We start from the raw sequence: 69,760 nt of genomic DNA on the forward strand, positions 1-69,760 counted from the left end.
TATATTTATTATATTATATTAGTAAAATTATGCCACACACATGCATTAAATGTTTGCTTACCAATGCTCCTTTTACCAGCTAGCATACATTTTTTGGTAGCTTATACAGTTATAAGTGTCTACAGCCAAAACATACAGCTGTGAGCTATCATTGACTGGTCTGTTGAGTGTCTGACTTTATTTTAAATATCTACAAATGACCATTACTCCACTAAAAACCCATGACACACTGGCTCTGACTGAAAACATTAGCTGCTAAAGCTGTTGGGGAGACACTGGTGCATTTTGGGAAATGCCAGTGCCAGTAGTAACTGTAGTGTGTGCTGTGTTTAGTTTAGTTTAGTTTAGTTAATATTGAATGCTCTTTAAAAAACAAAAATAATACCATACAGTCCGTGTAGAGGCAGAAGTCTGCTTACAATATTTTACAATATTACATATAACAGAACAATATAATTTCACAACATAAAATAAGCTAAATCAATATAACCTTTAAAAGTGTATGCACATATATATATATATTGTGTATGTGTGTGGGCATATCTTAATGCATGTAAGATTAATACATTTTTATAAATTTATTTTTAAGCTTAATGTACTCATATTAACTGCTAAGTAATTATGTGACTTTCTTGTAGTTGTCATTATTTAAAGATATTAGGGTTTTTTTGCAGAACGGACATCAGTTCATCGTAGACCTGTTGTTCTCATCACTGCTCTTATAAGCGTAGCAGTGGTTGTAATATGGATGGCTTTGTTTCTGTTGAGAAGTCTGCTGGGAGCAAAAGACCAGAATGATCCTGATCTCATCACAGAAGGTATTTCTCAGATCATTCAGTCGTATTAAATGCTCCAAACAATATTGCACTGACTTTAATACAATACATAAATAAACAGAGTTTATCTATGGTTATTTTTACATTTTCAAGAAGACTTCATTCCAGTTTATTTGCTTAAGAAGAATTCTTAAGAAGAAAGTTCTCCCTAAAGCCCACTTACGTAGTTTTCACAAAGATCTTGACATTTTCCAACATTTTCTTATGTGAGATTTGTTCAGTTTAGGAGAACAATCCATCATCATAAGAGCAGAGCTGTGAACAATTCTGCATTTAAAAAACACATCATGAACCTGACATAGAAGTTCTGTTCTGACTTTTCTCAAGAACTACTTTAAGAATGTTCTTAGGTTGGTTTTGGTGAATGAGGTGCAGTATTAACACAATATAAAGAATAACACAAAGGACAAAAATGCAGACACAGTTTTCTTTCAAAAGCAACAGCATAGATCATAAACACAAACACATCACATCTGCTGGACTGACAGACATGGACAGAAACAGTTAACTGAATAGTCACCACAGTGTGAACCAACAGCAGCTTCTTACAGATGTGGTTGCTGGTCTCTGAAAGCTGTGAGATGCTGAGCAGCTGCTGCATGACTGCTTTTTTTATGAACAGCTTATTACTTCTATTTGTTGTGTCCAGTAAAAACCAATAACAGATATACTATATGGACACAATTTTGGGACACAAGGTAATCAAGATAGATAGTGGACATTGCTGTGAGAATTTGTTATCATTCAACTATAAAAGCATTATCTTAAAAGTATCCATCATTCCAGAGAACACAGTTCTTCCACTGCTCCACAGCTTAATACTGGGGGGGCTTTATACCACTCTAGCCCACGCCTGGCATTAGGCAGCATGGTGTCAATAGGGTTATGTTTATCTTCTGCAGAGAGTCCTATTTTGTTGTCAGTACTTCTCGAAAGGGACTAGACAAGTTGTGTGTGTGTGCATTTTCACATTTGTGTCAGCAATTTGGACGTATAGTGTATGCTAACTATGTTAACCAATAACTAAAGACACCTGATCTCTCTCTCTCTCCTCTCTTTCACAGTGAAATATACAACAGCTGGTTCTTGAAGAAGCATGAGAGCTTTTTTACAGTGCACAGCAAGACAAGATTCATGAGGCCCCCATCCACAGCAGGACACCATACAGACAAACAGGAAAGCCGTGGTTAGACTGTGAACACTCACCTTTAAATATAAAGGTGTCGCAAAGTGTTCTTTGAGTGATTCCATAGAGGAAACACTTGGTTTCATAAAGAACCATTTTAGAAATGTTATATTGGTAAAGAACCTTTTGGACCTTTAAAAAGTTTTACTCACTCATCTCCTGTACTAAAGTGTTTCCTTAAGGAACCATAAACGTTTCTTTTATGGCATCTCTGAAAGAACCCTGTGTAGCACCTTTATTTTTGAGGGTGCTGGTGCAGTTCATGTTTCTAAGCTGTTTTACATTGAGGTTTATTTCAGCTGAATTATTTGAGCTCTATGTTTTTGAAATGTGAATCACTGTGCTGTATAAAACCTCTTACACCTTTAGGGAGGACTGCAGAAACCTTAAGGTCACATGAAGCTAGAAGAGCATGGCTTCAGCTGTGTGACTTTCAGCACTGCTTATTTGCCATCACATTCAGTTATCATTAGAGTTAAACTCATCATGGCCTTTACATGGTTTTCATAATAAAAGCTGCTCAACTCTCACCTGATGTCCACAGAAGCCTGTGATTTGAGAAGATATGGCCTAAAAGCTGGAGTACATGGTTTTTTAAGGGTGTTTTTTTGTATTATTTACCACTGCTTTATTATCCTGACCTTATAAATAATAAAAGGACTGTGTGAAGCGAGATAAAGTGCTTTGTGTGATTTCAGAACTAATAAATGTTACTAAAAATTACTGTTCAGTTCTACAGAAAACCACAACATTATTTATACACAATGAATATGCACAGCTTTGGTCCCACCCCAAAGCAGACCGTTGTGTAACTGAGCTTCCTGGAGTCGTACATCACTCATTGTTGAAAACGAACTATTATAACAATGAAGATATCATTTCAAGGACTGAGAAGAATTCAGCTTTTGGCGTGTCTATGGGTTGAGTCTGCACTGGCTTGTAGTAACGTATCTAGAAGGTTAGCTCTGCTATAAGGTACTTGTCAATAATGTCAAATTTGCAGCTGTGCAAATGAATAACACGATAACATGAATTGTGGATTTTAGTGTTCCTTCACACACTGGAGCTCAAAACAATTTACAGCAATACAAGATTCATAAGGCCTCAGTCCATAGCAGGGCTTGTATGTATAAGTACAACCTGTTGACCAAGAGCAGCAGCTTTTGACAGATCTGCAGTGTCGTGCAAAACATGGCTGTGGTCAAGCATACATGCTGTGGTTTTAAGCATAACATTGAGTGTAGTTTCCTCTGCAGACTGAAAAAAAGACTGATAGAAAGTATAGGTCATAGCATAGGTCATAACTATGTTAATAACTGTGTATAACTGCACTCTCTCACTTTTTTTGCAACAGTGACATACACAACAACTGATCCCTAATGAAACCTGGGAGCTGTTTAAAGTCTGCATCAATCATGTGACCCAGGGGGTCTCCATCTACAGCAGGAAAGGGGTGGTTAGAAGGTAGACACACACACAGTTTATCTGTTCTATTGTTTTCTGTGTGTTATGTTGGTTTTAGCTTGATGCAAGATGTGTACATAAATGCATGTATGCAGTGTACTTTTACAGGACACTAAAAGTTAGAGAACACACTGCATAACGCATTAATATATTTGACTTCCGGAATCAAGACTTTTTGACCTATAATATATATATACTGTTAACTGTTTAATTAAAGACTCTATTATAAAACTACCTTGAAACTCAGACAAGAAAACAGCAGACAGATTTTACCATCAATATTATTTCATTTTTAAGGCTGTTTGGTTACTTTGTTGTGTGCTGTGGGTTTTGTTTTGTAAAAAGGGTGGGTGGAATGTGTTGGGACGGTGGGATTACCTAAAGTAATTGATGGGAATAGCTAAACAAAATCTATGCTGTATCTGTTTCTGTTTTGTAAGACCTTTTTTCCTGATTTCTCAGTAAACATAATGGAAAATATACAAAATAAAGAAATGCTTATTTGGGCAGAAGGTGTGTTTATAGTAGTATACATACACAAACATATAACATACATAATTGTAAAACATACATTAAACATTAAATAGGAGTATTACAGCAGTAAACGCAGTAAAATTAATTGTGAAGCCTCACTTTTGCTTAAGACTGGAATCACTGCAATGCAATATGGACTACTGTAAATATAAATATGGTCTTTTCAACATATTAAAGTGATTAGATATTGTATTACACACACACACACACACACACACACATATATATATATATATATATATATATATATATATATATATATACCATAACATTTTGTTAGCATACTTATATTTTAAATAGCCTATAATATTTTACACATGTTATGCTTTTGCTCTTACTGTATTGTACTAAGAAAGGTTCTGTGTTTGCAAAGCATACATTTCTAAAGTCAACTTTTCTGATGTAAATTCTTTTACATACTGTTTAATGCAGTATTTGATTTACTGTAGTTCAGTAAGTTTTTCACTCTTAATTAAAAGTTAGCAAATTATGTTTGGACAGAGCTGACACAAATTAGTTCCTTTTTGGAATCCAAAAATATCAACAGGGCCTACAGAACCCATATTAAAACCAACCTAATATCAAAATGGTTCATTTTTTACTAGTTTATGTTGTGTCACAGGAAGGGATTATGGTTTTCAGGGGGTTATGGTTTTCAATTTGTTAGTTATAAGTTATGGTTTTCATTCTTACAGAGCCACTGTGAAACTGTTGTGTGGCTGCACATGAGGGACACATGTGCGTACAGCAAGTGATACGAACTAGATTTAGACCTAGACTAAGAGCTAGCTTTTGGTAGCTTTTAGAGAGTCATTCAAAGGCACTGCGTGGAACAAGCCTAAACAAAGTGAAGTTGCTATTAAAACTAATGCTATTTTCTTGTGGAATTTAGAAGAATTCAGCACTAAATGCACTAAATTAATTCAGCACTAAATGTATTCATCTGTTTGTCACACAAAAAGGCAAAAGTGAATACAAATTAGAGCGTTCACACTTTAGGTAACACTGCTAACAGGCTAATTCACATTAAATAACACTGCTGACAGGCTAATTCACATTAAGTAACACTGCTTACATGCTAATTCACATTAGGTAGCACAGCTAGCAGGCTAATATAAATTAAGTAACACTGCCATCACGCTAATACAATATGTGCTTGACAGTACATGAACTACAGGTGGTTCTACAACATAAATCTTTCTATTAAAGTGTCCAGAGAGTGTATTCTTGGCCTCACTGTCAGTTTTGGATTTGGCCCAAAAGGGGGCAGTGTTGTAAACTGTATGTGCTGTTTATGCTGGTATTTCTGACATGAAATTACTTATGGATTCTCAATTTAAATCTTAGTTCTGCTGCTTCTGAAGTCTCCATGGTCTTAAAGTATCTGAAGGTGTTTAGATAAAGCAGGCCTACTGAGGTGGAAGCTTTCACAATCCAATTTTTCTCTCTCAGAGCAGAACTGTCCATATTCAGCTCTGCTGGTGAAAACAGCAGTCATAGCATTCACTCTCAACTTTTAACAAAAAACAGCTATTACGGTCTTTATGAAAACAATAACAGTTTATTTCAGCAAACATAATTACATAAAAACCATAAAGACCAGATGATTCCAATAATTCTCTAATACATGTAGCTGATAAAAAGCATCACAGCAATATACTGTACATGAAGGAGCAGAATTAAAGGAGATGAACTGATAGAGCTGAAAAAAACGTTAAATGTAATGGCATAAATATCAGGCATTTATTCAGCTGTGCAATTAATTTTCTTCTCACATATCCACTGAAGGCTATAGCTGCATGGAAGATCATTCCAGCTGGACAGTGCGTCGCTATAGTCACCACGAGGAGCTACCTGAGCACAGTCCTCATCCCGCCAGCCATGCAAAGCATTATTTGGCTCACCCTCCTTCCAGTACCTGAGAAACCACCAACAGACAAATCAAAACATGGACTACAATGAAGAAAACCTCTTATACTGTGATACTGGAAGCACCGCCATGCCATCTAACACAATATTATTCGTTTAGGGGGGTATTATCAAAACAATAAACCATTGTTTACTGCATTTAAAGTACATTACAAATCGTAAAGGACATGCGTAAGCCAGAACTTGGACATGACTCTGCTATCTGGCAATAGTATAACCCCTGTATAGCACCACAATAGTGAGGGCAGAAAAAATCTGTTCTGGTCAAAATCCTCTTGTATATGGTTCATAAAAGGTGCCGTATATATTTTTTTTCATTACAGATTTAAAATGTATAATTTTAAAAATTACCCTTTTATCCTATTCGGATTGGCAAGTAACAAACCCATACATATTCATGCTCGAAAGAAAGCACCAGGCACCCGGCTCTGATGCATCAGCCAGCAGATGGCAATGCCGGCCAGCACTGCACTGAAGGGATGTCGTGAGCAAGTGTCATCTACCCACCCTGAAGAGAGCAAGGTCAATTGCTCTCACTGGGCCCGACTGCCAATGACTAGCAGCTTGACCGGGATTCGAACTAGCGATCCTTTGGTCACAGTGACAGTGCCTTATACCGCTGGGGATTGTCCTTGTGGAAAAAAAAGCTAAGCTCTGCTTTTATGGGCTGTTTACTGCTAACGACAATGGCTTACAGATAGCATATATGATAGCATAGTTTTAACACTGTAATAAAAACACTGAATAGTACTGAAGAGTGCAGCAAGTTACAGAGATTACAGACGATGAGCTTTAAGCCTTGCCCTCTTTCACATCCCTGGGTTTTGCTTTTACCAATAAAACAGTAAGCCGGTGCTTTCCCTTCTGACATGAGTTTAGCTATAGTTTGGTTCAGCTGGAGCAGTCCAGTTTGTTTTCAAGGAAGCAAACGATAAACAGATAGTAAAACTAGCATTGACTAGTGTTTAAAATTAGCATTGACTAGCTTTTAGCCTAGCGTGGATCCTGTTTGCTCTACATGGCTTTTGCTTAATTGGGTGCCAAGTTTGAGCGTCTATTCTGCGGACACTGGCATTGTGTTAAAGGAGGTTTGAGTTTCACGGTTTGTCAAAACCATGTACTGAACTCTCATTATTCAGCAATTCCAAGATACACGTTTGCCAAACCAAGGCCCCTTTAAATAAACTTTTTACAAATGGTTCTGAATCACCAAAAGCCAATATAATAAATATATAATAAATATATAATATAATAATATAATCTTTGATGGAAACATACCCATGTTCAAGCAATGTTCCATCTACCCATGTCCATGACCCTTCAACTGACAAGTCAGTCAGACCGATCCACAAAGCTTTTCCAAGTCCAGAAACAAATTTCTGGTGGAAGAACGAGAATTTTCTTACATTCAAGGGTCTTCAAGGGACTCATCCGTGTGCAAAACCTGGAGCTGGTCTATTCTTTGTACCCTCTCTTACCTGTTCTTCTCTACTGTTGATGATCACTAGATCTGCTCCCTTTGCTGTGCAGTCATGTCTGCTCAAAGCCCAGGTGTTACCAGTGGAAGAAACAAAGTAACAGCTGGACATGAACCTTATCCATCCAGCTGGGCAAGCTACACCTGGAAGAACACCATTACAAACATACATGTCATTATCAACCTCTGTTCTATTTAAGACCAACTGACATTGAAGAATGGTCTAACCTCTAACTCACCCAGCTCTGTAAGCTGTTTCAGAAGTGCTCCTCTTTCCATGTTTACAGTTTCATAGCTGCTCTGTAACTTGTCCCTCTCCAAAGTTATGTTGGTATAGCTGTTCTGTAACTGCTCTTTCTCCAAAGTTATGTTGGTATAGCTGTTCTGTAACTGCTCTTTCTCCAAAGTTATGTTGGTATAGCTGTTCTGTAACTGCTCTTTCTCCAAAGTTATGTTGGTATAGCTGTTCTGTAACTGCTCTTTCTCCAAAGTTATGTTGGTATAGCTGTTCTGTAACTGGTCTCTCTCCAAAGTTATGTTGGTATAGCTGTTCTGTAACTGGTCTCTCTCTACATTGTGTTTGATACTCAGGCCCACTATAACAGCCAGCAGGAGAACACACAGCAGCCCCAGACACACTGCAGCGGGGTTACCAGAGCGCACCTGCCTGCCCTCAGAAGCAGCTTCTGAACCTGGAAGAGTTACAATAGCAACATGGTTAGACTTCCACTACTGCTTTTTCTGTGATATTTCTATGATGTTTAAGCTCTGAGAGAGAAATAGTCTCAGCCACAAGAAACTAGACATCTAAGACTACCACCACTACCTCTTTCTCTCCTCTGCTTTCTTTAGAAAAGTGACGATTGCTGACAAAGACAGGGTCAGACAAAATACAATACAAAAAAGAAAAGCTTTTGTAGTAAAAGCAAAAGTGAAACATTTCATTCCAAAGCCCTGGATAGTCTATCCATTCAACTGGTGGTTATAGCAATTGTGCTTTTTATATTTTTACTTACTATTGTAATAAAAGGGATTTTCTTTCTCTAATAAAAGCAAAATGAATCATAGCACAGAAATATGAATTAAGTTCCCTGTATTACCTTTTTACCCCATAACAACAAACAGATTGCTTTCAATACATTTTGTAACCAAACCTTTGAAGCATTTCATTTGTACTTAACATCAGTCAGTAATCCTATTACAGAAACTATTAGAATAGAATATTCTGTGGAGCCCTACAGGGCTCTATTTTAGGGTCCATAAAGTTGTTGTTAATTATGACAGTGATGTAGTTATGAGATTGAAACATTACTTTATACGTTGATACTCTTATTCTACACTACAAAAAGGGTACCATAGTAATGAAAAGGATTCTCTGGCTTGTGTCAACAGCAAAGCCCTTTTTGGTGCTATTTTGAATCATTTTTGGCATGGTTCAATAGCAAATATGAACAAACACGTTAACAAGTTTAACTAGATAAAATGGCTTTAAAACACATTTGAAGCATTTTATTTGTACTTAATATCTTGAACCCAGTGTTTAGTTTTAGTCAGTAATCCTAATACAGAAACTATTATTTTGGATTATTTGGTAGTTGTGTCAGATGGCATATTCTGTAGATGTTCCATTCAGATACACTTAACTTTTGATTATGTGTTTAAATTCATGTTTACCTGCCTGCCGTCCTGTTGTGTTCAGGTAGATGCTGTCAGTGACTTTACTCTCATTGTAATTTTTTTCAATATCCTCAACGTTCATATAGATGCTCTCAGAATCTCCATCTTTCTCAATGTCCTCCATGCTCCTGTTGTCTCTTAGACGTAGAATGGAAACAGCTGCATTAATGTCAGTCAAGTTACTGTGGCTGTGTCACGTGATGCTCTGCCTATTGCTCTGTGTATAAGCAAGGTAGAGCAAGTGCACTTTGGTGCTGGCACATTTCTTAAGTAACTCTCTAGAGCATTGAAGTTGGTTCTATATCTGTAGCTCATTCACCCACCACTGCACTCTAATGATGGTATTAGACACAGGTATGCCTAAGGTTATGTGCACAGCTCTATATGTTGCCTGTATACTTCAGTGTTGCACACTATGGGCTGAAGAAGGTTTTAAAGGTCTAAAGTTTCTTAACTGGTGTAAAGGTTCTTTACACTCACACATCAGCATTATACACACACATGAATGAGAGCAGTATTATTCACACAACCTGAACCATTGAAGCTTCAAGAAGAATGTTGTTTAAAACAAGGTTTCTCCCTGTTTTTTTTCTCCCTGTAATATCTCTCAGTAATTTTCAGGAACTTTCATTAACTAGTGGAAGAGCAACATCGCTAATCTCGCTTTAGTCTTTCAAAGGAAGTGGGATGTGCGGCTGATTTCAGCCTTTAGCTAAACAAGGGTATGAAAATTTTTCTTTATGATATCCTCGCATCCATTGTAAAGCAAATTACCATTTTTACAAGGTTGGTTTTTTTATTCATGAATGAGCAATGATCTTGGAATTATCAGTGTATACTAGAAGGTCAAGAGTTCTGGTGGGGCCTAAACGGTTAACAAAAGATGAAGTTTCTGAAAGTAAAGGAAGGAAGAGACAACCTTCATGCAAAAAAAATGGTTAAAAATAGATATCATTAGATTTTTAATTGGAAGAAGAACTGATTAATGAAGTTTTAGTTAAGTCCAGTTTCTTAGACTGACTAAGAACTTAAGTCTGGTTATTGTGGCCTTGTAAACATAGCTTGTGCTAATCTGTTGATCAAGTATCTTAAATTCAGATTCTTAGCATGGCAATGACATTTTGGTACAATGCTGCCATCTCCTGTCTAATCTGAAAATGTAGCCCAAACATGTGTTGAGGATATAGTAAACTGTTAAAATATATGAAGAACCAAGCCTGCCAGAACAAAAATATTTATTAATTATTTTAAAAAAGAAAGAAAAACAAACAAGGAGTATACAAATAAATACAAATACACAAATAAATAAATAAATGTATATGTGACAAAAAATCCAGGGTTGAAATAAATAAATGAAATAAGCATAGTATTTGCCTAGTGTTTTTTAAAATGTATTTCTGTATGAGTTACTATTTATATTAATGCCTTCTTTCCTTGTTCATATTCTTTCTGTATGAATATGTTTTCCTGTAGTTTGATTTATTTATTCATTTATTCTTTTTTTCATGAATTCATTCTTTTGTATATTTCTGTATTTTTTCTTTCATATGATAATGAAGGGGTGAGTTTTTCACGCACTGGTTAGCATTTAGGACCAGAGGGTGAGGAGTTGATTCAAGCAGATAAGAGCCAGAACTCTTAGGGCGACGGTCAGTCTCTGATCTGCTCAGATAGGCAGCTGCTCTCTGACAAGCCTGTACTGCTTTAGGTACTTCGGCAGAGGAGTCCCAGTTACAGATGACTATGGCTTGTCTCGTTGCTTTCTCTTTGTGTTTAAAGGAGCTTAACAATACCTTGTTACCCCAACCTCCATTTTACTGTTTTCAGAGGTGTTCTTATCAAGAATTTATACTTTATACACTCTGTGTATAAAGTAAATACCCCTATAAGGTAATACACAGCTAAACCTCTTTTATATTAAACCAAGGTTAATCACCAATATTGTTCCTCTTTTTTTAAACTTACAGATAATCCATAAAAAATAATAAAAATAACAATAAAAAAAAACATATTTGGAGGTGTACATTAATTTTGCCTGCATGTGTCTCTCAACCGTCAATGGATTTTAAGTTTAATTTCAAAACTAACTTATACAATATCATAGGTAACAGAAAATAAGCTTCCCCAGACAAAAATGATGGGGCTGCACGAAAATTATCAAGCTAAAAATACCTGTGGGGTGTGTGACAGGAGTCATTGATTGAGAAGAGGTGGTACAGTGCAGTCAGTGTCTCGTGTAAAATGTAAAAATGAAGTACAACAAAACAATAATATAAAATAAATTAAAAATATAAAATAATATCATGTAAAAACATTTGGAAATGTACTTGAAGCATCCGTTGTTGTATGTCAGTGATTCCATTTCACTAAGCTCTAAAGTCTTTTAAAGATTCTAGTCAGTGAAACTCTTGTGAGCAACTTACTGTCTAATGGAATCCTATGTAGGTTATATTACTGTGTCAGTTTGCTAAAGGAGGGTCTAATTTCACATTAAAAACAAATGGCCTTAATATTACCTTAATTATTCACTTTTCTTGCACACAAGTTTCCAGGGGGAAATCCCAGGAATATAGTCTATAATTACTAAGAACAGTGTTCACAGCACTCAACCCTGGTCCTGGTAGCACCCTGCCCTGCTTTAACATACACCTTTCAACCCTGATTCATGGCCTCCAGCACCAGGTTTGAGAAACACTGGATTAGACCATAGCCCTTCAGTAAATGGTGTGATTTGATTTGGCCCCATCATTTGATTAGGAGAGGAAATAAGAAGGCTTCGTCCTCCAAGCTTGTCAGACAAATCCATACTAATCCTACTATCTTCACTAAAATTGAACAGGTCAGGGATTTCAGACTCACTATCCCACTGGTACACATGTCAGAAATGAGTGCAGATCAGTGTCACAAATCTTTCATTTTGATGGAATGCTTTGTTAAATAAATGCCCCCATCCTAAAGTGTCTGTTCCCCACTCCAGTTCAGGAGGTGGCAGTAATGTACACTAAGCTGGCCTGCTCACCACCATAACCAGCAAAGAAGAAGCTGCAGCAGCTCTGTGCTCCACAGTGGAAGCGGAGCTGCACTGACAGTAGGCAGAATTACATGCTTATATCCATGTTGTATGTTTGGTGGTGGGTTTTTATTTACTGTTTGAGGAGATATTCCAGTGGGGAAGGGATGTTTAAAATAGGTATGCTTATGCAGAAGTGGCCATTAGACCTGGCTGAGTAGTGTTTGGTCTTTGGTTTGTGGATGATATGTTTTTTTAATGGCTTTTCAACATTTGTGGCATTGCGTTAATGCCTTCTTTAGTGTTTACAGCACGTGGCCTGTGCATTAAACCCAGTAATGTTGTAAATATAATCAGCTGTTATCCCTGTTATCCTTCTATAGCCGGACTGTTACCAATTACAGTAATATCAACAGAAATCAAGGCTTCACAATGTCTGATGCTGTATTCAGTTATGTGACATAGCAAGAGTTGTGGTGGGTGGTGGGTGGAGCTTGGTGGTTGAGGGGTGGGGGGTAAGTGTTTAAGCATGATCTTTTCCCAATCATTTGCTTAGTTTTGCTTTTGAGCAACCTTTTCTCAAGGTTTGGCTCAGGGATGGGGAACTGCAGCACACCTGATTTAGCCTGCCATTTTTTAGGAAGTTATTCCATTTATTCCACTCTGACCCTAATGTCCCTGCAGACCTTCAGGCCGATCACTAGGGCCGTTTGATTTCAGAAATTGTGGAGTTGATTCCAAATAATTTGAACCAATAGAGTCAATATAAAAAAATTGGTTTCTCTCAATTTTCTCAATTCAAGACATTTGGAGAAAACAACTAACAAAATCCAAAATTAAGTAATTAACATACTCTAATATTTAATGATATTAATGATAATGAGTTAATAAGTTAGATTCTATTTTTATTCGACCTCCGAACTTTTACCTATATTCTCTAAAGTATCAAATGTATCAAAGTATCAAATCCCTGAAAGCAATTTAGGGACATTTATGGAACGCTGTCACATGAAAACTTGGGATCTACATTTTCTTTCTCAGTTTTTGACATAATTTGCAGCTGTTGACATAATTTGTGTCAAATGTCATGATCAATGAACGAATAGAATGAATAGAAATGCTCCAATATGACTTTAAATATTTTTTTTTCCATTGAACGTTTTCCAGGTTTTCTGTTTTCTTTATAAATTTGTTTGTTGAATTTTCTAATTCAATACTGCCTTATAACTCCCCCAGGCACTAGCAATGCTCCTGGCAGGAGGGAAAGTACACTGCCTTTTTTTGAACAGTTGCCAATGCAGCATCACACTCAGAGGACAGTGCAGAAGGTACCAGGTCTCCAGCTGCACTGCACCAACTAACAGACACCTGTGCCAGCCAACATCCCTTAGTGATGAGTGATGAGGGGAGAGAGCGCCCTCTACCCACCCACTGAGAGCATGGCTAGTTGAACATGGCTCCAGGGGCTGATGGCAAAGTGACATGGCTCAGGATTTGGGCCATGGTGACAGCGCATTAGACTGCTGAGCCACTTAGAGCCTCAGAGTTTTTGACAGACAGCGACATCATCCCTTTCTATCTCCAAGTTCTTGCTTCTTTTTCTAATGTTTCAGTACAACATGATGATTGGTTGGGGAGCAGTTTGCTTGAGCTCACACTTTAGCCTGTTTCAATCAGCCAGTAAGTAGTCAGGGGGGTTGTACTGATGAGGTTTATGATTTCTGACCTGTCGTATCAAGTAGAAGTTGTGGAAATTGGAAAAGCCATGGACAAGGATTTTTCCAGGAATCCTGCTCACTCCTGCAGTCATTGTATTGTCTTCTTAATGCATAAGTTGATTACTGAGGTTGATTAACCAAGCCATCAAAGACTACCAAAACCTGTTGCAGAGCATGTCATATTTATGATGTATTTCACTTTGTGTTGTGTGTTTTTTCTTCCAGAACTAAACCACTGTTTGAAGTCACTTCAGGAGATGCCACCATGGGCATTAAGGAGAAGGACAGCTAAAATGAGGAGAGACTAAATGTGGGAACATGGAAACTATATCCTCATTGAGTCAGCAAACGTCCTCTGGTTTTGTCTGCACATTAGCCACAACCACATCTCAACCACAAACTCAGACGAGTGCAGGTACAGTTGAGAAAAGCACTCTCATCAGTTCAGAGTGTGGGGAGAGTGTTCATCAACACAGTCTTCTTGATCACCAGAAAGTTCTCACAGGTGGGAAGCGACATCGCTGCTCAGAATGTGGGAACAGTTTTAGTCGACGGAGTAACCTTAAATCCCATCAGCTCATACACTCAGACGAAAAGCCGTTTCAGTGCTCCGAGTGTGGGAAGGGGTTTAATCGGAAGAGTCATCTCGATCTACACCACTCGAGAGTTCACACTGAAGTAAAACCGTATTTGTGTTCAGAGTGCGGGAGGAGGTTTGGTGACCGAGGTGCTCTCAAAGCACATCAACACGTTCACACAGGAGAAAAGCCATACCACTGCTCTAATTGCGGGAAAAGTTTTGGTCAACTGGCTCTCCTTCGTCAACACCAGCTCATCCACACACCAGTGAAACCTTATTACTGCTCCCAGTGTGCAATGGGTTTTACCCGACTTAGTCATCTCCAGCGACACCAGCTCATTCACACAGGAGAGAAGCCTTTTCACTGCTCAGACTGTGGGAAGAGTTTTAATAACCAGGGTAATTTCCAACAACATCAGCGCATTCACACAGGAGAGAAACCCTATCACTGCTCAGAGTGTGAGAAGAACTTCAGGCATTTAGTGACTTTAAAGACACACAAGTGTATTAAGAACAGTGGAAATGAGTCCCAACACAGCTGATCACAAGTCCGAAAGGAACTGTATTCAACTGTCATGGGCCCTCTAAGAAGCTAGCTTCCCGCTTGCAATTTGCACTGTCCTGAATGCCATTAAAAATGGCAGTTAAGGGGAACTGTGGAAGTCAAGGCAGTTTCCGAAAGACTTGCTCGTAATCTGTCCAGAAAGGCAAGGCAAACCCTCATACAATCTTATGCAGTGGTTTGGACAACCTTGGCCAAATTACTGTTTGCCTTGTTTGTTTGTTTTTTTTCAGTTGAGAGGTAAAACACCTCAGTCTCTATAGTCTATGTAGCTAATCAAACAATAACACAGTATTTTTAGCCAATCATAATGCACAGATACTCTGTTTTTAGCTGAGATAGGAATGGCAGTGCACTGTTCTATCGAGCAGTGGTGCTTACATAAACATGCATTCCTTTTTTACATGGAAGAGTCATCAGAAGAAAAGTTTACCTGTGTCCTCCTATCAAAGGTCAATTTCTAAGTTATAAAAAGTACATCTAGATCTAGAATTATGGAAATAATTGCTCTGGGCTGACGATTTAAAAATGAAAATCCCTGGCCACAAGCACCAAAGATACATTTAGAAAACAAAAAGCAGCATTTGAGAAACACTTCTGTTAAGCATGGTGGTGGATCTATTAGCATCTGGGTTTGTGACTTTTCCAGCCAGGAGACTCTGCATGGGTGGATGGAAGAATGGATTCCACTAAATGTCTGGAAGTAAACGTGACCGGAAAGTGACTGGCCTCTATAGTAGAGTAATGACCTGAAAACACACCTCAGAAGCCACCACAAACTACTTTATTTACTCAAGCTGAAGCCTTTTCCATACTTTTTAATGCCAAACTGTATCAAAGATAATCAAAGTAATAAATAATCTGTTTTTATTGTTGCAATTTCAGTCAGTGAAAAGTCAATGCTTGTTTGCAGGTTAGCTAAAATTTTAGCTAGCACAATTAGGGACTGTGACATGGATAAAGGTCATTATTATTTGCTAGCTAGCCGTCCAGCTTATATCAGCTATTAAGCATGAGCTAGCTATTAATAAATGTAGAATGTACCTGAATAGACATTTTCTGTTTTGACATTCTAGCTACTGTAAGTAGCTCACATTACCTTGTTAAGGTGGTTCAGATTGACAAACATTTAATGTTTAATATTGTTCCTAGTTTACAGTTTTGCTTAGGTTCCTGTGTGTTAGCTAGTTGATGTTGGTTGCAAAGAAAGTGCCTATTTCTCTTGTTTATATGGTTATATTCATTTCAACAAATAAATAAAAAAGCGTGTGTCATGACCAGCAAAGTTCATAGTATTCACTGTATTTTCAAAAGTTTGTGGATAGCCCTTCAAACGAATGCATTCAGCTACTTTAAGTTGCACCCATTGCTGACACTAATGTTCAAATGCACACACACAGCTTGTCTAGTCCCTGTAGAAGAGAATCATTGCCAGTAGAAGAGGACTCTCTGGAGTAGATAAACATGACCCTTTTACACCATTTCTAATGCCAGGCATGGGCTAGGGGGGGATAACGCCCCCTAGCATTGAGCTGTGGAGCAGTGGAACTATGTTCTCTGAAATGATGGATGGAGCTCCAACTAATACTTTTTGGATGAGTTGGGGAGTTTGAGATGAGGTTCACCGTGGGCGGGATTTATGTCCTCAGTAGTCTATGTTGTTACTTAGACCTATCAGTGTTCTCTGTGAACAGGATTTTTGCCCTGATTGGTGTACTTTTGGGCTTAGACCTGTCAGTGTTATCAGATCGCAGCTTAGGGGAGAGAATGTAAATGCACTATCCTGTCTATAGGGTCACAATAATGACTATGACACTGCACTGTTTACAACATTGACCTTTCTATGGCCTATATGGGTCAAATGGCTGTAAAAGACAGGTTAAAGTAAGTGTACAGCTGTCATCTGTCTCGCTGTACTGCTATGCTGATGTCTATGATAATGAGACCAAAGTCCCTGTAAACTTGCTTTATGTTATTATGGAAAAATGCTCACTGAGTTGAATAATAGAATTTACGTATACATTTTAGTGTCATTTACTGCATATAACTACCCAACATGGATCACAGATTAGACAAAATCACCTTTAAAAAATGATAACGATATACCATATAATGTTATTTCTTTTAGTACAACTCATTGTCTAAGCAGACAGAAGGTTTCTGAAGAAGTTGCGGTGGAAATTGTGTTGGGGGGGAGGATGGTTGTGATATCTGCTTTTACACACAGGGGCGGACCTCTTTCTCATGGTCTTTCTCTGTCCCAAACACACATAGAGACTGTGCATGGTCAAAGTGTGATTAGCTCACAGGCCATGCATCTGTGAGCTGATGTGTGCAGAAAAATTGCTGCCATTGTCTAGATTTTCACACCCGAGGTGTTACGTCTGACGATTTTACGCGTCATAGTGTAGCTTCTGTAGAGTAGTAACAGAGCAGGTTTGAGAGGATAGCAGAGGAACACTGTGATGAAGTGAGCAGCTCTGATATAAACGAGATGGACAGAGGAGAGCGAGTGGAGACCATGGTGGATATTTATGTCAGTGCAGATGCTGTTGGGGTTCTGGAGACCAGCTTAGAGAAAGAGACACAGAAACAGCAGACAGGTAAAGTCTAAGTGCCGATACACACACATTAAGTCTGTCTATTCTCAGTCTATCAGTTGTTTTACTTTTACTTTGTCAGTCTACTCTATATCAGATATTAGAAGAGGAAGCAGATGCTCCAGACTGGCTGCAGTGTGTTTGGCATTGCTGTGCCTACTCCTGCTGACCACCAACATACTGCTCTACATGTACCGTGAGTGTTTTTGGCTTTTTTACAAATGTAGAAATACAAAACAGGCCACACAAGCTATATATATATACATACAAGACATTTAGGCCTGTTCACACCAGGCATTACCATGTGTTTTGTATGTGGATAGTATCTGGGGCGCATACATCATTTCCATTTTACTTCCTGTAAACAATGGCGGGCTTCTCATCAGATTGTACATGTGTTCATTGGTTCCTGTTTTGCTTTGTTTTGTTTAATGTTAAATATTATCTGCTTTTATGTCCACCTCCGCCTCCAAGCTCCACAAACTGGTTTGAAACAAAATGTTTAAAATGATGAAGTGATTTTCAAGACTTTTGTAGTAAATTCTAGCCCACTGGTGCACTGCTGGTAACAGCAGATTTTCCCAGTTCAAGTTCAGTAAACATTCTAGTTTGTGTGCATGCACAGACTGAGAAAACTGAGAGAAATAAGGGTAAGCAAATACTGTGCTGAGAATTTTATCTTAATTAATCAGATTTCTAGACCTGATTATCATCTTAATTAATCCTTTTTATCATCTTAATTAATCAGATTTCTAGACCTTAATCCAATTCTGATCAGATTATTGGGTGCATGTAAACACACTCAATGAGCCAGTTTATACCTGGCATTTTGTGGTAATCGGAGCAGGTTCAGACCCCCCCCCCCCCCACACACACACACACACACACATTGTGATCAGATTATGATCGGATCAGTCAAACCAAATTTGTGGTGGAGGTAGTCAGAGACGGAGTGTGTTTTCTGTGATCGGATTCTGTCTTTCTGAGTACATTAAAAAATTTTACATTTGCGATCTATTATAATTATTATTATTACAATCCATTTATTTGACTTCTAAATGGTGGCTTGCCCACTTATCATTTTATGTTTAAATATCATTAATTGTGTTTTTGGTTTTTTTGGTAATTCTGTTTGCTTGTTTGTCTTTTTGTTTTAAAATCATTTGTTATTTATGTTGCCTGGTTTTACTGTTAGTTTACTCGGATTCATCTTTTTTTAATCCCTTTAATTTGTGACTACTCGGCTGCATTGAAAATTAGGGTTACCCTCAATATATTTCCAAAAAAAAAAAAAAAAAAAAAAGAAAAACACACACTCAATGGTTCTCTACTCTGAGACACCCAGTTTACTTCAGGGAGGAATTCTTTGTTGGTTTATTCGTTGGATCAGTGTGTTAGGGTCAGGAGAACCTTTAGAACCAGAGCAGTTGTACTCCATGACCAGGGTTGAGGTCCTGAAATAAATACTACTCCTTTTCCATGCAGATATTCATGTGACTATGAATAAAGAGAGAAACACCTCTTCACCGAGTGTGAACTTCACTGCAGAGAGAGAAACCCTCTTATCCAGCATCAGAAACCTGACTGAAGAAGGAGATCAGCTAAAGATCAGCTACCAGAACCTGACTGAAGAAAAAGATCAGCTAAAGATCAGCAATCAAAACTTGATTGGTAAGAAAATCTGAGGAAAATCTCATCAAACCTGATATGATCATTTAGTGAAGCAGATCGGTGAGTAAAACACCTGCCTGCACAACGAAGGACCACCGACAGTTCTTCACACTTCTAAAAGATGCTTGTTCTCTTTGTTCTGTGGTAGAGAGAAGCTGTTTTAAGGAGTGGAAGAATAACAGAGGCAGCTTTTACTTTTTCTCCACTGAGCAGAAGACCTGGAATGAGAGCAGACAGGACTGTAGAGAAAGAGGAGCAGATCTGGTGATCATAAACAGCAGAGAGGAACAGGTGAGGAGGGAGAGAGTGAGAAAGAGTGATAGAGAGAGTGAGAAGATTCCTAGTTTTCTGTTTTTTCTCCACAGGTATTCCTGATTGGCCAAAAGAAAGAGAGTAATTTCTGGATTGGTCTGACTGATGAAGATACAGAATCTGTCTGGAAGTGGGTGGACGGTCAACAGCTGGGAAATGACTCGTAAGTCACAGTCTGTATTTCATCTATGAACCACTTTCTATTTCTAGTCCTTGTCTTGTTGTTTTCTCTTTCTGTTTAAAGCAGTTTTACCTCATAATTTTACCCCAGCCTCTGTTTTACTGTGTTTGGAGGTTCTTCTACAGAATCACACCATGCTCATGAAGTGAAGACCACCATAGAAGCTGTGTAATGGCTCGGTTTGATTTGTTCAGTAAAGCATGTGATATTTATAGATGAATACTGTCTGATTGTCAGATTCTGGAGAACTGGTGAACCCAATAATGCTCGTGAAGAGGACTGTGCAGCTATCGAGACCACAGGTCATGATGGTGAGCGAACATGGAATGATGTTCCCTGCTCTGAGAGAAAGTTTCGAGTCTGTGAATTCAACCTAATAAAAATTCAGTCTGGTATCTAAATCCCAGTTTATTTTACTGCTAATCTAATCAACCCATAATCAGACATATTTAAAGTTGTAGAACTTGAGAAAACAGGGTGTGGGTGATGTTCCTCTGATAACATTCATAATTCCAGCTCTGATGAAGAAACAACAGAAAACACATTATTCATATTGTAATGAACTAGTAGTAAGAAAGTATTCTTTACATCAGGATTCCTGTACAATACTGACACCATCTGGCCAATGTGAGTACCATAGTCCAGACTGGTCAAGTTATGAGGCAGTAAATGAATCCACTGCATGTTTATAAGCCTTTTTGCATCTTTAGAGAACCTCCACTGTAAATCATTTAGGCTCAGGCTTGTGTTCACACTTAACCTGTTTCCAATAAATTACCATTAATTCCTCAAATAAAAGTGTGTTTTCAAGAGGTTTGATTTTTGAAGTGAAGAATTGAGGAGATAATTGTGTGGAATCTGCTCTCTGGAAGAGGCTCCATCAACTCCAGTCATTTGTAATGAGAGTCAGTATTGATCACCTGGAATCAAACAGGCTTTGTGTTTATAGTCAGTTAGTGCAGTTTGGACGCTCTGCACTGAACAGTTTATTACACTTCTTTCTTTCTTTCTTTCTTTCTTTCTTTCTTTCTTTCTTACTGTCTGCCTTTCTGTCTTTCTTTCTTTTATTCTTTCTTTCTTTCTTTTTTCAGTGATTGTTGTGATCCGCTGCTGAAGCTGATTAATATGCATTGCAGTACAAAATGAAATTAGATTAAACTGTTGTTAACAAATCAATACCAGCCCTGATTCACTCTATTGTGTGTTCATTTGTGTGTGTGTGTGTGTGTGTTTACTGCATGGATGGGTTTAAAGCAGAAGCCAAATTCCAACACAAATGGTGAATAATGTTGTCTTGTCTTGTCTTTGACTGACAGAGGAATAAGTTTTCACTTTGAAATTACTTTTTTTGGTAAATTCTAAAGAAAATAAGCCAAATTAAATTGAGCATGATTTCATTTCTAAAAGCAATAAAGAAGAAAATATCCAAGGGTATGAATACATTGTACTGGCCCCTGTTTCCTCTCTGACTTCCTATTTCTTAGTGTCTCTAGCTCTCTTTCTCACGCTCACACACACAGTTTTCACAGCTTTCTGGTTCTGGGTTCTACATTATGTCTGCTGTGTCTACCTCTTCATTAGTGTGGAGTTCACCAGTAGAAGAAACACTGTAGTCTGAGTAGTGAAGAGTCAGCAGTGTGGTTATAACGAAGCACGGAGAGAATGGCAGAGGGGACCTATGAAGATGTGAGCAGCTTATTGCTGAGTGAGGTAGACAGTGAAGAGACCACAGTGGTCATTTATGTCAGTGGAGACCCTGTGAGAACCATGGAGATCAACACTGAGAAAAAGACAAGGGCATGGCAGACAGGTAGAGTAAACTCTGAGCATATTTACAATAAACACATTTTTAAACCCCTAAAAACATGTTTTCTAAGTCAGTCCTTTCTCTAACAGTTATTAGAAGAGGAAGCAGATGCTCATGCTTCATGCCAAACTGTATCAAAGATAATCAAAGTAATAAATAATCTGTTTTTATTGTTGCAATTTCAGTCAGTGAAAAGTCAATGCTTGTTTGCAGGTTAGCTAAAATTTTAGCTAGCACAATTAGGGACTGTGACATGGATAAAGGTCATTATTATTTGCTAGCTAGCCGTCCAGCTTATATCAGCTATTAAGCATGAGCTAGCTATTAATAAATGTAGAATGTACCTGAATAGACATTTTCTGTTTTGACATTCTAGCTACTGTAAGTAGCTCACATTACCTTGTTAAGGTGGTTCAGATTGACAAACATTTAATGTTTAATATTGTTCCTAGTTTACAGTTTTGCTTAGGTTCCTGTGTGTTAGCTAGTTGATGTTGGTTGCAAAGAAAGTGCCTATTTCTCTTGTTTATATGGTTATATTCATTTCAACAAATAAATAAAAAAGCGTGTGTCATGACCAGCAAAGTTCATAGTATTCACTGTATTTTCAAAAGTTTGTGGATACCCCTTCAAACGAATGCATTCAGCTACTTTAAGTTGCACCCATTGCTGACACTGATGTTCAAATGCACACACACAGCTTGTCTAGTCCCTGTAGAAGAAAATCATTGCCAGTAGAAGAGGATTCTCTGGAGTAGATAAACATGACCCTTTTACACCATTTCTAATGCCAGGCATGGGCTGGGCGGGTATAACGCCCCCTAGCATTGAGCTGTGGAGCAGTGGAACTATGTTCTCTGAAATGATGGATGGAGCTCCAACTAATACTTTTTGGATGAGTTGGGGAGTTTGAGATGAGGTTCACCGTGGGCAGGATTTATGTCCTCAGTAGTCTATGTTGTTACTTAGACCTATCAGTGTTCTCTGTGAACAGGATTTTTGCCCTGATTGGTGTACTTTTGGGCTTAGACCTGTCAGTGTTATCAGATCGCAGCTTAGGGGAGAGAATGTAAATGCACTATCCTGTCTATAGGGTCACAATAATGACTATGACACTGCACTGTTTACAACATTGACCTTTCTATGGCCTAGAGGGGTCAAATGGCTGTAAAAGACAGGTTAAAGTAAGTGTACAGCTGTCATTTGTTTATTAAAATACATGATATTTAAATATCTGTCTTGCTGTACTGCTATGTTGATGTCTATGATAATGAGACCAAAGTCCCTGTAAACTTGCTTTATGTTATTATGGAAAAATGCTCAATGAGTTGAATAATAGAATTTAGGTATACATTTTAGTGTCATTTACTGCAACTACCCAACATGGATCACAGATTAGACAAAATCACCTTTAAAAATTGATAACGATATACCATATAATGTAATTTCTTTTAGTACAACTTATTGTCTAAGCAGACAGAAGGTTTCTGAAGAAGTTGCGGTGGAAATTGTGTTGGGGGGGGGATGGTTGTGGCTTGGTGATATCTGCTTTTACACACAGGGGCGGACCTCTTTCTCACAGTCTTTCTCTGTCCCAAACACACATAGAGACTGTGCATGGTCAAAGTGTGATTAGCTCACAGGCCATGCATCTGTGAGCTGATGTGTGCAGAAAAATTGCTGCCATTGTCTAGATTTTCACACCCGAGGTGTTACGTCTGACGATTTTACGCGTCATAGTGTAGCTTCTGTAGAGTAGTAACAGAGCAGGTTTGAGAGGATAGCAGAGGAACACTGTGATGAAGTGAGCAGCTCTGATATGAACGAGATGGACAGAGGAGAGCGAGTGGAGACCATGGTGGATATTTATGTCAGTGCAGATGCTGTTGGGGTTCTGGAGACCAGCTTAGAGAAAGAGACACAGAAACAGCAGACAGGTAAAGTCTAAGTGCCGATACACACACATTAAGTCTCTCTATTCTCAGTCTATCAGTTGTTTTACTTTTACTTTGTCAGTCTACTCTATATCAGATATTAGAAGAGGAAGCAGATGCTCCAGACTGGCTGCAGTGTGTTTGGCATTGCTGTGCCTTCTCCTGCTGACCACCAACATACTGCTCTACATGTACCGTGAGTGTTTTTGGCTTTTTTTACAAATGTAGAAATACAAAACAGGCCACACAAGCTATATATATATATATACATACAAGACATTTAGGCCTGTTCACACCAGGCATTACCATGTGTTTTGTATGTGGATAGTATCTGGGGCGCATACATCATTTCCATTTTACTTCCTGTAAACAATGGCGGGCTTCTCATCAGATTGTACATGTGTTCATTGGTTCCTGTTTTGCTTTGTTTTGTTTAATGTTAAATATTATCTGCTTTTATGTCCACCTCCGCCTCCAAGCTCCACAAACTGGTTTGAAACAAAATGTTTAAAATGATGAAGTGATTTTCAAGACTTTTGTAGTAAATTCTAGCCCACTGGTGCACTGCTGGTAACAGCAGATTTTCCCAGTTCAAGTTCAGTAAACATTCTAGTTTGTGTGCATGCACAGACTGAGAAAACTGAGAGAAATAAGGGTAAGCAAATACTGTGCTGAGAATTTTATCTTAATTAATCAGATTTCTAAACCTGATTATCATCTTAATTAACCCCTTTTATCATCTTAATTAATCAGATTTCTAGACCTTAATCCAATTATGATCAGATTATTGGGTGCATGTAAACACACTCAATGAGCCTGTTTATACCTGGCATTTTGTGGTAATCGGAGCAGGTTCAGATTCCCCCCACACACACACACACACATTCTGATCAGATTATGATCGGATCAGTCAAACCAAATTTGTGGTGGAGGTAGTCAGAGACGGAGTGTGTTTTCTGTGATCGGATTCTGTCTTTCTGAGTACATTAAATATTTTTAAATTTGCGATCTATTATAATTATTATTATTACAATCCATTTATTTGACTTCTAAATGGTGGCTTGCCCACTTATCATTTTATGTTTAAATATCATTGATTGTGTTTTTGTTTTTTTTGGTAATTCTTTTTGCTTGTTTGTCTTTTTGTTTTAAAATCATTTGTTATTTATGTTGCCTGGTTTTACGGTTAGTTTACCTGGATTCATCTTTTTTTAATCCCTTTAATTTGTGACTACTCGGCTGCATTGAAAATTAGGGTTAACCTCAATATATTTCCAAGTAAAAAAAAAAAAAAAAAGAAAAAGAAAAACACACACTCAATGGTTCTCTACTCTGAGACACCCAGTTTACTTCAGGGAGGAATTCTTTGTTGGTTTATTCGTTGGATCAGTGTGGTAGGGTCAGGAGAACCTTTAGAACCAGAGCAGTTGTACTCCATGACCATGGTTGAGGTCCTGAAATAAATACTACTCTTTTTCCATGCAGATATTCATGTGAACTTCACTGCAGAGAGAGAGACCCTCTTATCCAGCATCAGAAACCTAACTAAAGAACGAGATCAGCTAAAGATCAGCTACCAGAACCTGACTGAAGAAAAAGATCAGCTAAAGATCAGCAATCAAAACTTGATTGGTAAGAAAATCTGAGGAAAATCTCATCAAACCTGATATGATCATTTAGTGAAGCAGATTGGTGAGTAAAACACCTGCCTGCACAACGAAGGACCACCAACAGTTCTTCACATTTCTAAAAGATGCTTGTTCTCTTTGTTCTGTGGTAGAGAGAAGCTGTTTTAAGGAGTGGAAGAAGAACAGAGGCAGCTTTTACTTTTTCTCCACTGAGCAGAAGACCTGGAATGAGAGCAGACAGGACTGTAGAGAAAGAGGAGCAGATCTGGTGATCATAAACAGCAGAGAGGAACAGGTGAGGAGGGAGAGAGTGAGAAAGAGTGATAGAGAGAGTGAGAAGATTCCTAGTTTTCTGTTTTTTCTCCACAGGTATTCCTGATTGGCCAAAAGAAAGAGAGTAATTTCTGGATTGGTCTGACTGATGAAGATACAGAATCTGTCTGGAAGTGGGTGGACGGTCAACAGCTGGGAAATGACTCGTAAGTCACAGTCTGTATTTCATCTATGAACCACTTTCTATTTCTAGTCCTTGTCTTGTTGTTTTCTCTTTCTGTTTAAAGCAGTTTTACCTCATAATTTTACCCCAGCCTCTGTTTTACTGTGTTTGGAGGTTCTTCTACAGAATCACACCATGCTCATGAAGTGAAGACCACCATAGAAGCTGTGTAATGGCTTGGTTTGATTTGTTCAGTAAAGCATGTGATATTTATAGATGAATACTGTCTGATTGTCAGATTCTGGAGAACTGGTGAACCCAATAATGCTCGTGAAGAGGACTGTGCAGCTATCGAGACCACAGGTCATGATGGTGAGCGAACATGGAATGATGATCCCTGCTCTGGGAGAAAGTTTTGGGTCTGTGAATTCAACCTAAAAAAAATTCAGTCTTGTATCTAAATCCCAGTTTATTTTACTGCTAATCTAATCAACCCATAATCAGACATATTTAAAGTTGTAGAACTTGAGAAAACAGGGTGTGGGTGATGTTCCTCTGATAACATTCATAATTCCAGCTTTGATGAAGAAACAACAGAAAACACATTATTCATATTGTAATGAACTAGTAGTAAGAAAGTATTCTTTACATCAGGATTCCTGTACAATACTGACACCATCTGGCCAATGTGAGTACCATAGTCCAGACTGGTCAGGTTATGGGGCAGTAAATGAATTCACTGCATGTTTATAAGCCTTTTTTCATCTTTAGAGAACCTCTACTGTAAATCATTAAGACTCAGGCTTGTGTTCACACTTAACCTGTTTCCAATAAATTACCATTAAATCCTCAAATAAAAGTGTGTTTTTAAGAGGTTTGGTTTTTGAAGTGAAGAATTGAGGAGATGATTGTGTGGAATCTGCTCTCTGGAAGAGGCTCCATCAACTCCAGTCATTTGTAATGAGAGTCAGTATTGATCACCTGGAATCAAACAGGCTTTGTGTTTATAGTCAGTTAGTGCAGTTTGGACGCTCTGCACTGAACAGTTTATTACACCTCTTTCTTTCTTTCTTTCTTTCTTTCTTTCTTTCTGTCTTTCTTTCTTTCTTTCTTTTTTCAGTGATTGTTGTGATCCGCTGCTGAAGCTGATTAATATGCATTGTAGTACAAAATGAAATCAGATTAAACTGTTGTTAACAAATCAATACCAGCCCTGATTCACTCTATTGTGTGTTCATTTGTGTGTGTGTGTTCACTAGTGTGTGTGTTCACTGCAAGGATGGTTTAAAGCAGAAGCCAAATTCCAGCACAAATGGTGAATAATGTTGTCTTGTCTTGTCTTTGACTGACTGAGAAATAAGTTTTCACTTTGAAATTACTTTTTTTTGGTAAATTCTAAAGAAAATAAGCCAAATTAAATTGAGCATGATTTCATTTCTAAAAGCAATAAAGAAGAAAATATCCAAGGGTATGAATACATTGTACTGGCCCCTGTTTCCTCTCTGACTTCCTATTTCTTAGTGTCTCTATCTCTCTCTCACACGCACACACACACAGTTTTCACAGCTTTGTGGTTATGGGTTCTACATTATCTCTGCCGTGTCTACCTCTTCATTAGCGTAGGAGTTCACCAGTAGAAGAAACACTGTAGTCTGAGTAGTGAAGAGTCAGCAGTGCGGTTATAACGAAGCACGGAGAGAATGGCAGAGGGGACCTATGAAGATGTGAGCAGCTTATTGCTGAGTGAGGTAGACAGTGAAGAGACCATAGTGGTCATTTATGTCAGTGGAGACCCTGTGAGAACCATGGAGATCAACACTGAGAGAAAGACAAGGGCATGGAAGACAGGTAGAGTAAACTCTGAGCATATTTACAATAATCACATTTTTAAACCCCTAAAAACATGTTTTCTAAGTCAGTCCTTTCTCTAACAGTTATTAGAAGAGGAAGCAGATGCTCCCGTCTGGCTGCAGTATGTTTGGTGCTCCTATGTGTTCTCTTGCTGATCTCCAACATACTGCTCTACATGCACTGTGAGTGTTTCAGGCTTTTACAAAAGTAGTAATACAAAATAGGCTACACACACATTACTGTAAGACAGTGCTTCCCTGCTCTAAGATGCACAGTTTACTTCAGGAAGGGACTCTTGATCGGTTTACCAGTTGGATGAGAGGGCTGAGAGCAGGAGAAGCTCTAGGATGTGCAGGAAGGTGGGATTTCTGGACCAGGATTGAGGTCCTTAAATAAATACTACTCTTTCTCCATGCAGATATTCATGTGACTACGGATAAAGAGAGAAACACCTCTTCACCGAGTGTGAACTTCACTGCAGAGAGAGAAACCCTCTTATCCAGCATCAGAAACCTGACTGAAGAACAAGATCAGCTAAAGATCAGCTACCAGAACCTGACTGAAGAAAAAGATCAGCTAAAGATCAGCAATCAAAACTTGATTGGTAAGAAAATCTGAGGAAAATCTCATCAAACCAAATATGATCATTTAGTGAAGCAGATCGGTGAGTAAAACACCTGCCTGCACAACGAAGGACCACAGACAGTTCTTCACACTTCTAAAAGATTCTTGTTCTCTTTGTTCTTTGGTAGAGAGAAGCTGTTTTAAGGAGTGGAAGAAGAACAGAGGCAGCTTTTACTTTTTCTCCACTGAGCAGAAGACCTGGAGTGAGAGCAGACAGGACTGTAGAGAGAGAGGAGCAGATCTGGTGATCATAAACAGCAGAGAGGAACAGGTGAGGAGGGAGAGAGTGAGAAAGAGTGATAGAGAGAGTGAAAAGATTTCTAGTTTTCTGTTTTTTCTCCACAGGTATTTCTGATTGACGAAAAGAAAGAAAAGGATTTCTGGATTGGTCTGACTGTTGAAGATATAGAATCTGTCTGGAAGTGGGTGAGCGGCCAACGGCTGACTGACCCGTAAGTTACAGTCTGTATTTCATTTATGAACCACTTTCTATTTCTAGTCCTCGTCTCGTTGTTTTCTCTTCCTGTTTAAAGCATGTCTACCCCACCATTTTACCACAACCTACATTTTACCGTGTTCAGAGGTTCTTCTACAGAATCACACCATGTCCATGAAGTGAAGACCACCATAGAAGCTGTGTAATGGCTCGGTTTGATTTGTTTAGTAAAGCATGTGATATTTATAGATGAAAACTGTGTCTCATTGACAGATTCTGGAAAACAGGTGAACCGAATAATATTGGTAAAGAGGAGGACTGCGCTGATTTCACTCCTACAGTTCATGATGGTGAGCGAACATGGAATGATTCTCCCTGCTCTGAGAGAAAGAATTGGGTCTGTGAATTCAACCTTGAAATGAACCTTGAATCTTAATACCACTGTATTTCCCCACTAATCTAATTAGTATGGAAAGTTGTGGAGGTGATGCTCCCCTGATAACATTCATAATTGCAGCTCTGATGAAGAAACAGAAAAACACATTAATAATATTGTAATGAACTAGTAGTAAAAAGTGTTCTTTACATGAGGATTCCTGTACAATACTGCCACCATCTGGACAATCTGATCACTATAAATCCACTGCATGTTTGTAAGCCTTTTTCTTCTTTAGATAACCTCCACTGTAAATCATTTAGACTCAGGTTTGTGTTAATACTTCACCTGTTTCTAATAAATGACCATTAAATTGTGTTTTAAGAGGTTTGTTTTTTGAAGTGAAGAATTGAAAAATTGTGCTGAATCTGCTCTCTGGAAGACGCTCCATCAGTTACAGTCATTTGTAATGTTTTACAAACTGGGTTGAACCTGTGTTGGATATGAAATTACGCAGGGTTATTAACCCCTCTAATTCAGAAAGGCCTATTACACACTAAGATGTGTTATTCAGTAACTACAGAGACTTCTGTATAAACTCGTGGGGCTATTCTTTGGTAATAGAAGTTTGTAATTACACTTTTTGCCTGCCATCAGGTCATAGGCTATTTACGGGGTTAAATAGAATTAGAAATAGCAATAGAAAATGTGTGCTGTAGATAACTGTTCATCCATAGTCATTAGCCCATGATCAACAAATGACACATATTTCAGTATAAAGCACTCTTTAAGCCTTAAAAAGAAAAGAAAATAATTTTTAATATAAAATATAAAAATTAAATAGTACATTTATATGTACATGTTCATTGTGTAATGGTGCATAGCAACATGACACAGAGTACTGTAAAATGTGTGTGTGTGTGTGTGTGTGTGTGTGTAAACAGTAACAGGAGAGGTGGATTTCCATCCAGACAGTTGTGCTTTAGTAGTGTCTACATCCATCTACTTTAAGTTGCACCCATTGTCGACACACATGTTTAAGTGCACACACACAGCTTGTCTAGTCCCTGTAGAAGAGAAGTATTACAGACAGAATGGGACTCTCTGGTGCAGATAAACATGAACCCATTTGCACCATGCCTAGTGCCACGCATGGCGCTTTATTCCTAGAGGGGTATAACAAGGGTATACCCAGCACTGAGCTGTGGAGCAGTGTAACTGTGTTCTCTGGAATGATAGATGGTGCTCCATCCAATATCCTGACATCATTAACACTCTTGTTGCTGAATGCTATCAAATCCTCACATCAATGCTCCTTCAAAATCTAGTAGAAAGCCTTCTTCTCTGACAGATAGACAATTACTCCAACAAAAGCAGGATACGCTTTTTTAAATGTCCTTGATTTTAGAACAAACAATGAAAGAGCGGGTGTCCAAACACAATGCTCAAAAAAATAAAGGGAACACTTAAACAACACCATATAACAACAAACTTTTGTGAAATCAAACTGTCCACTTAGGAAGCAACACTGATTGACAATCAATTTCACATGCTGTTGTGCAAATGGAATAGACAACAGGTGGAAATTATTGGCAATTAGCAAGACACACTCAAGACACACTCAATAAAGAAATGGTTCTGCATGTGGGGACCACAGACCACTTCTCAGTACCTATGCTTTCTGGCTGATGTTTTGATCACTTTTGAATGTTGGTGGTGCTTTCACACTCGTGGTAGCATGCAACAGACTCTACAACCCACACAAGTGACTCAGGTAGTGCAGCTCATCCAGGATGGCACATCAATGCGAGCTGTGGCAAGAAGATTTGCTGTGTCTGTCAGTACACCAGGAGATGTGGAGGAGGCCGTAGGAGGGCAACAACCCTGCAGCAGGACCGCTACCTCCGCCTTTGTGCAAGGAGGAACAGGAGGAGCACTGCCAGAGCCCTGCAAAATGACCTCCAGCAGGCCACAAATGTGCATGTGTCTGCACAAACGGTTAGAAACCGACTCCATGAGGATGGTATTAGGGCCCGACATCCACAAATGGGGGTTGTGCTCACAGCCCAACACCGTGCAGGATGCTTTGCATTTGCCAGAGAACACCAGGACTGGCAATTTCGCCACTGGCGCCCTGTGCTCTTCACAGATGTAAGCAGGTTCACACTGAGCACATGTGACAGATGTGACAGAGTCTGGAGACGCCGTGGAGAGCGATCTGCTGCCTGCAACATCCTTCAGCATGACCGGTTCGGCAGTGGGTCAGTAATGGTGTGGGGTGGCATTTCTTTGGAGGGCCACACAGCGCTCCATGTGCTCGCCAGAGGTAGCCTGACTGCCATTAGGTACCGAGATGAGATCCTCAGACCCCTTGTGAGACCATATGCTGGTGTGGTTGGCCCTGGGTTCCTCCTAATGCAGGATAATGCTAGACTTCATGTGGCTGGAGTGTGTCAGCAGTTCCTGCAAGATGAAGGCATTGAAGCTATGGACTGGCCCGCCCGTTCCCCAGTCCTGAATCCGATTGAGCACATCTGGGACATCATGTCTCGCTCCATCCACCAACGTCACGTTGCACCACAGACTGTCCAGGAGTTGGCGGATGCTTTAGTCCAGGTCTGGGAGGAAATCCTCATCAGGAGCATGCCCAGGCGTTGTAGGGAGATCATACAGGCACGTGGAGGCTCATTTTGACTTGTTTTAAGGACATTACATCAAAGTTGGATCAGCCTGTAGTGTGTTTTTCCACTTTCATTTTGTGTGTGATTCCAAATTCAGGCCTCCATTGGTTAATACATTTGATTTCCATTGATGATTTTTGTGTGATTTTGTTGTCAGCACATTCAACTTTGTACAGAACAAAGTATTCAATGAGAATGTGTCATTCATTCAGATCTAGGATGTGTTATTTGAGTGTTCCCTTTATTTTTTTGAGCAGTGTACTTTTGTCCATATTGTATAGTATTATTGTGAAGCACTTTACACTTTCACTCATGTAAATTGATGGGCCTCACTGTCTCTCACTGTCTCTTTCTGTCTCACACATATACTGACACAAATGCAATGCCATTTTGCAGTTCATACATCTGTAAGCTGAGCATCTGAAAGAGCGCACCCTTATCAGGCCAGGGTTTTACACCCAATGCGCTTCTTCTGACATGGTTTCTTGTTCACCCATTTCTTCATCACTGCCACCATGGTGTCATTTCTGTAGTCAAAGCAGAAAGAAAAAAAATGGCAGTGGTGATCTATGATAATGTGGGCCGTTTTGAGCTGAGTGAGATGGACAGGTGAGAGCGAGTGGAGAAGATGGTGGATATTTATGTCAGTGCTGATGCTGTTAGAGTTCAAGAGACCAGAACGCAAAAAGAGACATCACAGTAGACAGGTAAACTCCTAGCGTCTAAGCCCTGAATGCATTAAACCCCTAAGTGTATATACCTACCCACCACTACATACGTGTTAAGTCAGACTATTCTCTATCAGATGTTAGAAGAGGAGGTAGAAGTTCCAGACTGGATGCAGTGTGTTTGGGGCTGCTATGTGTTCTCCTGCTGATCACCAACATACTGCTCTACATGCATTGTGAGTGATGCAGGCTTTTCAAATGTAGAAATACAAAATACATGTGCTTTATTGTCACAGTCAGGAAGTGATGAAGTTTAGGTACTTTGTGACTTTTACATTATATACTGTTCCTCAGTAATGTGTACACCAAGGAACTTGAAGCTGCTGACCCTCTCCACAGTGGTTCCACTGATGGAGATAGGGGTGCGCACTTTCCTGTTTTCTAAAGTCCACTACCAGCTCCTTGGTCTTGCTGAAGTTAAGAGAAAGGTTGTTTTCCTGGCACTAGTGTGACAGGAAGCTAACCTCCTCTCATCATCGTTGGAGGTCAGGCCCACGATTGTTGTGTCATCAGCAAGAACATGCTAGCCTTCACCCACCAACACTGCTAGCATTGTGTGATATGGGTTGTCCTTGTTAAGAAATTAGCCAACATGTTTCTATGATGCTATTTGCTAAACTCTTAAATGCTAATGATTAGTTAAACTGGTGGTGTGTTTTAGGAGGTCCTCAGTCTGAGGTGCTGTGAACATCAGGGTCTGGATCCTCTTCACTTTTTATCACACTTTTACTGGCCTCTGTCTCCTCTCACTTTCTGTTCCCGTCTCACACCCACACAGTTTGTTAGACCATAGCCTAGTTAGGGGTCAGATATTGTTCCCTGCCCAGTCCTTTCTACCCAGTTAGAGCAAAGCATAGACATAATGGCAGAAGGGATCTATGAAGACGTGGACAGTTTTGAGCTGAGTGAGGTGGACATGGATGAGAGCGTGGAGAAGATAGTGGATATTTATGAAGGTGCAGATGCTGTTAGGACTCTGGAGACCAGCATGGAGAGAGAAATAAGGATACAGCAGACTGGTAAAGGTAAATTAAACTCTGAGAACATGAACTTTATAGTGAAGACTTTATAAAAGCTTGTGTCTCCAATGTCAGTCCACTCTTTATTAGAAGATAGAAGAGGAAGCAGATGCTATAGACTGGTTGCAGTTTGTGTGGGACTGCAGTGTGTTCTCCTGTTGGCCGCCAATGTAATTCTCTATGTGCACCGTGAGTATTTCAGCTTAATTCAAATATAATATAATATAAAATATAAAATAGACATGCTTCACTGTAAGACAGTGGTGATCAGTTCTGTTCCTGAACATTCACTGCATGGTTGTAGTGTATTCCCTGGTCTAAGACACCTAGTTTACATCAGAAGTAGAATCAGTGTGTTGGTCTTCATTGTAGAGTAGTAGAACTTTAGGAACAGCTTTTGTAAGATCCTTGCAAAAATGCTATTCTTTTTCAATGCAGATGTTCGTGTGAACAAAGGTAAAGACAGAACCCTCTCTTCTTTGAGTGTGAAGTTCACTGCAGAGAGAGAGGCCCTTATATCCAGCAATGGAACCCTGACTGAAGAAAGGGATCAGCTAAAGATCAGCAACCAGAAGATGACTGAAGAAAGAGAACAGCTAAACAGAAGCTACCAGAGCCTGGCTGAAGAAAGAGATCAGCTAAACAGAAGCTACCAGAGCCTGGCTGAAGAAAGAGATCAGCTAAACAGAAGCTACCAGAGCCTGGCTGAAGAAAGAGATCAGCAAAAGACCAGCTACCAAAACCTGGCAGAAGACAGAAATCAACTACAGACCAGATTCCAGAACCTGGCTAAAGAAAGAAATCAGCTTCAGATCAGCTACCAGTACCTGGCTGAAGAAAGAGATCAGTTAAAGAGCAGCTTCCAGAAGTTGGCTGAGGAAAATATTTTGGGTGAGTGAAACTCCTGGCTGCACAATGAAGCAAAACCAACAGTTATTCACACTTCTAAAAGATGATTGTTCTCTTTGTTCTGTGGTAGAGAGAAGCTGTTTTAAGGAGTGGAAGAAGAACAGAGGCAGCTTTTACTTTTTCTCCACTGAGCAGAAGACCTGGAGTGAGAGCAGACAGGACTGTAGAGAGAGAGGAGCAGATCTGGTGATCATAAACAGCAGAGAGGAACAGGTGAGGAGGGAGAGAGTAAGAAAGAGTGATAGAGAGAGTGAGAAGATTCCTAGTTTTCTGGGGTTTCTTTTTCTCCACAGGCATTTCTGATTGGCCTTGGGAAAGAGAGCGATTTCTGGATTGGTCTGACTGATGAAGATATAGAATCTGTCTGGAATTGGGTGGATGGTCAACGGCTAACTGACCCGTGAGTTACAGTCTGTATTTCATCTATGAACTGTTTTCTATTTCTAGTCCTTGTCTCAATGTTCAGAGGTTCTTCTACAGAATCACACCATGTTCATGGAAGTGAAGACCACCATATACAAGCTGTGTAATGGCTTGGTTTGATTTGTTTAGTAAAACACATTTTAGTTATAGATGAATACTGTTTCTGATTGTCAGATTCTGGAGAAAGAATGAACCAAATGATGCTGGAGGACACGAAGACTGCGCTATTTTTACCCCTACTGTTGAAGATGGTCAGCGAACGTGGAACGATTTTCCCTGCTCTCAGAGGAAGAACTGGGTCTGTGAATTTGACCTGACAAAATTTCAGCCATGAAACCTAATACCAGTGTATTTTACTGAGTATCTAATCAATCCATGATCTGATACTTTAATAGATGTAAAAGTTGAGAAAACATGTTTTGGGACATAACATTCACAATCCCACCTCCAAATGGGAACCAACAGAATAAAGAACAGTAATAATAAATGTAATGAACCTAGATGCCATAGCCTATTATGTAAGGATGTATCCTGTGTGATACTGCTATCTTCTGGCCAATCTGAGTACCACAGTCCAAACTGATCAGGTTTAAGAATCCACTGGATGAGGTGTAAGCTCTTTTTCATCTTTTGGAAGTTTCCACTAGTTAAATTTCAAGAAAATTTAATTGCCATTAAATTCCCAGATTAAGGTATATATTTTTAATGGGAGTCAAGATTTGAGAAAATAAGTGGTACTCTTAGAAGAGGTTCAGTTATCTGTATATATCAGTACATCAGTTATCACTTGAAAAGGAGTTATGTAATGACTAAAGGTTTGGGAACCACCAAAAGGACCACACCCAAACTTCTCCTCTCCATTATTATGCACTATAAAATTGCTTAGCTATGAAAATTCACACCACACCACCACCCATGCTCCTCCTGATGGTCCAAATTATGCTCAACCTCCGCCTGGCAAGGGAACTCCAGCCCAAATTTCTCAAATTCCCTTACCTCAGCCATGCGAGTAGGTCTGCACTTCGCAAAATTAGAGTTGATCTATAGTAACTGATGTCTGTTAATACACTTTGGATATTTTGCACTAATCAGTTTGTTAGTCTTGTTATTCTTATTATTTTTATCTGTTGAAGCTGATTGTTTTGAACTTCATAGAAAACTTTTTAATCTTTTATATTAAACTAATGTTAAGCACCAGTACAGTTCCTCCGCTTTGTTCTAATAGACCCTAAACAAGAAATACACTATGTCTAAATGTTTGTGGACACCACTTCTAATTAAGGCATTCAGCTACTTTGAATTGCACCCATTGCTGACACTGATGTGCAAATGCACACACACAGCTTGTCTAGTTCCTGTAAAGAAATGCTGTCAGTACAATATCACAAAGTGATGCTATAGAAGAAACAGTTTTGGTTCCATAAAGAACCATGTTTGTCATAGAGATGTGTGAGTCAGTCAAGATAGTCTAGCTTTGTCCATGTTGGAGAGACTTCCATGTAACATGTAACTGCCCTCCTGTTGGCTGTGCTGAAGCCCAATGAAAACTTTTAAGGGAGGCTCAAAACTGGCAAGCATTCTGTTAAACGGAGGTTCGATAATAAAGGTCTATTGCCTGGTCACTGTGACGGCCACATCCGCATAGCATAACCCAGCCTTGCATAGTCTAGCCTGACTTAGTTACATTTTTATTATTATAAAAAGAAAGATTTTACAATAATTCTTTCCGGATAGTGTTGCTGTCCTCTCAGTGTTCTGTTGGCACGGAGCATGGTTAGTGAGCTAAAGAGACTGTAGTCTGGTAGGGTTAGCTTTTAGTCTCCATATTTTCCTGAAGTAGCTGTTGTGTTTATCCTTAAAAAGCTTTCTGTAGTAGGCAGGGTTTATGTAAATTTAGACGGTGTAAATATAATGTTTTGAATAGTAGCTAACACTACTATTCGAAGCTGTTCGTGAGGACACATTAACCATGATGAAGGTCTAATGGCTGGCCCTGTGATGGCCTACAGACACATGGCCTTAATACTGTAACAAGAAATTTTCATAATTATTCAGGGTATTTGTTACAGTGGGTAAAGCTTGGATGTGAAGGGTACTTATATATGGACTAACAATGAACACTTGGGACTAACAAGGGAGCATGGCTGCAGAAGAGGCACAGGTGGGAACACTAATGAACAGGAGGGCCTAGGACAGAACATGGTATGACACAACCAAGGTAGGCGTGACATTATTGTTTTAGCCATCTGAAGAGATTCTACCCTCCATATTGTACATATAAGAAGTCTAGACTGTTTCATAACCACTTTGAGGTTTTGGATTTGGCCCGTTTTCCAGCTCCATTTTCTGAGTTGGTTTTGCTTTTCAAAGAAGAGACAGCAGTGTTAGAGGATCATGGTTTCTCACTTTCATGTACTGTACTATTATTCAACTACGCCAAGGTGAATACAGCTTTCTAGAGCACCTTTAACACACATATTCTGACCTCTGCCTCTTTTCTTAGTTTCTGTTCCTGCCATCTCACCAACACACAAACACACCCACCCACACACACTCATACAAAAGAGTTTTACCTCAAATGTGGTATTCTTTCCAGCCCAGTCATTTTATTAAACTCTGTGGTTTGTGAAAGGTGTTTAGTATTATACTTAATGTAAAGCAGGGAGAGAATGGCGGTAGTGATCTATGAAGAGGTGAGCAGCTTTGAACTGAGTAAATGGAACAGTTGCGAGTGAGTGGAGATGATGGTGAATATTTATAAAAGTGTAGATGCTGTTAGAGTTCAGGAGACCAGCACAGAGATTGAGAACTCTGATACAAAGGTGGAGGCAACGCGGCAGACAGGTAGAGGACACTCTAAAAAGCAACAACAACCATATTTAAAACACTACCTTTTCCTAGTTAGTCCACTCTTTATCAGTAGGTAGAAGAAGAAGCAGATGTTCCAGACTGGCTGCAGTGTGTTTGGGACTGCTATGTGTTCTCCTGCACCAGCATACTGCTCTACATACATTGTGAGTGTTTCAGCTTCAAATGCATATATTTCCTCTTTCAAATAGTGAAGACTTTTACTCTACTACACTAATGTGTGGTTTTATCAATGCAGATATTGTTGTGAATGATGAGAAGGACAGAACCATCTTGTCTCTGAGTGTGAGCTTCACTACAGAGAGAGACAACCTCTTATTTAAGCAGTTCGGTGAGTGAAACACCTGCCTGCACCACAAAGCAACACCAACAGTTCTTCACACTTATAAAAGATGTCCGTTCTGATTGCTCTGTGGAAGAGAGAAGCTGTTTTAGTGAGTGGAAGAAGCCAATAACTTGGTGGAAAGGACTGTGGCATTTTCACCACTGCAGTTGAAGTATCACTGCCAGTCTTTGAATGAAACCTTAATTAAAAAAATAATTCCATCTTTGAATAAGAAACAACAGCCAGTGACAACCTATATGCTCTTTACTTCATGTGTTTATTTTTAGTTGATTTCCTTAGTCAAAATGCATGCTTAGGGTGTTTGTAATTAGTGAAATGTAAAATTTATGAAAGTTATATGTTTAACGCCATTAAAATCCATGGCCATAACTGATGTCTCTCTTACTAAAACGTTTATTTAAAAAATCATAATAAATAAACATTTTTCATACAAAAAACATTTTGCTGTTAGTGGCAATACAAGTAAGATCACACGTTTCCCACAGTGGACAGGATTTGTGGGAGGTTTTTAGAGGAAAAAGGTTACTTAAAGGTTCCTCAAAGCACCTTAAGAGGTTCCTCCACAGTTTCAAACTAAAGAACTTCCAGAGGTTTCTCAAAGATCTAGTTACTTTTAACAGTATAGATCACCAGTTCCCCACAACAGCCTCTACTGCGACACAAAGCAATGTGTGGGTGTAAAGAACCTTTAGATTTGTAAAGAAACCTTACATTAAATCAAGGTTCATTAAGACACGCCCACTAATCTCTTTTACAAAAACAGTTTTTTGTGGAACTAAAAGTGGTTGTTCTATGGCATGGCTCCAAGAACCTTTTGCAGCACCTTAATTATTAGAGTGTTGTTCTCAACAGATGTTGTGATAAAAAAAATGGGAAACTCTGTTTACTTCACGATCAGGTCCATATGAACCCTGTGTTGATGAAAGGTACGTGGTCATAATATTCTGATATGACCATGTATATTACAGCAGTATAAGAAGTTGGGTAGGGCCCCAAGCAAGGGGGGGGGGGGGGGCAAGGGGGCTCTGTGAGTACGCAGTCAGGGAGCAGTTACAGTGTAAATCTCCATACTCTGGACCATTGCATGGCAGTCTTAAAGACTCTGTAGATATAAGTATGTGTGGTACAGTATATAAGTATATGTAGGGTACAGTAGTGTTTCTCCATATTACTTTCATTTTTTGGCCACCTCAAGTAGTCTGGTCTACACTGATCATATGGGCCACAGCATTTTGAATAGGTCTAGTATTTCATCTTATCTCCATATAATAGAAGAACCTCCATTTTGGCCTACAGATGTTTTTTTTCCGCTGGTCCTTTAATGCTCTAAGGTGTCCATGTTGTTTGAGGCCTGTATGTGTGAACAGGAAGCAGTCACTGAGCCTGCATGGCAGCCCGTCTATGTGGTCTTGGTGTTAATGACACCAACTACCTACATGCTTTATCTTCCTCCAGCATGCAAGGTTTTTCCTCGCTGCATCACATTTCTGCTGCTGCAGAAGAGACAGCTTAGTGAGAAGTTAGCAAGAGCTTAAAGATGAGTCAGTCAGGGAGAATGGCAACAGTGGTGATCTATAACGGCAGTTTTGAGCTGGGTGAGATGGACAGAGGAGAGCGAGTGGAGATGATGGTGGATATTTATGAAAGTGCAGATGCTGTTAAAGTTCAGAAGACCAGGACAAAGACTGAGGACATAGAGACGAAGGAGACAACACAGCAGACAGGTAGAGGACAGCACTGGCATTAGCAGCCATGCATACTTTTTAACCATTCTTTCATGAATATAAAATTGAGACAATGTTTTGAGACAAATGCATTTAAAGGATGATTAACCATTATCTTTAGGTCACTGCAAGTTCATACATTTCTGGAACTTAATCGTGATAGTTGGTGATGTCAGATTTAGCTTGTTTTGTGTGTTATCAAGCAAATAAACAGGAAATGCAGAATGAACTTCAAACAGGTAGACATACTAGTTCAGTGTCACATCTGGCTGTACACTCTTCTCATATGCTGAGCTCTGAGGGTCAGAATAAAAATGATACAGTAATATTTCTAGCTTGTTTGATAATCTAGAATTTGGATAAAGGCTGGTGTAGAATAGTAGCCCTTGAAACATAAGTGGGATTTGAACCCATTTCTACAGGGGAGATTGCGATCTGAACACAGTGCCTTAGACCGCTCAGCCAAAATCAGAAAATCACTGGTGCTGGCTACCACTGGTGTCTGCTGGTCAATGCATCCGAGCAGGGTACACAGCACTTTCCTCAGAGTGCATAGGTTGCTCTGTGACGTTGCATCAGCGACAGTTTGAAGAAAGAAGCAATGGCTGGCTGCCCACATGTCAGGGGAGGCGTGTATAAAATAATTTAGTGTACTGGAGCCTATTATTTCACATTATTTCCTATTATTTAGGCCTGTTGGCTGGTATTTGCATGTTATAGGGCAGTCTGAAAGAACCAGATTAAAAAAAAGACTTTGAGTACCTCTAAATCAGTTCTCTCTTTATCAGATATTAGAGAAAGCAGATGCTCCAGACTGGCTGCAGTGTGTTTGGGACTGCTGTGTGTTCTGCTGCTGACCTCCAACATACTGCTCTACATACACTGTGAGTGTGTCAGTAAGTATTTCCTCTTTTCAAACAAGATATTTACTCTAATTGGACTTCTGTAAATGTATGATATTCTCAATGCAGATGTTAATGTAAAAGAGGTGAAGGACAGAACCATCCTCTCACTGAGTGTGAACTACACTGCAGAGACAGAGACGCTCTTATCCAGCATCAGAAACCTGACTGAAGAAAGAGATCAGCTACAGAGCAGCTACCTGAACCAGAACTTGATTGGTGAGAAAGAACGGTGAATATTTTATCTTACAAACCAAATATGATCAATTAGTGAAGCAGATCTGTGAGTGAAAAAAACAGCACAAACAGTTCTGTGTATTCTCATTTTTCTGTGACAGAGTACAGAAGCAGCTTTTACTTTTTCTCTACTGGGAAGAAGAGCTGGAGTGAGGCCAGACAGGACTGCAGAGACAAAGGAGCAGATCTGGTGATCATAAACAGCAGAGAGGAACAGGTGAGGAGAGAGATACAGAGTGAGGTACTGGAAACCTATTGTAGTTATTGTTGTTCTCCACTATTAAGATGTCCCTAGAATTCATCAGAATTTAACTTTGGTAGAGAATCGATGTTGTGTAGCTTAACTGATATTCAGGGAGGTAAATCTGCAGAGGAAGTGGTGTGCTATGGGGCATGTGTTAAACACAGGAAAAGGGCGAGCATAAGAATCTGAGGCACTTTGACAAGAACCAAACTGTGATGGCTAGACAACTGGATCAGAAAATCTCCAAAACAAAACATCGGGCAGCATGTTGCTGTGTTCCCAGTATGCAGTATGTAGGTCAGTACCTATCAAAAATGTCTTAAGGAAGATCAACCGGTAAACGATTGAAGGCTCAGTAATTCAGTCCATGAAGGCTCCAACTTACAACTTACTTACGGACTTAAATTATCTACTGCTAAAATCTTGGTGTCAGATACCACAGGAAACCTTCAAGCCTTTTTAGTCCATGCCTAAAATGGTCAGATCTTTTGTAGCAGCACAAAAGAGACCTACTCAGTATTAGGCATGTGGTTCTAATGTTGTAGCTGATTAGTGTATTTAGGCTCAATATGTTCTCAGATGTTCAACATTTCATTACAACATGCCAGCCAGACCCCAAAAAATGCAATGTGGGTGTGGCTAAGTCATTATGCCAAATTTGGTGGACACTGAGGGGGTGATATAAAAAATATATGACTTTTATCCTCAAACTCAACTTCCAGATAAATATTTTAAAAATTAGGCCTGTATGTACATTTATTCCGCTCCTTCTCACAGCTATACAGCTTAACATGTAACGAGAGTCAATATTTTACAAGAGCCACCAGTGTTCAACACAGCTAAAGTCTGGGCAATTCTAGGTCCCGTATACCTCAAAGTAATCATAGATGTTCTGTTTGTGCCCTAAATGTACCAGAGCGCCCTCTTAAGCCCAAACTTATGTACTTTATGTACTTTTGTTTTTGATTTTTTTTTACAGGCGTTTTTTATTGATCAAAAGAAAGAGAGCAGATTCTGGATTGGTCTGACTGATGAAGTAAAGGAAAACAGGTGGACATGGGTGGATGACAGACTGCTGACCGATGAGTATGTATAGAAACAAAGTTCTGATCTTGTTGTTTTCCTTTTATGTTTAAAATAGTACTAGTCTATCATTGTACCACAGCCTACGTTTTCTTTTGTGTTCTTGTAAAGATTTTGCATTATTTCATGAAGCATATTGTAGAACCTGTGCAGTGGTTTGATTTAGAACGTTGTTTTGTAAAACATGACTTTTATAGATGAATGCTCTGTCTGATTGACAGATTCTGGAGAGAGAAAGAACCCAATAATGCTGGTGGAAAGGAGGACTGTGCTATTTTCACCACTACAGTTGAAGATGATCAGCGAACGTGGAACGATCTTCCTTGCTCTCTGATAGAAAACTGGATCTGTGAACTCAACCTGACAAAATTCAGCCTTAAACCTAAGTACCAATTTCTAATTTTTACGCCAAATCTAATTAAACCATAATTAGTATGTGTAAAGTTGTGGAAGTTGAGAATACAGGAGTTGGGTTTGTTTCCCTGATAATATTCATAATGAAATGTTTTTATTATTAGTTGTTTTTAACTAAAAACTTAAAGTTAAACAACTTAAAGTTGTTTTTTTAGCATTAATATAATCCACTATTAGGTGTTTGTAATTAGTGCTGTAAAAGTTCTAAAAAGTATTACATGTATATTGCTATTAATGTCCAAAACTGTAATCCCTCTACTTTAATCAAAGTTATATCCAGAAGAATTGTTTATGAAGAAAACACTGCTGTTGCTGGCAATACTAATTATTGATCAAGGATGCCTTTAGTAGACTACAATGGACAATGTTTACAGGACACAAAAGCTGCAGCAAAGGCCCAGTTCCCTTGTAGAGTGTCCACTGTAACAGTTTGTAGCATCTTGATCCACAAAACTGTATGAACAAGGCTGCTGCAATCTTTATATGTCATCACTGTCACACAAAAATCTCCAAAGTGCAAACTTTACAGGGGGAAAAACCTTCTTAACTTTCAGTGGAAGTCAGTTAAATTATACATATATTTATTAGATATTAAGAATATTATTTAGGTAATTTTGGAACATTTATATTGGTCCATTCATTGTGACATTTTGACACTTTTTGTATATATATGCATGTATGAATGTATAGACATATTAGGTGGAACATGCTACCATCTTCTCCCTGATGGTAAATACATTTAAATTATTAGATGCTTAATGAGAATAAAAAGATTAATATTTTATGCATTTAATGCTATTTTAATTGTTTTATAACCCTGTCTGTACAGTTGAATCTCTTATCTCGTATCTTATATCTCATATTAAACTGTTGTTGTTAATCACCAATAAACAAAGCTTACAGATTAAAGTAGAAAAAAACTGACACACAAATCATGCAATTGATCATCATGGTTGATATGGACATGCTATGCTGTTCCAAGTGACTGTTTAAGGTTGCTATCATATGCCAGATGTTTGCTGTGGAACTGCTGATCCAAATGTTAGGTGTACTGTTGCTAAGCGGTTTCTTTGCTGACCCAAGTGGTTGCTATGCTGCTATAGTGTCCAAATAAAAATGAAAATTGATCATTGCAGTGCAGCTTGTCTCTTTCTTCAGTCAGGATTCTATATCTAGATACGTTTCTCTGCAGCAAAGCTGGTTTTCGCCAGTTATCTTATCTTAAATGTGTAGATGTTCTCAACTTTCTGAAGCGCCTTTAGTTATTAGTGCCTAGAGCTTTGTTTAAGACTATACTCCCATACCTCTACTACTACGAAGCACATGGTTCTTCAGAGAGCATTCCCAATGTAAATCTCCATACACTGAACCCATGCACTCTGGTCTGAAAAGCTATTGTAGATAGAGTATAAGTGTATGTAAGATACAGTAGTGTTTCTCCGTAGGGCATCCATCTTTTGGCCACCTTGTGTACTCTGGTCTACACTGACTAGAAGAAGGAATGAATGGGCCCACAGAATGACAACGCTATATGTATTATAAGAACCTCCAGATAGTTTTCAGCTGGTCTTCCAATGCTCTTGATATCCATATTAGGCCTCTCCAACCTCTTTGCATATGTTATTAATGCTGCTGCTTTTTTCTGCCTGTATATGTGTGAAAAGGAAGCATTTGCTGAAGCCGCCAGACATGTGTGTGTGAAGTTTCAATTTAAAGCATCTGCCTATCACACACTGCTGCTGCAGAAGAGTCAACTCAGTGTGAAGTTAGCAAGAGCTTGAAGTAGAGTCAGTCAGAAAGAGAATGACGGAGGGGATCTATAATGACGTGGGCAGCATTGAGATGGCTGAGCTGGACAGAGGAGAGTGTGTGGAGAAGCTGGTGGATATTTATGTCGGTGCAGATGCTGTTAGAGTTCAGGAGGCTGTGGACACTCACACAGTCCACTCTTTACCAGTAGGTAGAAGAGGAAGTAGATGTTCCAGACTGGCTGCAGTGTGTTTGGGACTGCTGTGTGTTCTCCTGCTGATCACCAACATACTGCTCTATGTACATCGTAAGTGTTTTAGCTTCAAATGCAAGAGTTTCTAGCTTCATTTCAGAACCACAGTATCCTATGGTTTCTAGCATTCCTTCTTTGAGCCTCCACTCCTGATCCAGCTCATGAAGGGCTTCCTAATCAGTTGACGATCAGGTGTGCTGAGGCAAGAAATACATGTGTAGGAGTAGTCGAGTAGCAGGAGCTGTGTAGGAGCAGGATTAAGGAATACTTAATTACTGTAAATGTTCAGTTCATTGGATCATGGTTTCTGAATGCAGATGTTCATGTGAAGGAGGAGAAGAACAGAGTCATCAGAAACCTGACTGAAGAAAGAGATCAGCTAACGAACTGCAAGCAGAACCTGGCTGAAGAAAGAGATCAGCTAACGAACTGCAAGCAAAACCTGACCAAAGAAAGAGATCAGCTAAAGATGAGCTGCTGGAAACTGATGGAGGAGAAAACCACTGATAAAGACCTCACTCTTCGAATCACATCTTGTGAACTGGATAAATCTACAGGTGAGTGAAACAGCGTCCACTACCTGTATAGTAGATTCACTGCTACCACATCTGTATTCTTGTCTCTGTAGGCTGTGTCAAGCGTTGTGAGAAATCCGGAAGAAGCTGTTATTTCTTGTTTCATGGGAGGAAAACCTGGACTGACAGCAGACAGCACTGCAGACAGAGAGGAGCAGATCTGGTGGTCATAGATAGCGGAGAAGAACAGGTGAGGAGAGAGGGTTGGGAGGCTCTGTGTGGACTTAGTTTCCTTAAATGTTAATGCTGGCAACAATGTCCATAAAAGGTCTGTAAAGTCATCATGAGTGACTACTGCGAGCTAAGCCACACCCCTTTCTTTGACATACCAGGATGGGACGTTCTCAGCTCAAATGGCCAAGAGCTCATTCATTTCTGTATGGTCTTCAAAAGTATTGGGACACCTGCTTATTCATAGTTTCTTCAGATATTAAGGGTATTACTGTCATGCTGGCTAGGCGAGACAAGGGAACACTCGCAGGGACAGAGCAATGCAAGAATATGGTCTTTAATAATGAAACCAAACAAACAATTACAACAAAAACGAGGCAGCAAAGTACAGGGTCCAATAAACAGAAACAGAAAACAAACAGGTGACAACTGAAATGGGGCTTAACCTGGAAGACCACCTGAGGCTGGAAAGTAGTCCGGGAGCAAAGCGAGAGGGGACAAATCAAACGGGGGGAGGAAGGCTAGAACGCAAAGGAACCAATGAAACTAGCAAACAAACGCCTCACCCCAAAACCGCGCTCGTCAGGCGCTGATGAACTTACTCGACTAGGGTGCAACCTCACAGCTTGGCATCGCAAGAGTAATTCTTTTGCTCCCTTTGTACTCCAGCACTCAGGTGAAACAATTCAGAGATAACCAGAAAACATGACGTCTTACTGCGACCGCAGTCAACATAAAAGTCCTTAGTGAGAAAACCAACGGGAGGAACAGAAAGTACATGAACATTGAAATCAACCCAACATCGACTGAGAAGTCGAGGGGGGGCGCGGCGCCGCAGGGCTGACAATTACTACTAAATAATACTTACTACAAAATTTTGGAGCATTGCTGTGAGGATTTGATTGCATTCAGCCACAAGGACATTATGTCAGAATTCTGACAGACTGAGGTCCGAATATTGAATGATCACCACAACACCTCATTCTTAACTCCTCAGCTCATAAAAGTCTCATTCCAGAGAACACAGATACACTGCTCCACAGCTCAGTGCTGGGGGATTTTAGACCCCTCTTGCCCACACCTGACATTTTTGTTTGATTGTCATAATTGAGGAAAAATCTGTAAAATAACAGGATTTCTTTGCAGAGAACATTTCTTTAAATGTTTTTCCACTGAATTTCAATGAGAATATTTGACCTTTAATTTTAGGGTTTTTGTCACTTTACTGTTTTTTTTTTTGTTTTTGTTTTTGTTACATTAATTTATCATATAATTAATTCACCCACAAATTACTAAAAATATAATAATACTTATAATATGTTATATTATCTGCATGTTTGATAATTTTACATACATTTGAGTACACACATTAAAAGTATAAATAATATCATATTTCTTTTGTAAAAAATAAGTTTGTAACAGCTTGGTTGTTAATTTGTACAGAAGTTATGTAATTTGCAAGGTTATGTATACAATTCTAAAAAAGAAAACTACTACTAATGGTGCAGGTACCTAGACACGTCCAATGTTTCTTGTCAGAGGAAACCTGTGACACTCTGTGATTGTGCACAAGCAGGTCATTTACAGGAACAGCAGGAATCCACCAAGATCCTTCAGCAGGCTCCTAGCATGTTAAATCCTGCCTGTTGAAGAGGATCCTTGGGGAATTGGGTGTCTGAGGCACGGTGTCCGGTAGCTTGCTGACAATTTACTGGCAAGATGGCAACGAACGTCTGACTGTTGACGTCTGCCGAGGTTGTTTTCAGTCAGTGGTCACCTGTGTTTTCCATTGCTAAGACAGCATTACGCCAGAAATTTACCTGAACACACAGGTACACTCACTTTGAGACAACCTCGCCCATTAGCGTAGAACTGTTTATTACACTGGAAACTACCATGTCTGCTTTTACTGCACTGCTCCCTGCACTTACACTACACAGACATGTGCAATTAAGAGTCATTTGCATTACCTGTAAATAATCTGTAAATAATATTGTTATTTTTTTTAAATTCTGTTTATATTGTGTCTTATATTATCTTATCTTAGTATTTCTGCTAATGTTTATTTTCAACCTTTTCTTATTGAATTACCTATGAGCAATGAGATAAGCAACTGTGTGTGTGTGTGTGTATGTGTGTGTGTGTGTGTGTGTGTGTGTGCATGTGTGTGTGTGTGTTTATGTAAATTACCTTAGATATTTGATATGTGTCTGTAGGTGTTTCTCAATGATATTTATGGGAGCACAGAGTTCTGGATTGGTTTGAGTGACGCTGAACACGAGGGGAACTGGAGGTGGGTGGACGGATCGCCGCTGACTGAGTGAGTCTGTTTTGTGGTCCTTAATAGATTATGATCTGTTGTATTTCTGACAGTTTGTATATGGTGGGAATACTGTAATGGATTTATGGTTGTTCCATTTTGGCTGTGGGATGTGTGTGGTTTTTATGAAGATGATACTTTTCTGAATGTTTATTAAAACAAAAACCCCAGTATATCACCTTACACCTTATTACACCTTACCTTACAGTATCGCAATATATCACAGTGCATTGAATCACACTTCCTGTATTGCGATTGCCAACATCTTGTCAATACACAGCCCTAATGATGATCAATGCTTTACCTATTTGGTTGCTAAAGTTGACCGAACTGCACAAATGCAGTACAAACTAATTAATAAAATAAGTAAAAACATTAGTCAGATTAAAATACTAAATATTATCCAGACGTTATGCTATAATAATAATAATAATAATAATAATAATGATAACTTCCAAACAGTCAAAAGTGACAACAGTAAATTAGTGCAGATACTAAATCACAGGCTGTTTCAGAGCTCAACACAAAAAGTCTCTTTGTTTAGTACTTTAATTCCTAGCAATTATGATGCAGCAGCAGATTAATCTCAAATAATGTACTGGTATTTACTCAAGCTGACCGTCTGAACCTCTTCTGTGTTTATATATGCATGCACTCTGTGGTTGCAGATATTGGAGACATGGTGAGCCCAATAATTCTGGAGAAGAAGACTGTGCCGTATTTCTTAGCTCTGAGGATTTGGTCAAATCTCTTGGGACATGGAATGATATACGCTGTTCCGACAGAAGATCCTGGGTGTGTGAACTGAAGGTACACCATTAAAACACACTGCTGTGCTTTTTCTGGCTAAACTTTTCTTTTCTTAGAGGAATTCAGCATATTAGAGTTACAAAGTTCATGAATGTTATTTTAGTGCATTAAACCATAGGAATATGACTTTTAAACTTTTAAACATAGATTTTTTTTCTTCTTCAGTTTTTCTCTTTTATTTACTGTGGTATTATTTGTATTATATGACCATTTATGTTTTCATTCTGAATTATTATTATTATTATTATTATTATTATTATTATTATTACTTTATACTATCTAGTGTAATATCTGTATAATATATTACATTTCCATTTCATTGTGTAATTATCTGTGAATAATCTGTTATTAATAAGTCAATAATATTTTATATATAAGAGTTTTTGACTTATTATTTATGTTGTGTACATATACTGCTAATTTATCAACTTTTTGTTAGTGGGACTAAAAATAAAGGATTATCTTATGTTATGTTATATTATCTTATCTTATCTTCAATGCACATACATTTTGGAATGTTGTATTTTATAGCAAATGATGACACAGTTTCTAAAATCGGATTGGCTAATGGTGCATTCAAAGCTGTTTAATGTAATTCTATAAAAATAAATAAACCATAGCTTACGTTTAATAATTTCATTCAACAAATTCAATAAATTTCAATAAATTCATTTTTGAACATAATGAACGCAGGTTAAACTGTAATGGTTTGCTGAGTCAGTATTCATCCATCAACTTCCAGGTAAATGTAAATAATCCTTACAGAATGTAGAAAAAATTCTGCAGAAAATGAAGAAATCTAACCATTCTGGTTATATGTCCGGACATAAGGAATTTCAAGAAAGTTAATAAAGATTCTGAAATAAGTCGTGCAGGAGTATGTAAAATTGTGATATTCTACTACCAGAATCAGTATCATTTGGATCACTTGGATGGTCCATTGTTGATGCCTCATAGAAGCTGACCTGACCTTCAAATGAATAGATGTTAAATGCAAATAAACTCTAAACTGAATGTAAATGACGGTCTACTGAATGTAACCCTTAATCTTAAACGCAACCTTACCCTTTACCTTACGTAACTGTACAGCCTAAACCTTAAATCTAACCCTAAAAGGTTGTGGCTTAGGTTAGGGTTGGGGTTTAGGGTTGATTCAAGGTTAGAGTTAGGGTTATGTTTAGGTGCATTTACTTGAAGAATGCAAGACTGACACTGAAGCAGTGAGATGCAACGAGATGAAAAAAAGACTGTCCTCAAAGTGATATGTAGATACACTAAATGTCCAAATGTATGTAGACACCCCTTCTAATGAATGCATTCAGCCACTGTAAGTTGCACCCATTGCTGACAGATGTACAAATACATGCTCATAGCTGGTCTAGTCCCTGTAGAGAAGTACTGCCAATAGGATAGGACTCTGTGTAACACAAACATGAACCTAATGGCACCATGCTCAGTGCTAGGTGTGGGCTAGAGGGGTATAAATCCCCCCAGTATTGAATTGTGGAAAAGTGGAACTGTGTTCTCTGGAAAGGTGGATGATGCTCCATTCAATACATTTGGGAGGCTTTGGGGAGTTGGAGTTTAGGTGGGGTGGTGATCATCCAACATTCTGACCTCACTAATGCTATTGCCACTAAATGCAATCAAATTCTCACAGCAATGCCCTAAAGCAGTTGATGAATTCCACAAAGGCAGAATGAACTCTTTTTTTTAATCCCTTGATTTTGCAAGAAACAATAAATGAGCAGGTGTCCCAATACATTTGTCCATATATTGTATTATTGTTTGGTATTTATTATGCATCTATAAAGCTGTCTATAAATCAGACACACGATTGTTTTGCCAAAAAGAGCATTTATTTATATAAAATCGATCATTTATATTTTATTGTATTTACTTATATAAATGTATATAAAATTATTTCTGTTTTCTGCATAGCTATATTTACATATGTTTTAGTACACTGAGAGAAAGTTACATTTTATCATAGAAAACCATAAAAATACAAGCAAGGCATCATGTTGTGCTTTAATTCAATATCATACAGCTTTGAGGCTATGGCCTGCAGTGATCATTCATGTAATTATGCTCATTGTTTATACTGCTCACTGTTTCACTGCTACAGAGGCATCCACATCTACACTGTCTGCCTCGTCGACTGTCTGTCTATCTATCAAAGGTTTTTCAAATGTTACAGTGTAAATTCACAGGTCCACGCAGCTTTATTAGAGCAGGAAATGTCATTCCATGTCTTCAGTCTTTGAGCATCGGTGGTGAAAACAGCACAGTCCTCTTTTCTATTAACATCATTTGGTTCACCATCCCTCCAGAATCTGAGAATAACACACAAACATGCAGCAGACAGATATTTAGAGCATATTTGCCCTTGACAGCTGTTCCGATTGGCTGAGTCAGCAGCCAGACTAATTTTGGGCTTGTTTGAGAGTTCATAAGAATTTTGGATATACCCTAAAAAATAAAAAAGAGCTACAAAAGACTCTTCGAGTGGTGCCATAGAAGACCCATTTTGGATTTCATAAAGAACCATGGGCCTGTGTGAAGTGTGGAAAACCTTAAAACTTTTCAGAAGGTTCTTCACGCCACACATCTTTATCACAAACATGGTTCTTTATGGAACCAAACATGGTTATTCTATGGCCTCACTCAAAACCCTTTGTAGCTCAAAACCCTTTTAAGAGTCTATACTAGGGATGTCCCGATCCAATCCAGTAACTCAGAATCGGGGAGCTGATCAGGTTTCCTGTAGCAGAGTGACATCTAGCATCATCTAGGCGTCATTAATAGACATGATCCTCAGCTGCTGCAGATGAACATTTTCATCATTTTCTCAATTTTTCAAAAACAACCCTAGACAGAAGGTACATTGTGTCTCGCTGTAAACGTGATGCAGCAACAGCAAATGGTTCACAGAGCAGCAGGTAAAAAGAGTGTTATTTAATCTGTCAGAGGAGGTTCTAAACTCTTCACTCTTCCATAAAATGTTTGTCCAGAAAAAATCTGACGTTCCTCCCATCCCATCTTTACTTTTGAAATACGTCTGGTTAGAAAAACCAATCTCTGGTGGAAATGCTCTGTTCTACCATTGAGAGAACCATGCTCCTTTCTTTTGTTCTAAACCAGCCCTGAATGGTATATTCAGAACCAAAGAGGAGGCTAAGGCTAATGCACACAAGCTAAGTGATCTGACTGCAAAGCTGTAAAGGAACTGGGAGCTGAATGGTCAGGTAAGTCAGTCAGACTGGACTGTAAGATTTTAAACACTATAGAGTTTAAAACAGTCGTTTAAAAATCAGATTAGAATTGAGTCTGATTTTAGACACTAATACTGAAAGGTGGATTAGCACAGTTGTAGTGCGGATTTATTTATAGAAACATAAAATGGGATTGGATTGGATCAGTATTTGCAGACAGTTAGCTATCGGATTGGATCAGGGGTAAATAACCTTGATCGGGACATCGCTAGTGTATACTAGATAACACGTTGTGACTAAATGAATGGCAGACCTTTGGAATATAGCCATGTAAGTGGACTTGAAGTGTAAGTTTACAAAAAGGGGAGTAATGTGACAAAATGAACCAATCCTGTCACCTAAAATGTAACACCTGAAGAGGACAGCTTTTAAATGCTGTGGACCATGTCAGGGTTTACATGATTGAACCACAGCCCTACTGTTTTTCAGTACTCTGGACAGCTCTCACACTCGGTCAGCCATACTTAACTCTTGATGAGATTGGACCACGATCGGGAATGAATCTCAAGTGTAAGGTAATTCACCTTGTATACTGTTGAAAAATAGATGACAAACCTATGTTCCACTGTCTAGAACGTTTACTTTGTAGGCAAAGGTCATAATGTTGAGATCACTTGGTTGTGATTTAAATGAATTAAAAAGCCAGGGCCTGTAGTGGTGTGATCATTGGGCCTACTTTTGCTTATGTTGGAAAGAACAAGCTCCAAAATTTGGATTATGGCCAAAGTTTTACTCACTCCATGGTCAGTGGTGATCCGTCCACCCACTTCCATTGTCCTTCTTGTTCTGCATCACTCAGACCAATCCAGCTATATTTATTTTTCTTCTGAATGAACTCCTAGAGGAGAACAGAGTGTAATTAGAATAAGGAGATTTGTGAAGAGGTTCTTCTCTCTGCTCTCCTCACCTGTTCCTTTCTGCTGTTTATGATCACCAGATCTGCTCCTCTGGCTCTGCAGTCCTGCCTGGCTTCACTCCACGTCTTCTCCTCAGTAGAGAAGTAGTAGTAGCTGCTTCCAAACTTCAATATTTGTAACTGTATTCTCTCTAATGGATGAAAAAGTAAGGGCTTGGTTCAGAATCCTAAATAAAACATTTATTTATGTTGTGTTTCCCAAATATCTATTAATTAAGTTGTATATGGTATTTTCATTACAGTCTTCTAAAAAATGAATTTAAACAAATAAAGGGAGCTCCCAGGCTTTGGAACAGTATTATAGATTATAGATTTATGACTGGATGGGCATGTAAAGGTAACCACTTGTTTCTTTTTTTTTGTTTGTTTTTTTTTTTGGGGGGGGGGGGTTAGGGTGATGCTAAGGGCCTGTGACTGACAGGGGCTCTAAAAAATGTATTAGTTGAGTATTGTGGCAGAATCATTAGAGTTGTGTGCTCCAGTGTAAAATCTTTCAATGTGGCCCCAAATCCTTGGCAGCAGCCCTGACCATGGACAACATGTGTTGCATAATGAACTATAAGTATCTGCATCTTTTTGGAAGCAATGGATGTGCAGTATCTTTGTGAGGGGCAATTAAAGAGTAACATGGGCCTTGGTGTAGTTACCCAACTCCGCTGCCCACCTACTACTTTTAGACCACTACTTTTAGGTATGAAACTTACTTATGCTCACCCAGTATTAGAAGGTTTCTCTGAAGTGTGTCTCTTTCCATAGTCAAAACTTCATAGTTGGTCTGTAGTCTGTTTCCCTCTAGGGTCAGGTTGCTGTTAGTGTCTAACAACTGGTCTCTCTCCACTGTTATGTTGGTATACATGGCCTGTAACTGGTCTCTCTCCAGTGTGACGTTGGTGTATCTGTTCTGGAACTGCTCTCTCTCTGCATTGTGTTTAATACTCAGGCCCATGATAACAGCCAGCAGGAGAACACACAGCAGACCCCCACACACTGCAGCTGGGTTACCAGAGCGCACCTGCCTGCCCTCAGAAGCAGCTTCTGAACCTGGAAGAGTTACAATAGCAACATGGTTAGACTTCCACTACTGCTTTTTCTTTCTCTGATATTTTAAGAAACAAAAGTGAAATGATATAAAATCCATCGAAAGTAGATAAATAACTCCAGCTACTACCTCTTTCACTCCTCAACTTCACTAAACTGGGGAAATGAAAGATAGTGGATGCTTTTCATTGTCCTTCTTCTGATGAATCTGCCCTTCTTTAAATTGGCTGTTTGAAAGCATATTAGAAACCTTATCTTCAATCAAAGGGATTGATATACTGGATCATATCCAATAAAAGTTTAGTTTTTAGTTTTTTTTAGGCCTCAGTGGGGAGCCCATGTACAAGAGCTGGGCTCCGCCTCTCACTTGAGGCGCTGCTCCAGGCACACAGGTGCAGTTGATCAATAGACTGATTAGGACTCCACTTAAGCTCCTCTGTTTGGTGTGCTAGTGTGGAATCTCTACCCATGACACTATCTAAGGGGCACACTAATGTCTAGAACTTTTGCACAATACACTTCAGCCAAGACAGAGCCTAACTTTCATACATGTGGAAGAGACGTCAAGGCATGTTAACTGCCCTCCTTTTGGCTGTGCTGAAGTCCAATGAAGATTTTTAAGTTCAAGAACACTACTATTCAGAGCTGGACCTGACAATGCAGTTGTCTGTAATAAAGATCCATTACCATAAGCTTCATGAACCCTAAAACAGAGCCCTGTGGGATACCACAAAATGCACTAAACTAAACAGTTACCAAGTAACTCCAAATGGGTTCTGCATTAGGATGGATATTTGGAAAAATAACCATTTAATTCTGGATATTAAATATCAATAAATACATTTTATACTTTAATAGTTATTAAAATTGTAATTATTTTTAATTACACTGTGATATACATTCCATTACTAGTATTCTTTGTCTTTCTTTTTAATTAGCATATAATAAGTTTGATTTGATTACCTCGTAGCTGTGTTGCATTGTTTATGTAGATGCTGTCATTGACTTTGCACTTCTCTATGTCCTCAATGTTCATATAGATGCTCTCAGAATCTCCACCGTTCTCAGTGTCCTCCATGCTCCTGTTGACTGTTACAGATACAGAATGGAAACTACTGCTTGTATTTAATTCAGTTTGTTGTGGTTGCGGTCATGTGACTTATCGGTCAGAAACATCTGCCTGCATACACTATTTTATTTTCAGTGTTCCTTTTTTTCAGTTTATTCAAGCCAATGACCATAGAAAACATGTACACAGGGGTTCCATTCCGTTCTGTACCAATGAAGCCATAATTGTCTGTTATGTCAAATTGCAACCAGAGCCTGTGCAGTAGAGCCAGACTCACCTACTCATTTGGTAGACCTGTCCCCTTCTCCCGGACAAAGCATGTCTTATGCTGCATATAAGTGGTGTCAGATTTATCAGCCAAATTAGTTTCCCACTAGGAAGCACATAATAATGTGTGTAATAATACAGTTTATGTGCCTTGCAAAAGTATTCTGAATAAAGACACTGTTTTCACCACAGTCATCTTCTTCTCCCAGCTGTTCTTTCTTTGAGTAAAGCTCAGAGTTCCTTCCCCTTTAAACTAAACAAAATGACAAAACCAAAGTGACCACATCCCCTAAGAGATCCCTCTGGCCATGCTGTGAAACCCAGTGAGTATTTAAGGTGTAGAGAAGAGCAGCTACCCAGAGCAAGGCAAGAATTCTACAGTTCTTAGCATGTACAACAGGCATTCATCATTTTTTCAGACATCAAGTGTATTACAAGCTGTCGCTACTGTCCAGGGAAAGCCTTCTACTAGATTTTGGAGCATTGATATGAGGTTTTGAGTATTCTGCATTCAGTGACAAGAGCATTAGTGAGGTCAGGCTGTTGGATCATCAAAATCCTGCCTCATCCCCAACTCCCCAACTCATTTCAAAAGCAATGGATGGAGCGGCAACCATCATTCTAGAGAACTATTCCCTCTAGCCCATTCCTGGCATTAGACATGGTGCCAGTAGGTTAATGTTTATCTACTCCAGAGATGTAGCTGTACATTTGTACCTGTGTCAGCAATGAGTTCAAGTTAAATAAGTTATAGTTAAATGCATTTATTAGAAATTTGAAACATTTGGGCATATAGTGTAGCTGTTAGTCCAGAAATCAACAAAGGGAACTTCCCCACATCCACATGCTATTTCTTGACAGGGTTGCAGTCAAGAAAAAACTAACAGTCCCTTTTGTTGTGATAGATTACATAGAGGATATGAACCCAAAGCACAAATAATCAAAGAAAATGAGAAACATTTTATTTTCCACACATTTCCAATGTATTCCAAAAATATGGGGAAGCTTCTGAGGAGCAGCTTGCCAGCTTCTTGCCAAGTGACTTCTTTTGAACCCAGAAGCACAAACACTCTGAGACCAGTGCAGGTGCAAAGCAGAAGTCAGGAGGTGAAACTGAAATGTGTATACTCTGGATCACTCATGTATCAGACTCTTTCTGACATGGCTCTCCAGCCTCAGTCCTGGTCTGGGGAGCTGGGTGCCTGCATGTCGGGTTTGCTCTGTGAAGAACCTGGTGAGACTGGCAATGCTAAAAGCTGTAGGATTTTGTGGGGTCCCACCACTGGGGAGAGGCCTTAGGTCAAAATGTCATGATACCATGTTTTTTTTTCCTGATGTTTGATAATTGATGGCTTATTGTTTTATAATCCATTGTGAAAATAAATTAATGGATCTCTTGAGGGTATATCAAAGGGAATTCACAGATCCATCCAGCCTTGCAAGAGCAGTGTATATCATTCCATGTCTTCTGTGTATTAGGATTGAAAGTGGCACAGTCCTCATTTGCATCGGTATTGCTTGGCTCATGATCTTTCCAGAACCTGGAGTAAGCAGACAGCATGGTTTGGAGAAGTTCATTTACATGCTTTAGTTATTGTTTGTTTACTATTTAATTATTATTTATTCATCAATTTGAAAAATGTTTCAAAAAACACTGAAATGCAATCATGTTTACTGAACTAGTGTCCAAATTTTATTAGCCTTATCACTTTATCAGTTTTCTGTACTGTAATCTTGTTAGGAATTTAGGATTGACTACATTCACTGAATATGTGACCATGTTTCAAGCTAATGCAGGTCGTTTTACTCACTCAATGGTCAGTGGTGATCCATCCACCCACTTCCACTGTCCCTCTGCTTCTGCATCACTCAGACCAATCCACACATATTTGTTTTTCTTGTTAATGAACTCCTAGAGGAGAACAGAGTGTAATTAGAATGAGGAGATTTGTCTCAGAGGTCAGTGAAGAGTTTTTTCTCTCTGCTCTCCTCACCTGTTCCTCTATACTGTTTATGATCACCAGATCTGCTCCTCTGTCTCTGCAGTCTTGCCTGGCCTCACTCCACGTCTTTCCCTCAGAAGTAAAATAGTAGTAGCTGCTTCCAAACTTTTCCCACTCCTTTAAATGTGACAACATGGCTGAAAATATGCCTTGCAATTAGCATGTTGCAGTTTCATTTTTCAGTTTATTACAGCATTTAGCATTTTAAAAAGAATCATTGTATAAAGGTATTTACTTTTTTAGAAAACTGAAGCGTGTTGTGCTGCTTATGCATAGTTTTTACTTAAATATGTGCAAAACGTTGCCTGCAGTTGCACTACCAATTCATAGAAAGTGTTAGCTAGTAACAATAAAATATTTTAAGCACAGTGACCAGCCTAACACTGTCACTATAAAACAGCATTATATGAGAACTGGTACTTCCCCTACAGTTCAGAGCGTAATTCACTTTTCACTGCCATAAATACAAATTGCAATTTAAGCCCCAAATTCACCCCATGTTGCCACAACCACAATCTAACATCACACAACAACACAAGTCATTGATAGCTGTTTTACTCACCCAGTGATTTTATATATGTGGTGTGCAGATTGCGGTAGTTCTCTGTTAAAGTTTTGTTTAACTGTATTTTCTCTTCAGTCAGATTCTGGTAGCTGTTCTTTAGCTGATCTCTTTCTTCGGTCAGGTTTCTAATTCTGGATAAGAGGCTCTCTCTCTCTGCAGTGAAGTCTAGATTTTCTTTCCCATGAACATCTGCATTAAGGAAACATGATACATTTCTTGAATTAAACCTGGTACTAGTCATTGTTCTAGCCAATGACTGCAGAAAACATGAACGCCATGGTTCCATTCACTTCTATTCTATAGAAATGAAGCCAAAAAATGTCTGCAGTGTTGTCAAATTTGCAAACAGAATCTGTGCAATAGAGACCAGAAATAAAGTCAGACCTGCCTACTCATTTGGTGGACCCACCCCCTTCTCCCAGACCAAGCTCTGTATCCCAGACCACCTTCACTTAGCTTACAGCACAGAAGCAGAGTGGATTTCCCCCCTGGATTCCTTATTTGTCAGTCAATAGTAATATATAAAATAATGAAGTGTGTGTAAAAATGCAGTTGATGTATGTTCAACTACAACTCAGCTACTCCATGTAATGACTAGAAAGGGCACCATGCAGGTCCGGCAGACTACTTAATCACCTCATTCCTACATGTTACCCTGTCTTCTCATGATATGGCAGAATTTATTTGGAAAATTAAAAATATTATCACAGGGAAAACTAACCATTGTAATTAAACACTGGAGATGGAGGAGAAAAATGAGATGGAAAATGGGCTGTTTTGTCATTAAAATAAATGGGGATGGGTGGAACTTTTGAGAGATGTGTCATACATGCTTTCTGCATTCATTGGTTCTAAGACATACACACATGGTTCCACTTAGACAAAAGTTTGGAGTTTTCACAAAGTATGTTGCCTCCGTTTTTTAGATCCTTTAATCAGATGTTTATATGGAATACTTATAATGCAATTATACCTATCTATACCTATACCTATATCTTTTTGTTCTTTTGTTGTTTGACAAATACATCCAGTTTAGGCAAATATTTAATATTTACAGTGTTGACCCTTCTTTAAGACTAACCATGGTTAACTGAATAAAACGTCAACAACCACCACCAAATCAGCATGATTAGCTGCCTTGTCCTGACGTTAGCAGGCCATTTTGTGACAGTGGCTGGAATGCAGTAATTTTTGAGATAAAGTTTTTATGGCAATGAATGACTTCTAAACTGATCTCTCTTCCCAATCTAGACTTAATGCAAATTGCCACCATAAACACTGAAGCAGCACATTTTGGTATAATTCTCAAAACCTTGTATACCTTGCCACAAATGTGTATATATATATATATAAACTCAAACACTCACAATGCATGTACAGCAGAATGTTGGTGATCAGCAGTAGAGCACACAGCAGTCCCAAACACAATGCAGCCAGTCTGGGGCGTCTACTTCCACTTTTACCACCTGATAAAGAATGGATAAAGAGTGAACTGAAAATGTTTTAAAAAGCTTTAATTATAAACACATTAATCATTTATGCACAAGTGTTTACCTGTACGTTGTGGCCTTGTGTCCTGAAGTGTAACAGCACCTGCACTTTCATAAATATCCACCATCATCTCCACTCGCTCTCCTCTGTCCAGCTCAGCCATCTCAAAGCTGCCCACTGCACCACTGTCATTCTCTATCTGAATAACTCTACCTCAAGCTCTTGCTAACCACACACTGAACTGTCTATTCTGACGTGACGCACACAGTCACAGCAGTTTGTTCATGTGTGAACAGGAAATAAGTCAAGTCAAGTCAAGTCAAGTCAAGTGGGTTTTATTGTCCTTTCAACCACATACAGAGTACACAGTGAAACGAAACAACGTTCCTCCAGGACCATGGTGCAACATAGACAGTGCATACAAAACACAAGTGCAACACAGTACAAGTGCAGACAGAGTGTGTGTGTGCATGTAACAGAAAAGACATCAGTTCAGAAGTTCAGTTGAGTTAAGAAGTCTGATGGCTTGGGGGAAGAAGCTGTTGCAGAGTCTGGTCGTGTTGGACCGGATGCTGCGGTACCTTCTTCCTGATGGCAGGAGGGAGAACAGTCTGTGTGAAGGGTGGGTGGAGTCATCCACAATGCTGGTTGCTTTGCGGATGAGGCGGGTAGTGTAAATGTCCATGACAGAGGGGAGAGAGACTCATAAGCACAAAAGACTCTGACCTTGTTCTGGTATATATGATAATGAGGTGCTGAACATATTCTCATTTTCATTACATGATATTTATTTCTGTTTGTTACCAGAGCAACTCTCAGAAGTGCTTCACTCAGAAAATATCCCTAGTAATTGCAAATGTCAATTGATTTTCCAGACATTTTATATGTACAAAAGTGCACTTATATGTACACTTTTATGAATGGTTCTTTGGTTCCCTGACTCAGTTCAATTCAGTTCAGTATAACTGTCACATTTACTACTGATTAAAATACTAATGGATACTTCTGGGAGAATTACGAGAGCTGGGATGCTTTGTTGGTTAGGGATTTGGTCTTTATTCCATTGACCAGCAAAGCACAACATAGCTTATGAAGGTAACATGTCTCTGTTTGTAATTATTCCCTTTTCTTACCAGATAGTGTTGCTGTCCTCATTGTGTCCTCTCTGTGTGCAGTCAGAATTGATCACACTGATAAATAATATTTATAAGCTTCAGGTTCCTTGGCTGAGGCTGTTTGAACATTCTACTCCTGCACTGTGGAGTGTTTTCTGATGGGCTGTATCACCACCTGGTATGAAAACTGCACTGCTCTTTAGCAGAAACCTCTGCAGAGTGTGGTGCACACAGCCCATCATATCATTGGGGTTCCTTGTTGATGATCCTCATTATAAACCTCCTGGGTTTATACACCAGTCACTGCCTGAGAGAATTCAGGAGGATTAATAAATTTATTAAGATTATTACTATATTTTCTCACAGTTGCCCAGTAGCAGGAGGTACAGAAGCACAAAGACCAGATCCAGCCAGTTCCAAAACACCTTCGACCCCAAAGCTATCAGGCTGCTGAACAGCCAGTGTATCAGTCCAGTCCACCACAAAGCTATCTCAACGGTCTCATCACAAAAGAAATCTCATCACACCTCCACCCCTACACACACACACAGACCACTTACACTACTAGTGTAAATACAATGTAAACATATAAGATATATATTAACATGCAAGAAAAGGGGGATGAAAAAGCTCTATTTTGTCTTTTAAACATACTGAAACCAGCCAGCAGAGGTGCTAGACCTGTGGTGGCTTCACCTTTTAGAGAAGATGGTCTGTCCATGTTTTTATTTCAGTCTTTAAAGGCTTTTGTGTATGTAGATGTGGTGCATAAACATAACAAGTAAAGCATTTTACTTCTAGCTGTGGGGTTTTGGACAGTTATACAGTTCTGTGACTTTGCTTTTTGACACTCATACATTGTGATGTCCGTATTTGCTCATGATTTCCCATTTCACTCCCATTGGTCTGTCAACCTCTTTGTGTTCAAAAAAATGCAAATGCAAATACCAGTAAGATCATATTCTACACAGTTAGGCAGCAAAGCATCATTTCTAAATGCCAGAAAACTCTCACATACTCTCACATCCTCATTCTGTCTGAAATTGTAAAATATGTGGCACTATAAACAATCAGAAGACTACTGTTTCAACTTCATATAGCAATATTTATATTAATATTAAGCTCAATAAAATAAAAACAAATGTCTTGGAGGGAATATTATGCCTATAATATTAGGGCCCTGAGTGGTCCAGTGGAATAAGGCCCTGTCACTAGTTCAAATTATGCTGCTAGCCATCTGCAGCCAGGGCCCCAAGAGACTACAGTTGGCCTTGCTCTCTCCAGGGTGGGTGAGTCTCCCCACATCACTCCAGTGCAGTGCTGGCTGGCACTGGCATCTGTGTGTCAATGCATCAGAGCTGGCTACACCATGCTTTCCTCTGAGCATGTTGGTTGCCCGCATGTGTCAGAGGAGGTGTGTGTTGGTCTTCACCCTCCCAGTGTCAGGAGCATTGCATGTGATAGGGAGAGAATATGTATGGGTTGGGTCATTTCTGATCCAAATTGGGGAGAAAATGAGTAAAAATATAACTTTCCAAAACAAATGCCTATAATGTCTTGATGCCTATATTGTCATGTTTTACTGAATTTTCAGCTTTGACTAGGGCTTTCTGTAGTGGGCTGAATTTTTGTCAGTTTTGTGGGTGTAAATACAGCAATTCAGGACTGTTACATAAATATTTGTTTGATTTTGGAATTGACCCATTTACCAGCTGAGGAGAAAGCTACCTGGTCTTGGGTGCTACAGGCTCCTCACAGGCAGGGAGCTAGATGAACAGAGGGTGTAGTCATACTCAAAGTAGGAGCTCTTCATTGTAAATCTGGGCAAAATGCATTGAGTCAATCCATCAAACAAGAGAGTGCAGTTAAGGTGGCAGAGAACACCAGTAACTTGAAGAAAACAATTAGGTACCAAAGAAAGACCAAAATGAGCCTGAAAGGCTATCACAGCTAAATGTTACCACAGCTCCCCCTCTCTGTGTCTCTTTTAAATGCACATGAGGAAATTAGCTTATTTGGTTATGAAGTAGATATACATAGAACAGTAATTTGACCCTAGACATGCAATTTAGAAAATATAATCCTCCCAAGTGTCTCACATGTGCCTTCTTTGTAGCCCTGCCCTCTTGTTAGTCTCAGCTGTTCCTTGCTGGCCCAAGTAGTCCCTTTGTTTCAGTCTGTTGGTTTCTTTTTTTAGGTTTATTTTCCCAGTGTTTTTTGTTTCCAGTTTCTTTTACATTATTTTGTTTTTGCAATATTTTTTACTTGTATTTATGTCTGCCTCTGCCTCTAATCTCACGACCATGACAGAAGACAAGACCACAAATATGGATGTAGCATGTAACCCTGGGGCCATGTGTGCTATTAGACAGACTCCCCTTCTTGGCCCACCTGTTGGGTATGTATGCGAGACACAGGAGACGTTCACAGCATCACTATCGGTTGTACATTTGGGGAGGGGGTTCTGTCACACTTTTGTCCTGTTTGTCTTTCTATTACTTTGTTTTGGTTTGCTCTGTTTGTGTTTTTTCCTTGTCTCTGCCCTGTTTTGTTATTAGTGTTCCCACCTGTGCCTTCTTTGTAGTCCTGTGCTCTTGTTAGTCTCAGTTGTTTCTTGTTGGTCTGTGTATAAGTAATATAAGTTGTTCCTGGTCTGGTCTTGTGCATGTGCATGTTTCATGTCAGTTCATGGTGTGTTAGCCTGGCCTGTTTGTTTCTTTTGTTATTTTCCCAGTGTGGGATTTGGTTTCTGTTTCTTAGGTATCCTGTTTGCTTTGCTTTGTTTTGTAATAAAATTACTTGCCTTTACATCCTATACAAGCTCACAACTGTGAAATATATACTGATTAATACCACCTTCCTAAGAGTAGGTCCCCCTTGGTCCCAGGACTAGGCCACCTTCAGCCACAAGAGGGAAGCACTGTGTTATTACTAGGGCCAATCAAGCCTAATACCCAACTTGTGGGCTACGGGGCTTTGTAAGAGTTAAGACATTGTGTCAGACACTGTACCCTATTAACTTTATAGTGTGTCTGACAGTATGTGTGTATCCTTGTCCTTATCCTCTTAGCGCTGATATCCTGAGCACAAACACTATGTTTGCTAACATACATGGCCGCTGTCCTCTCATCACTGTCCATCTCACTCAGCTCATCACTGTCACGTCATCATAGACTCCCTCCTCCATTCTCTCTCTGACCCTCTCTGCTCTTTACACTCTTCTACACACTAAGTTGTCTCTTCTGCAGTGACTGATGCTACATCTGTCTGAAAACAGGAAACAAGTAGTTGCTATATATGTAGCTTTGGTTTTAAGCTGTGACACCAAAGCCAATAAATAAAACTTGATGTTGGGCCGTCAATAACAGGGTTGTGGGTTCAATTCTTGGGCTTGGCAAGCTGCCACTGTTGGGCCTTTAAGCAAGGCCCTTTACCCTCTCTGCTCCCTGGGCGCTGGAGTTGGCTGCCCACCGCCTTGTGTGTGTACTCACTGCCCCTAGTTCACTAGTGTGTGTGTTCACTACCACAGATGGGTTAAATGCGGAGGACACATTTTGCTGTACAGTGTACACTATACAGTGACAAATACATGCACCTTTACCTTTACCTTTTACAAGGTTGGCACACGCAGTTGCTGGTATGTTGGCCCATTCCTCCATGCAGATCTTCTCTAGAGCAGTGATGTTTTGAGGCTGTCTGCGGGCAACACAGACTTTCAACTCCCTCCAAAGGTTTTCTATGGGGTTGAGATCTGGAGACTGGCTAGGCCACTCCAGGACCTTGAAATGCTTCTTACGAAGCCACTCCTTTGTTGCCCTGGCAGTGTGCTTGGGATCATTGTCATGCTGAAAGACCCAGCCACGTTTCATCTTCAATACCCTTGCTGATGGAAGGAGGTTTGCACTCAAAATCTCACAATACATGGCCCCCTTCATTCTTTCATGTACACTGACCAGTCGTCCTAGTCCCTTTGCAGAGAAACAGCCCCAAAGCATGATGTTGCCACCCCCATGCTTCACAGTTGGTATGGTGTTCTTTAGATGCAACTCAGCATTCACTCTCCTCCAAACACAACGAGTTGTGTTTGTACCAAACAGTTCTACTTTGGTTTCATCTGACCATAAGACATTCTCCCAATACTCTTCCAGAACATCCAAATGCTCTCTAGTAAACTTTAGACGCGCCCGGATATGTCCTGGCTTAAGCAGGGGAACACATCTGGCACTGCAAGATCTAAGTCCCTGGCGGCGTAGTTTGTTACTGACGGTAGCCTTTGTGACGTTGGTCCCAGCTTTCTGCAGGTCATTCACTAGGTCCCCCCCGTGTGGTTCTGGGATTTTTGCTCACCGTTCTTGTGATCATTTTGACCCCACGGGCTGAGATCTTGCGTGGAGCCCCTGATCGATGGAGATTAGCAGTGGTCTTGTAGGTCTCCCATTTTCTGATTATTGCTCCCATAGTAGATTTCTTCACACCAAGCTGCTTGCCTATTGCAGATTCAGACTTCCCAGCCTGGTGCAGGTCTACAATTTTGTTTCTGGTGTCATTCGACAGCTCTTTGATCTTCACCATAGTGGAGTTTGGAGTGTGACTGTTTGAGGTTGTGGGCAGGTGTCTTTTATACTTTTAACGAGTTCAAACAGGTGCCATTAATACGGGTAATGAGTGGAGGACAGAGAAGCCTTTTAGAAGTTACAGGTCTGTGACAGCCAGAAATCTTGCTTTTTTGTAGGTGACTAAATACTTATTTTCCACCATTATTTGCAAAAACATTCTTTAGAAACCAGACGATTTTCAGTTTTTTTTTTCATTTTGGCTCTCAATGAGGTCTACCTATGTCAATTACAGGCCTCTCTCATTTTCTTAAGTGGGAGAACTTGCACAATTGGTGACTGACTAAATACTTTTCCCCACTATATATACATATATATATATATATATATATATATATATATATATATATATATATATATATATACATATATATATATATATATATATATATATATATATATACCAGCCCACTTGCAGCACTGCTTCTGATACTCCTGATCACTGCTTCTGATACAGTGACCATCACACTGAAGAAGGCCAGGGACAAGAGTCCAGGGCTTTCACTACTGGACTGACTGTGTGTTTGAATGTTGAGGGAGTGAATATACTGATCCAAGACTGTTATGTCACAGTTTTGATGTGTTGGAATCGGCCTGTTTTACATATCTGTATGTGTTTTGTTTTTGGAGGAGGAGACATCAGTGTTTGAGGTTCACGTTTTGTCACTATGTGAACAGTCTTCCATTCTAGGACACCTTTAATGTTTCCATCTATTCTATTGCTCAGTATATGGTGTGTGCATGCATATGTTTAGCTGTATGTGGATTTGGGTAAACAGATTCACACAGTCTAAACCCTTTTGATATTGTTTTTTAATCCCATTGGTCTGATCACAGTGTGTGGGACGTCCATTAAAAAATAAAAAATGCAATTAAGGCCAGTTTACTTTAAAATGTAGTAGATTTTATTCTACACAGTTTGGCTGAAAAGCATTATTTATTTTCCATTTATTTATTAAAGATTTATTTTTACCCATTTTTTTCCCAGTTTGGATCACCTATTACCCAACCCATACACATTCTCCCCCTATCTCAAGTGCAATGCTGTCCAGCACTGGGAAGGTGAAGGTCGACACATGCCTCCGATTTCCATACTGCTACTGATCCAATGCTACTGGGCAACAAATGCGCTCGGAGGAAAGTGCCTGCAGACACCAGTGCTGGACAGCATTGTACTGGACTGATGTGGGGAGAAAGTGCCATTTACCCATCCTGGAGAGAGAAAGGCCAATTGTGTTCTCTTGAGACCCATCTGCCAATAACTAGCAGCATCCCCTGAACCAGTGATTCCCTGGTCATAATCTGGTGACAGGTCCTTATTCCGCTGGCCCACTCGGCGCCCCTGGGATTCCATTATTTCTACATACTACAAGACATCCATGTAAATTACAATACAGTTTCAGTCATTCTGTCTGAAAAATAAAAAAACAGGTGGTACTGTAACTGACTCCATGCTTCTAATTCTGATATTGCAGCAATAGACAGAACACTGACAGAAACTCAATAATCAATGTATTTATGGCCAGAGCAAATTACAGTAGAATTATATTACACAGGTAGGCGAACGTAGCATTAGGAGTCTTGCTCAGAGACTCAGAGAGAACTGAACCCCAGTTTGCCATGGGAAGAACATTGGTGTTAGTCAATATGCTACACCAACCTCAATAGAGCAAAAAATCTGGAAATGCACTTGATATCTCTAATATGACAAAAAGTTACCTATACTGTGGGGATGATGTGAAATTGTACCACAACTGGCCAACATTACTAGAGTACTTTGGGAAATAACAGTGGAAATTCACAGACGCATTTAGCAGGTTCAGAGCAGGGTACATCATTCCAAAAATTCTGTCTCTGATCAAGCTTAGAAAAAACAGCACAGTTCTCCTTTCCTTCATGATCACTGGGTTCACCTTTCCTCCAGAACCTTGGATTAAATAATAATATATAAATAATAAATAAATAGCAGACATTCCTCCATTATTAATATTATAGATTTATGATACACACTCACAGACAGTACAAGTTGTTATACTCACACAGTGGTCAGTGGTGACCCGTCCACCCACTTCCACTGCCCTTCTTTTTCTGTGTCACTCAGACCAATCCAGCCATATTCCATTTGCTTGTTGATGAACTCCTGGAGAACAGAGTGTAATTAGAATAAGGAGATTTATCTCAGAGGTCAGTGTAGAGGTTCTTCTCTCTGCTCTTCTCACCTGTTCCTCTCGACTGTTTATGATCACCAGATCTGCTCCTCTGGCTCTGCAGTCCTGTCTGGCCTCATTCCAGTTCTTCCCCACAGTAGAGAAGTAGTAGTAGCTGCTGTTAAATGTCCTCCACTTGTCTGAATGTAGCTTCTCTAAAGAATAATAAAGGACAGAGTCAAATTTTAAGAACGTGAGTACTTCCTCTACACACTGACAGAAAGTATTACTCAGATCTAGACCTGTATACATCCTGCATTATTTGCCAGCTGGTTGATTCAGTTCTGCTTGTATCCAGTAAAAAACGTACTTCTAAGTGACATGTTTCCATCTAGGCAACTCTAACTGTCTCATCCTAAGATCTGGTTGCTCATACACTTTTTAAATGCTTTTATTCAAATGTTTCCATCAAGAACTTGTGGAACTGTGTTAGAAAACGTGGAGATGAAAGGTCTAATCACTGTTGGAGATGTGTGGACAGCAGCGAAGGACGTTCACAATGCTGATAGACACTCCTAGTAGATTTTTTTGGTGTGAATCAGTGACCATTACAAAAAATCAACACCTGAGTAATTCTGTTTGACTGAGTCTAATAATGTTTCTTGGTCGTTTTCCAACAGGAAATCAGCAGATATTTTGCAGTTGATTTTGGTGTTTTTGCTTGTACTGGCAGCTGTTTCACTCACCCAGCCATTTCACTAAATCAGCATCTATGTCCTGCAGTAGAAGACGCTCTTTACTCAAGGTTTTGTTCAGAGGATCTCTTTCTCCAATCAGACACTGGAAGCTGTTCTTTAGCTGATCCCTTTCTTCAGTCAGATTCTTGTTGCTGTTCTTTAGCTGATTTCTTTCTTCAGACAGATTCTTGTTGCTGTTCTTTAGCTGATTTCTTTCTTCAGACAGATTCTTGTTGCTGTTCCTTAGCTGATTTCTTTCTTCAGACAGATTCTTGTTGCTGTTCTTTAGCTGATCCCTTTCTTCAGTCAGATTCTTGTTGCTGTTCTTTAGCTGATCCCTTTCTTCAGTCAGATTCTTGTTGCTGTTCTTTAGCTGATCTCTTTCTCCAATCAGATTCTGGTTGCTGTTCTTTAGCTGATTTCTTTCTTCAGACAGATTCTTGTTGCTGTTCTTTAGCTGATCCCTTTCTTCAGTCAGATTCTTGTTGCTGTTCTTTAGCTGATCCCTTTCTTCAGTCAGATTCTTGTTGCTGTTCTTTAGCTGATCTCTTTCTTCAGTCAGATTCTTGTTGCTGTTCTTTAGCTGATCCCTTTCTTCAGTCAGATTCTTGTTGCTGTTCTTCAGCTGATCTCTTTCCTCAGTCAGGTTTCTGAAAATGGATATCGAGGCCTCTCTCTCTGCAGTCAGGTTTTCCTTCCAAGCAAGGATGGTTCTGTCTTTAGTCTGGTCCACGTTCATGTCTGCATTGGGAAGACATGATGTTTCTTGACTAAACCCTTACAGAAGAGAACATGTGCTCAGTACTGGAAGGAGAACCTTTCTGTGTTTGAGCCTGAAACACTCACAGTGCATGTAGAGCAGTATGTTGGTGATCAGCAGGAGAACACACAGCAGCCCCAAACACACTGCAGCCAATCTACTTCCTCTTCCAGCGACTTTAGTAGAGTGACCTTTAAACACGATAATAGTAACTTAATAATAAAAGCCCATTAATAAACCATGAACTAATCATTATAAGACATGAAATGATGATTTGATGATGAGCAAACCCTTTCATTGTAAATTAATGAGCTGTTCAACATTGGTTCATGTTTAAAAATCACTGCTAGGTTGCAGGAAATTACTAAGATGTAGAATCTGCTCACAGTGAGAAAGGCTTACATTTTAAAGGTATAACTTTATGCACTCCCAATTTACTTTACCTGTCTGCTGTGTCCGTCTCTCCCTCTCTGTGCTGGTCTCCTGAACTCTTACAGCATCTGCACTTTCATAAATATCCACCATCTTCTCCATTCGCTCTCCTCTGTCCATCTCACCCAGCTCAAAACTGCCCACTTCATCATAGATTAGCTCTGTCGCCATTCTCTCTGACTGACTTTACTCCCAGCTCTTGCTAAATTCACACTAAGTGGCCTCCTCTGCAGCACTCCTCTGAAGACTGAGGCGTCACTAGACTGACTATATTAGTGAACAGGAAATTATCACTAAAGAACACACAAGTGCTAGACATGTGACATTGACCAGGCACAATGGTAAATAGCATACAGTGTTTGTCTTAACAAAGATACATGATACTCATGAGTGCAAAATAATGCATTAATGCTGGTCCACAAAAGCTCACAGAACCTGCATACACTACCTGTCCAAAAGTATGCAGACACTCCTTTTAATAAGTGAGTTCAGCTACTTTACGGTGCAATCACCACAGTATAACAGCCAGTACAGTATAACATAGTATAACGGAACGCCGTGGAGCAGCCACACATGAGTCTAAAGTCACCATGGCCAGCACTTAGCATCTAGTAGACAGAGGGGTATAAAGCCCTGCAGCACTGGGCTGTGGAGCAGTGACTTCACAGTGCTGGAGCTCCACCCAATAATCAAGTCTAAAGGACCTTTTTGATCTATAACTAATCACTAATGTTCTCGTCCAAATGCAATCAGTTCCTTACGAGTTTTCGGTTTGGGTCAGCTGAGGAAGTCCAGTTTGTTTTTGAAAGAGTGGACGATGGTGAGAAGAGATGGTAAATGCTAGAATCTGCTAGTCCTAGCTTTTAGCCTAGTTCCGACCCCTTGCTTATTACCCCTGGTTTTTGCATGCTGAGATTGTCCTCTTGTCTACATGCCTCTGATTTCCAAACTGCCACTGATCCAATGCTACTGGGCAACAAATGCGCTCGGAGGAAAGTGCCTGCAGACACCAGTGCTGGACAGCATTGTACTGGACTGATGTGGGGA

General features: G+C 39.3%; 7 protein-coding genes and 1 long non-coding RNA gene across 13 annotated transcripts; 4 read left to right on the forward strand and 4 right to left on the reverse strand.

The window, feature by feature from the left end:
* Positions 1-4,709: 4,709 nt before the first annotated feature.
* Positions 4,710-9,227, reverse strand: LOC140546666 (uncharacterized). Its single transcript, XM_072670050.1, has 6 exons — positions 9,101-9,227; positions 7,633-8,118; positions 7,428-7,570; positions 7,228-7,328; positions 5,875-5,938; positions 4,710-4,739 (listed from the first exon to the last, which is right to left on the reverse strand). Exons 1-6 carry the CDS (start codon positions 9,225-9,227, stop codon positions 4,710-4,712), a joined length of 951 nt encoding a protein of 316 aa, XP_072526151.1.
* Positions 9,228-14,956: 5,729 nt separating this feature from the next.
* LOC140547041 (uncharacterized) lies at positions 14,957-20,978 on the forward strand. 6 transcript variants are annotated; one of them, XM_072670556.1, is made up of 7 exons: positions 14,957-17,576; positions 17,656-17,769; positions 19,059-19,244; positions 19,393-19,535; positions 19,610-19,719; positions 19,975-20,048; positions 20,829-20,978. In XM_072670556.1, exons 1-7 carry the CDS (start codon positions 17,468-17,470, stop codon positions 20,849-20,851), a joined length of 759 nt encoding a protein of 252 aa, XP_072526657.1. In that variant the 5' UTR covers positions 14,957-17,467; the 3' UTR covers positions 20,852-20,978. The 6 variants fall into 6 exon arrangements, with proteins under 6 accessions (XP_072526657.1, XP_072526659.1, XP_072526661.1 ...); XM_072670558.1 differs by lacking the exon at positions 20,829-20,978 and adding an exon at positions 19,851-19,905 and having other exon boundaries at positions 19,975-20,023; XM_072670560.1 differs by lacking the exon at positions 20,829-20,978 and adding an exon at positions 19,863-19,905 and having other exon boundaries at positions 19,975-20,001.
* Positions 20,979-22,480: 1,502 nt separating this feature from the next.
* Positions 22,481-28,889, forward strand: LOC140546667 (C-type lectin domain family 4 member E-like). The gene is made up of 5 exons (XM_072670051.1): positions 22,481-23,674; positions 27,812-27,997; positions 28,146-28,288; positions 28,363-28,469; positions 28,727-28,889. Exons 1-5 carry the CDS (start codon positions 23,668-23,670, stop codon positions 28,887-28,889), a joined length of 606 nt encoding a protein of 201 aa, XP_072526152.1. The 5' UTR covers positions 22,481-23,667.
* A 4,149-nt stretch (positions 28,890-33,038) lies between these two features.
* Positions 33,039-48,386, forward strand: LOC140546668 (uncharacterized). Its single transcript, XM_072670052.1, has 11 exons — positions 33,039-33,263; positions 33,333-33,446; positions 33,696-34,148; positions 34,237-34,379; positions 34,460-34,566; positions 34,764-34,916; positions 39,388-39,527; positions 44,727-44,966; positions 45,038-45,174; positions 47,372-47,475; positions 48,144-48,386. The coding sequence occupies exons 1-11, from the start codon at positions 33,101-33,103 to the stop codon at positions 48,295-48,297; spliced, it is 1,908 nt and encodes a 635-aa protein (XP_072526153.1). The 5' UTR covers positions 33,039-33,100; the 3' UTR covers positions 48,298-48,386.
* On the forward strand, positions 40,789-42,290 carry LOC140547044 (uncharacterized). Its single transcript, XR_011978381.1, has 3 exons — positions 40,789-40,883; positions 41,890-41,996; positions 42,215-42,290. It is a non-coding gene; the product is annotated as an uncharacterized lncRNA (long non-coding RNA).
* Positions 48,387-50,146: 1,760 nt separating the features above from the next.
* Positions 50,147-54,918, reverse strand: LOC140547040 (uncharacterized). The gene is made up of 6 exons (XM_072670554.1): positions 54,861-54,918; positions 54,478-54,626; positions 53,191-53,517; positions 52,468-52,607; positions 52,298-52,398; positions 50,147-50,621 (listed from the first exon to the last, which is right to left on the reverse strand). The coding sequence occupies exons 1-6, from the start codon at positions 54,866-54,868 to the stop codon at positions 50,480-50,482; spliced, it is 867 nt and encodes a 288-aa protein (XP_072526655.1). The 5' UTR covers positions 54,869-54,918; the 3' UTR covers positions 50,147-50,479.
* Positions 54,919-55,701: 783 nt separating this feature from the next.
* Positions 55,702-59,091, reverse strand: LOC140547042 (uncharacterized). Its single transcript, XM_072670561.1, has 6 exons — positions 58,973-59,091; positions 58,786-58,884; positions 57,416-57,607; positions 56,845-56,990; positions 56,662-56,762; positions 55,702-56,391 (listed from the first exon to the last, which is right to left on the reverse strand). Exons 1-6 carry the CDS (start codon positions 59,070-59,072, stop codon positions 56,235-56,237), a joined length of 795 nt encoding a protein of 264 aa, XP_072526662.1. The 5' UTR covers positions 59,073-59,091; the 3' UTR covers positions 55,702-56,234.
* Positions 59,092-66,292: 7,201 nt separating this feature from the next.
* On the reverse strand, positions 66,293-68,884 carry LOC140546669 (uncharacterized). The gene is made up of 5 exons (XM_072670053.1): positions 68,725-68,884; positions 67,531-68,262; positions 66,857-66,999; positions 66,677-66,777; positions 66,293-66,564 (listed from the first exon to the last, which is right to left on the reverse strand). The coding sequence occupies exons 1-5, from the start codon at positions 68,882-68,884 to the stop codon at positions 66,405-66,407; spliced, it is 1,296 nt and encodes a 431-aa protein (XP_072526154.1). The 3' UTR covers positions 66,293-66,404.
* Positions 68,885-69,760: the final 876 nt, after the last annotated feature.

The sequence above is a fragment of the Salminus brasiliensis genome, chromosome 24 (assembly GCF_030463535.1).
Source record: "Salminus brasiliensis chromosome 24, fSalBra1.hap2, whole genome shotgun sequence".
Lineage (NCBI taxonomy): Eukaryota > Metazoa > Chordata > Actinopteri > Characiformes > Bryconidae > Salminus > Salminus brasiliensis.

Excerpts from the sequence above, each read along its gene's own strand:
- LOC140546667 (XM_072670051.1), top strand. Across the intron at positions 28,289-28,362 it reads TAAACAGCAGAGAGGAACAG|GTATTTCTGATTGACGAAAA; the intron begins GTGAGGAGGGAG and ends TTTTCTCCACAG. Across the intron at positions 28,470-28,726 it reads GGCCAACGGCTGACTGACCC|ATTCTGGAAAACAGGTGAAC; the intron begins GTAAGTTACAGT and ends TCTCATTGACAG.
- LOC140547041 (XM_072670555.1), top strand. The coding sequence starts at position 17,468 with ATGGACAGAGGAGAGCGAGTGGAGACCATGGTGGATATTTATGTCAGT. Across the intron at positions 17,770-19,058 it reads CATACTGCTCTACATGTACC|ATATTCATGTGACTATGAAT; the intron begins GTGAGTGTTTTT and ends TTTTCCATGCAG. Across the intron at positions 19,536-19,609 it reads TAAACAGCAGAGAGGAACAG|GTATTCCTGATTGGCCAAAA; the intron begins GTGAGGAGGGAG and ends TTTTCTCCACAG.
- LOC140546669 (XM_072670053.1), bottom strand. The coding sequence starts at position 68,884 with ATGGCGACAGAGCTAATCTATGATGAAGTGGGCAGTTTTGAGCTGGGT. Across the intron at positions 68,263-68,724 it reads GAGACGGACACAGCAGACAG|ACATGAACGTGGACCAGACT; the intron begins GTAAAGTAAATT and ends TTCCCAATGCAG. Across the intron at positions 67,000-67,530 it reads TGATTTAGTGAAATGGCTGG|AGAAGCTACATTCAGACAAG; the intron begins GTGAGTGAAACA and ends ATTATTCTTTAG.
- LOC140546666 (XM_072670050.1), bottom strand. The coding sequence starts at position 9,227 with ATGGAGGACATTGAGAAAGATGGAGATTCTGAGAGCATCTATATGAAC. Across the intron at positions 8,119-9,100 it reads CACAACAGGACGGCAGGCAG|GTTCAGAAGCTGCTTCTGAG; the intron begins GTAAACATGAAT and ends TAACTCTTCCAG. Across the intron at positions 7,329-7,427 it reads TCAACAGTAGAGAAGAACAG|AAATTTGTTTCTGGACTTGG; the intron begins GTAAGAGAGGGT and ends TTCTTCCACCAG.
- LOC140547042 (XM_072670561.1), bottom strand. The coding sequence starts at position 59,072 with ATGGCTGAGCTGGACAGAGGAGAGCGAGTGGAGATGATGGTGGATATT. Across the intron at positions 58,885-58,972 it reads CACAAGGCCACAACGTACAG|GTGGTAAAAGTGGAAGTAGA; the intron begins GTAAACACTTGT and ends ATTCTTTATCAG. Across the intron at positions 56,392-56,661 it reads GGATCACCACTGACCATTGA|GTTCTGGAAAGATCATGAGC; the intron begins GTGAGTAAAACG and ends TGCTTACTCCAG.
- LOC140546668 (XM_072670052.1), top strand. The coding sequence starts at position 33,101 with ATGGCAGAAGGGATCTATGAAGACGTGGACAGTTTTGAGCTGAGTGAG. Across the intron at positions 34,567-34,763 it reads GGTCAACGGCTAACTGACCC|ATTCTGGAGAAAGAATGAAC; the intron begins GTGAGTTACAGT and ends TCTGATTGTCAG. Across the intron at positions 47,476-48,143 it reads GACGGATCGCCGCTGACTGA|ATATTGGAGACATGGTGAGC; the intron begins GTGAGTCTGTTT and ends CTGTGGTTGCAG.
- LOC140547040 (XM_072670554.1), bottom strand. Across the intron at positions 52,608-53,190 it reads GAGAAACCTTCTAATACTGG|AGAGAATACAGTTACAAATA; the intron begins GTGAGCATAAGT and ends TTCATCCATTAG. Across the intron at positions 52,399-52,467 it reads TAAACAGCAGAAAGGAACAG|GAGTTCATTCAGAAGAAAAA; the intron begins GTGAGGAGAGCA and ends GTTCTCCTCTAG.